General features: G+C 51.5%; 1 long non-coding RNA gene across 1 annotated transcript; it reads right to left on the minus strand.

The window, feature by feature from the left end:
• Window positions 1-48,860: 48,860 nt before the first annotated feature.
• On the minus strand, window positions 48,861-51,177 carry LOC144615795 (uncharacterized). Its single transcript, XR_013554410.2, has 2 exons — window positions 51,014-51,177; window positions 48,861-49,090 (listed from the first exon to the last, which is right to left on the minus strand). It is a non-coding gene; the product is annotated as an uncharacterized LOC144615795 (long non-coding RNA).
• Between the last annotated feature and the right edge of the window lie 20,392 nt (window positions 51,178-71,569).

The raw sequence follows: 71,569 nt of genomic DNA on the forward strand, positions 1-71,569 counted from the left end.
CATCGTGGGGAAAGCACAGGGAGGGTGTTGTAGTTTCCCACTGCCCTGCCCACGGACATGGGTTTCCACCGCTAAGCGACCTAATTTTTTTTTTTTTTTTTTAATTTTTTTTTTTTTTTCAACGTTTTTTATTTATTTTTGGGACAGAGAGAGACAGAGCATGAACGGGGGAGGGGCAGAGAGAGAGGGAGACACAGAATCGGAAACAGGCTCCAGGCTCCGAGCCATCAGCCCAGAGCCTGACGCGGGGCTCGAACTCACAGACCGCGAGATCGTGACCTGGCTGAAGTCGGACGCTTAACCGACTGCGCCACCCAGGCGCCCCAAAGCGACCTAACTTTTAAGCTACTTTGGGGGCTTTTGCTTTTTATGTTACTGCAGAATAACATCGGATATCAAAGGGAACTGAAGCCTCATCTAAATGTTTTTATGCTTTTAATAAATGGAATGTATTCGCGGATCACTTGTGTTATTAACCCTGCACTTCTTAAAGAAACCTAAGGTGCTCTAATGGCAGTAGGAATAATCCTAACTCTGCAACCCTTATAAATTAAGGCATTCTAGATATCTCTGTGTTCTCAATGGCTAATGATTAATAATTTCACCTTTATTTTTTTTTTTTTTTAATTTTTTTTTTTTCAACGTTTTTAATTTATTTTTGGGACAGAGAGAGACAGAGCATGAACGGGGGAGGGGCAGAGAGAGAGGGAGACACAGAATCGGAAACAGGCTCCAGGCTCCGAGCCATCAGCCCAGAGCCTGACGTGGGGCTCGAACTCACGGACCGCGAGATCGTGACCTGGCTGAAGTCGGACGCTTAACCGACTGCGCCACCCAGGCGCCCCTCACCTTTATTTTTTAAAGAATTCAGTGATGTGGGTGTTCATTATACCTTTAACTCTTGTATATTTTCAAGTAAGATATTCAGCTATGTTTCTTAAAGCTCAGTTTAGCTTCCCGTTCGTGTCAAAGAAAATGACTTCTCAGAAGCTTCTAGAGTAATTCTTCTGGGCCAGGCATGCTGCAAATGCCTGACAAATATTAACTCACTTAAACTTGAGACTAACCCTTTGAGTCAGGTATTATTAATTAACTCTCGCATAGATGGTGAATGAGGGAGACGGGATTTGGTGCAGGGCAGAGTGGTCCAAAGTCTTCACCGTCAATTATTAGATGGCTCCTTCTTTCCGCACCCGGGGATCTGGAGCAGGGTTAGCTCTATAACAGTCCATCAATCAAGACTTGTTGAGCGAATGAGCAAATGAATGAGTGAACCGTACTTTACAAAGTTCTTTTACTTACATTATTTCATTCAAATCTCACAGTGAGCCATTGATCAGTGAGGTATGTGTGATTAGTATCCCCAACTTACAGATGAAGAAACTGAGTCATGGCAGATTGAAAGGCAGAATTTCCCTGCCAGGAGGTGGCAGGGCCGGACCTAGCTCACTCTTTCTACTTCCAGTGAGTTCTGTAACACTGATGCCCCCAAGCTAAATCCAAACCACAAGCTATTTAAATTATTTTTAATTAGTTGGTTGATTCCAGATTCCTTCCTTCCTTCCTTCCTTCCTTCCTTCCTTCCTTCCTTCCTTCCCCTTCCTTTCTTTCCTTTCTTTTCTTTCCTTTCCTTTCTTCCCTTCCTTCCTTCCTTTCCTTCCTTTGCTTCCATCCTCCCTCCCTCCTTTCTTTCTTTCTCTCTTTCTCTCTTTCTCTCTTTCTTTCTTTCTTTCTTTCTTTCTTTCTTTCTTTCTTCTTATCCAAGTTAGTTAACATATAGTGTTATAATAATTACATGAATAGAATTTAGTGATTCATCACTTACACATAACACCCAATGCTCATCCCAAGTATCTTCCTTAATGCCTCTCACCCCATCTAGCCCTTGCCCCCACCCAACACCCCACCAGCAACCTTCAGTTTGTTCTCTGTATTTAAGAGTCTCTTATGTTTTGTTCCTCTCCCTGTTTTTATATTATTTTTGCTTCCCTTCCTTTATGTTCATCTGTTTCGTATCTTAAATTCCACATAGAAGTGAAATCATATGACATTTATCTTTCTCTGACTAATTTCACTTAGCATAATATGCACTAGTTCCATCCATATTGTTGCAAATGGCAAGATTTCATTCTTTTTCATCACCGAGTGGTATTCCATTGTACTTGTATACCACATCTGCTTTATCCATTAATCAGTCGATGGACATTTGGGCTCTTTCCATACTTTGGTTATTGTCGATAGTGCTGCCATAAACATGGGGGTGCATGTGCCCCTTCGAAACAGCACACCTGTTTCCCTTAGATAAATACCTAGTAGTGCAATTGCTGGGTCATGGGATAGTTTTATTTTTAATTTTTTGAGGAACCTCCATACTGTTTTCCAGAGCAGCTGCACCAGCTTGCATTCCCACCAACAATGCAAAAGAGATCCTCTTTCTCCGCATCCTCGCCAACATCTGTTGTTGCCTGAGTTGTTCATGTTAGCCATTCTGACAGGTGTAAGGTGGTATCTCATTGTGGTTTTGATTTGTATTTGGCTGATGATGAGTGATGTTGAGCATTTTTTCATGTGTCAGTTGGACATCTGGATGTCTTCTTTGGAGAAATGTCTATTCATGTGTTTTGCCCATTTCTTCACTGGCTTGTTTGTTTTTTGGGTGTTGAATTTGATAAGTTCTTTATAGATTTTGGATACTAACCCTTTATCTGATATGTCATTTGCAAATATCTTCTCCCCACTCCATCAGTTGCCTTTTGGTTTTGCTGATTATTTCCTTCATTATGCAGAAGGTTTTTATCTTGATGAGGTCCCAATAGTTCATTTTTGCTTTTGTTTCCCTTGCCTCCAGAGAGACATGTCAAGTAAGAAGTTTCCACGGCCGAGGTCAAAGAGGTTTTTTTGTCTGCTTTCTCCTTGAAGATTTTGATGGCTTCTTGTCTTAACATTTAGGTTTTCATCCATTTTGAGTTTATTTTTGTGTATGGTGTCAGAAAGTGGTTCAGGTCCATTTTTCTGCATGTCGCTGTCCAGTTTTCCCAGCACCACTTGCTGAAGAGACTGTCTTTATTCCCTTGGCTATTCTTTCCTGCTTTGTCAAAGATTAGTTGGCCATACGTTTGTGCGTCCATTTCTGGGTCCTCTATTCTGTTCCATTGATCTGAGGGTCTGTTTTTGTACCAGCACCAGACTGTCTTGATGATTACAGCTTTGTAATACAGCTCGAAGTCCCGGATTGTGATGCCTCCTGCTTTGGTTTTCTTTTCCAAGATTGCTTTGGCTATTCGGGGTCTTTTCTGGTTCCATACAAAGTTTAGGATTGTTTTTTCTAGCTCTGTGAAGAATGCTGGTGTTATTTTGATATGGATTGCATTGAATGTGTAGATTACTTTGGGTAGTATTGACACTTTAATAATATTTGTTCTTCCTATCCATGAGCATGGAATGTTTTCCCATTTTTTTATGTCGTCTTCAATTTCTTTCATAAGCTTTCTATAGTTTTCAGTGTATAGATTTTCCACCTCTTTTGTTAGGTTTATTTCTAGGTATTTTATTGTTTTTTGGTGCAATTGTAAATGGGATCAATTCCTTGATTTCTCTTTCTGCTTTATTATTGATGTATAGAAATGCAACCGATTTCTGTACATTGATTGTATATCCTGTGACTTTGCTGAATTCATGTATCAGTTCTAGCAGTTTTGGGGTGGAGTCTTTTGGGTTTTCCAGACAGAGTACTATGTCACCTGAGAAGAGTGAAAGTCTGACTTCCTCCTTGCCAGTTTGTTGTTGTTGTTGTTGTTTTTAATGTTTATTTATATTTGAGAGAGACAGAGCACAAGCGGGGGAGGGGCAGAGAGGGAGACACAGAATCCGAAGCAGGCTCCAGGCTCTGAGCTGTCAGCACAGAGCCCAACCCAGGGCTCGAACTCATGTCATGAGATTATGACCTGAGCTGAAGTCAGATGCTTAACCACCTGAGCCACGCAGGCACCCTGTCCTTGCTGATTTGGATGCTTTTTATTCCTTTGTGTTATCTGATTGCTGAGGCTAGGACTTCTAACACTATGTTGAAAAACAGTGATGAGAGTGGGCATCCTTGCCGTGTTCCTGACCTTAGGGGGAAAGCTCTCAGTTTTTCCCAGTTGAGGATGATGCTAGTGGTGGGTCTTTCCTATATGGCCTTTATGATCTCGAGGTATGATCTTTCTATCCCTACTTTCTTGAGTGTTTTTTTAATCAAGAAAGGATGCTGTATTTTGTCAAATGCTTTTTCAGCATCTATTGAGAGGATCATGGGGTTCTTGTCCTTTCTTTCGTTAACGTGATGTATCACATTGATTGGTTTGTGGATATTGAACCAGCCCTGGATCCCAGGAATAAATTCCACCTGATCATGGTGAATAATTCCTTTAAAAAAATTTTTTTTCAGTGTTTATTTATTTTTGAGAGAGAGAGAGAGAGACAGAGCACAACCGAGGGAGGGGCAGAGAGAGAGGTAGACACAGAATCCAAAGCAGGCTCCATGCTCTGAGCTGGCAACACAGAGCCCAACGCGGGGCTTGAACCCACTGCAAGATCATGACCGAGCCGAAGTCAGACGCTCAACCGACTGAGCCACCCAGGCGCCCCTTTGGTGAATAATTCTTTTAATGTATGGTTGGATCGGTTTGCTAGTATCTTGTTGAGGATTCTTGCCTCCATGTTCATCAGGGAAATTGGTCTGGAGTTCTTCTTTTCAGTGGGGCCTTTGGTTTTGGAATCAAAGTAATGCCAGCGGCAGACTCCAGATTTCTAAATTGTCTGTAAAGTAAGGAGGAGGAGACTTGGTTGCATGGCCTTCATTGCTGTAGGCACAGCTGTCTGTTCCCCCGGAGCTGCCCTCCCCTGCCCCCACCACTCCCACCCTGCCCTCCGTGGCTGCAACTTCCCACTGACCCTCTCAGGGAGGCGAGGAGGACTTCTCAGTGTGTCGTTACTGATGAGGAAACCAAGGCTTGGAAAGGTCCATGGTCATCTGGAGGCAGTGGTGACACTCTGGTGGGTATGGCTCTGGGGCCACTCCTTAAATGGCACCCGTGCTGAGGTTGACCCTGCCGGGGGCCTGGGGTGTGGACAGAAGGAGGTGACACGCGGGCTCAGAGTGGGGGATGTTTCCTTTTGCCTGAGGTCCCAGAGGTCCTCTCCGAAAGGAGACCCCCATCCTCGCTGATTGCCCAGCCGTCTGGGAGAGAAAACAGCTGCTGTTGAGCCTCAAAACAAAGAAAACAAAAGGTTGCCTTTTCTTTCCTTCCAAGGCACAGCTGACTCTGCCTCCTTCATCTACAGCGGCATAAATTGGGAGGTTTGCATTTGTAGCGTGCGTCCCCTCCCTCCTGTCGCCGAGTGTTCTGTGCTCTCTCTGCCATGTGATAGACCTCAGGGAGGCCTCGAACTGCCCCTTCCAGGGGCCCTGCCTGCCGCAGGAAGGGGCCGTTCCTTCCAGAAGAGCGTCCTTGTCTTCGTCTGCCCAGGTCGCCGTAACAGGCTAGCACAGACGTGGGGGCCTAAAGGAAAGATAATTATTTTCTCTCAGTTCTGCAGATTGAAGTCCAAGATCAAGGCCCAGGCAGCGTCAGGGTCTTGTGAGACCTCCCTTCCTGGCTTGTAGACGGCCACCCTCTCACGGTGTCCGCACATCACCTTTCCTCTGTGTGCACACACGGCCAATGTCTCCTCTTCTATCTGTCCCATCGGGCCTCGTTGAAGCTTGATTATCTCCTTAGAGGTCCCGTCCCCAAATAGAGTCACACTGGAGGTTAGGGCTTCCTTCCTCCCTCCCTCCTTCCTTCCTTCCTTCTCTCCTTCCTTCCTTCCTTCCTTCCCTCCTTCCCTCCCTCCTTCCCACCTTCCTTCCCTCCTTCCTTCCTTCTTCCCTTCCCTCCTTCCCTCCTTCCCTCCCTCCTTCCTTCCTTCTCTCTTTTCTTCCTTCCCTCCTTCCCTCCCTCCTTCCCCCTTCCTTCCTTCCCTCCTTCCTTCCTTCTTTCCCCCCTTCCTTCCTTCCTCTCTTCCCTCCTCCTTTCTCCCTCCCCCCTCCCTTCTTTCCTTCTCTACCTCCACCCTTCCTTTGTCCACTACAGGTAGTCACCCAGTAACTACTATGTGCCAGACACACGGGCAAAACAGAACACAGATGGAAGGTACCTAGCCCTCGTTCATGGAGCTCATACTCCGTGGGGGAGACAGAACATAAAGAAACAAAAGCACAGCGTCCTGTCAGCTCATATTAAATATTTTGAAAGAAAAGTAGTAATAGTCATGGTGGCAGGAGTAAGGAGAGTTAGTTCAGAAAGGCATTGGGAAAACTCTCTCTGTTCAGCCCCCTCAACACACACACACACACACACACACACACACACGGGTGATGAGAAAGAGAGTCGACGGGAGAACTAACGCAACCGATGGTAACACTCACTCCGGTAGGACGGCACTTCCGTCCGTCGTTTGCACCACCGTCAATGCCTGGGACGCAGCCCGGAGCTCCGTTCCTGCTTGGTACACACTTGGCCAATGAGTGGACAGGTGGTGTAGGCCTGTCGATCTATGCGTTTCATCCCAGGCCGTCGTGCCTCGTTTGGAGCGGGCATGTGATCTGCACCTGCCCTTGGATGAGGCTATGTGGACGTGATCATTGGCAGGGATGTTGGCAAAGGAGCTCTCCCTTTGGACGGTGCGCCCGATGGCTCTGAGGGTGGGACAGCGGTAGCCGGCCAGCGACCATGATAGGACCGGTGCCGATGGTGGGTACAGGGGGGAGAGGAGAGCAGGGCAGACAGAAGCACAGACAAGAGCCGAAACATCCCTGTGGTTTGAAAGCCGGTAAAAAACAAAACAAAACAAAACAAAACAACAAAAAATGAAGTCTCTGCTGATTAACTAGAAAGAAGGAAGGGCTGGGCTCAGCACCAAGTGGTATGTTGACCCTGAAAGTTGCAGCATTTGGAATCTCTGAGTTTCCCCAGCACCATCACGGACCACGAGAGGCCCTAGACATGAGTGAGCCGGTTTCCAGTCACAGCCATGCACCGGTTCCCACGCCCGCTGTGGCGGTGATGCCAACCTACCCCTGCACGGGACTCTACTGTTTGCCAAGCGTTTTAAAATACTTTAGAAGTTCATTCTTCAGGGCGACTCTTATTACTAGCACGTGCACCGGGCAGGTGGGGAAACCGAGGCTCAGGGAATTCGCTCACTAACAGGTGCGTGTGAAGCACCCCCTCCCCACGTGGGGCATGTTCCAGGTCCCAAGGGCACAGCAGGGAACAGAGCGGAAGGAGACAAGGCTGCCTGCATCACTCGGCTGGGAGCACCCAGGCTGGGATGCCCAGGGCAGCTGAAGAAGTTTGGGCTCTCTATTGGCAGCTCTGGAGTTTTTGTACAGCAGAAGGCGGTTTGGTTTGAACAGAATTTGAGAGAGGCTTTTGTTGCTCAGGAACGTTCTGTCCTCCTTCCAGAAACAGCGGCCTGACACGACACGACCCGTCCCCTTGAAGCCGGGTGGGGCTGCGGGACACCCTCTCAGCAGTTAGTGTGGCTGGAAGAGGCGCGGTGCGTCACTTTCCTGAAGCATCTCTGGCAGGTGCGGGAGGCCCGGGGCCCTCTGCGCTTCACGGCGATGGTGGCAGCCGGTGCTTCGAGGTCCAGCCCGCCCAGTGGAAGCCCCCCGAGTCCACACGAGGACGCTGCCCTTGGGGGTCGCCTGGACCGCCGGCGGACCTCACGTGAGAACAAGGCAACACACAAATAACACGTAAGTTAACACGCAAACAATTTTGGGCGTGAGACCCCCGAGACGGGGGGGCGACGGCTCTAGCATAGCCCAGCCCTCTGTGTCCAGTGAGGGGCTGTGAGGACGGGCGCAGGGCGCTTGTCTTGAAGCTGCCTGGGCAGAGCCTTCGGTTTACGTGTGGAGCGTCTCAGACAAACAACCTAAAAATGAAACCGCTTTATGATTATTTCATTCTGACTTCACATACGTAAGTTCTTGGTGGGGCACTAACGGAGTCTGCCGGGGGTGGGTCAGTCGCTCTTTCCCATTCCTTCTCGGCATTACCACTAGGAAAGAATATTAAGCCAAGAACTCAGGCATTTGGGGATTTCTCAAGGGCCTGCTCTTATTGCGACTTAATTAAGAAGCTCGGCGGAGAAGCGTCGGGCTATTTAACAGAGGTTGACGAAGCCTGGTTGACTGGGGCTGCATAGAGACGCGGCTTTATTAGTCTTCCTCGCTCCTATGAAAGCAAAGTAGCTTGTGTTCCACTTGGGGACTAATCCATTAGTCACTGCGAAATCTCTGAGGACAGGCAGGTCCATTTCAAACCTAATTTGCAGTTGGCTTTTCATTGTAGTGGTTTTGGAATGGAATTCATCTGCCTAAACCCGAGAGTGTTTGGTTACCCCATGCAAATATTTAATACCCACAGCGAAATTTCAATATAACGCTAACAATTTGTTTTCCCCGAGATCAGTCTCATTTGTCAAAGCTATTGACCCAGGCCCGTAAAGAAATGTCATTCTCGCCCCCCTTTGTAATGGCTTTATGCAAATAGCTTTCAAGACTTAATTCCGTGGAAATGTTTAGGGACAAGGAAGAGAAAAGAGAAGCTAGATCAAGGCTGGAGATAAATAGGAAGGTGGAGGAAGGAAGGGGGACGTGGAAGAGAGGTGGCGTCACAGAGAGAAGGGAGACGGAAAAGCAGGAAGAGGACAGAGTGGCGGGAGCATATTAACTACCGCTGTGACACAGACAGCGGGCGAGAGCTGGAAATCCACTCCCGTCCAGGCCCCTCACCGCACGGCCACGGGCAGATAGGTAAGACAATGCTTTTGAAAGGGCCAAATGCAGCTCACGCAATTTTGACTCTTACTGTGCGAGCAGAAAGAGAGAAGTCCGAACGATCAGGTCCACGCTGACGAAGGAAGGCGCTCCTGGGCGGCCGCCACGCTTCCCGAGGGGCGCAAGGGCACGGACACCTCAAAGCTTCCAAGTGTTCCTCTTGCCTAAACTGATCGGCCCGCGAACACGCTTGCGGTGTGGTCCACGCATCTGTTCTCTTCTCCCACCTTCCTTGCACGATTCTCCTTCTGCCGTTTTGCAAAGGAAAAGCATGGTTTCCAGCCATCCCAAGCCTTCCCATGGTGCACACACTGCCTGGGCGTCCGAGAGCCAACTCGGCCCGCGGGCATCTGGGCCCCGGCCCCTCCCCGTGAGAGTAAATGATGCTCTCTACAAATATCCTTTTAATGTTGGAAAACACCACATTTTTCTCTTTACGTTGTTTCCATCAGTTGTGCACTACCGATAATTCCAGTGACAACTCCATCCAAATACATTTTTAAACCCTTAGAGGCTTAGGTGCACAGTAAATTTTAAAATTATATTTGTAATCCATCGTATATTATATAATAAATTATATATGTTATAAATAATACATACAACATATATAATAATATGTATTATATATTTGTATTTAGCATATATATAATATGTATATATTATATATTGTATATTCGATGCATATATGTGTATTATTATATATTAACTTATTATATATGATATATAATAATACACACGTATGTATATGTATTACAACCATACATATACGTATATGTATTACAACATATACATATTGTTAAGTATGTTATATAAAACTTATTATATATAACATACAATAATACACACATATAATACGTATTATAGCATATACATATTGTTGTATATGTTATATGTAACTTATTATATATAATAAATAATAATACACACATGTAATACATGTATAATACACATATAATATGTATTACAGCATATCCATATTGTTGTGTATGTTATATATAGCTTATTATATATAACATAATACACACATATAATATGTATTACAACATATACATATTGTTAGGTATGTCATATAAAACTTATTATATATAACATACAATAATACACACATATAATATGTATTATAATATATACACATTATATATGTTGTAGGTAACTTATTATATATAATATATAATAATACACACATATAATACACATATAATATGGATTACATCATATACATATTGTTGTGTATGTTATATATAGCTTATTATATATAACATGTAATACACATATAATATGTATTACAACATATACATATTATTGTATATGTTATATATAACTTTGGAGACCACAGGAGCAGAGCACCCACCACCATGTTTCCCTTTAGCTGCCCCCAAGCACCCAGGCCACTTGATTGTACAGACTCATCTTTCAACAGGCAAGTGAATCCTGACTTCCAGGGGCCTCTGGGAGCTCCCACATTCGCAGGTCACTCGGTGACCTAGATGAGGTCCCCCATACAACACAGCTATTTCATACGCTGCCTTCCCACTGAAACCGGTCCACAAAACGTTTTTCAAGTTTTCCATTCGGCACATAATGTGGTCTCATCCTTTTCATTAATCTTGGTTGCATTTGTACTTCATGGTTTCATTTTTTCCAAAAGAGCCATTTCCTGGCTGAGACCATTAATCTTGTAGACTTCTGCACTTCTAAGACTGTGTTGAGAGTTTTGCTGCACTTCTCCGTGATGCCAAGAATCCCCAGGAAGACTGTGCTGTCATACGCAAATGTCGCAGAAGCCCCTTCCAGCCCTCGCACTCAAGATCGTGTATCTGGGGTTCTTGATGTCAGTTAGTTTCCAACTATTCTACTAATGAGGCCTTCTCATTACATACAGTATATTAGTATAGTATACTTATGTAATATAGAGAGTATATCAGTATAGTATACATATATACATATATATATGTATATATATATACAGTATATATAGTTTTTTTGCATGCGCCCCAGCACCTCTGTAAAATAGTTCATTTTTCAAATGATGTCCAGGATCCAGGTTTCATTATAGAAAAATCAAAATAAAAAGGAACCTGATAAAAGCAATCTGTGGGAACCTATCTGATGAGCCCAGTTAGAGACTGTGTAAGTGAATAAACAATAAACAATAAACTACTCCCTAAGATTGCTGCCTGGGCATCCATTTTGTGTGGCCAAGTAGCCTGCAAGGGGCTTGAACTGACAGCAACAGCCCTCAGAGTCACAAGCAGATATGACTCCCCGACCGGTCCTGTGAGAAGCACTCTGCCTCCCAGAGCCTTCCTGTTGTGCACCCCTCAAATCACAACCCCTGCCGCACCCCCAGCGGGAAGCTTACTAAAACCCCTGCTCATTTTGGTTTGAACTGACCAATCCAGCTTTAGTCCGGAAACCCCAAAGCACCTCCAGTCCTGCTTTGCTCTCCCTGCCTGCACCCTGCCTGGACCTTCCCTGCGGGCCACGAACCTCTCAATTTCACTTCTCCTTGCGATCTTTTGTTAGACAAAGCTCTACTCGACAAATGTTCACGGAACAAAGTCACAACAGCCTGGAAGTTGGATTTCTGCTCGGAGATCATTGTTCACCAAGAATCTGAATTTTAATCAACTATTATTTATTTGAGCACATGTAGTTGGGAAGACGGGTCCAGCCCTTTCTGGGTTCCAAGTGCTGAGCGGTGGGCCCGCCTTACTCACCAGCTAGGATGTCTTGGCTCACCCACCAGCTTTGCTGGAGGAGAGTCAACTTGTCCCGGCATAGCTACATATGGGCTGTGGTAGTTATCGGTGCTATTTGCTAAACACATAAGAACCTCCTCCTTCTGGATAGTACTGCACTCCCCTGCATACTTGAAGTTTGGTGCAGCCACATGACCGGCTTTGCCTGTGACACGTGAGTAGACACTGCGCGTGTCTTTTCTGAGCCAATGTCCATTAAGCTACATTATCATCTGCCTGCCACGGTGGTTTTCTAGAAACACGTGTCGGGAGGAAGCCTGAGTACCCGGATGAATACCGTGTGCAGAAAGCCCTGCTCTAACAGAGATGAAAACACGACATTTATGAGAATTAGCTGTCTCTTATTCTAAGCCACTGAGATCTGGGGATCTTTTGTTACCGCAGCATGAGCTAGGCCATCCTAACTAATACAGAGTCGTTTACCGCTGGTTAAAGCTTCATTGACAACTTGTTAAATCTGTGACTTGAAAAGTTCTAATACACACACCTCACTTTGGTGCCCATATTTTTTTTCTTTGCTTACAGAAACCCAGTCTTTTACCAAGTCTAAATTTTACAACCGCCTCTTGGAACAAATTCTGCAAACTGCCAGGTTTGCGTTCTCTGCTTGGCATGTGACTTCAGAAAGGAGCTGGGAGTTTACCACCGTGATGTGTTGTGCCCACCAAAGACCTTTGAGCATTGGGTCTGTGCTCACGGTCCTAACCCTGGCGGCCGTAACCTCTGTGACATTTCTCCTAACTCCACTTTCTGCTTGGACCCAGGGTCAGAGACACTGGTCAATAAGCAAGCCGGGTGTCCATCAAAAACTGACTTAAATATGAAAGTCCACAGGAAGGTCTTTACAAGAGAAACGCCACGTGCAGCTAACGGAAACCAGAGGAAGAGCTTCGTTAGCCCTGGAAATTCAGGAACGCTTGTCTCCCACATTTGTCTGAGGCCTTAGCAGAGCGGGGGTCCAGCATTCTCACACTCTGAGTGATACCAGAGCCCCCATTCCAGCATCAAAGTCCTAAATGAGGTCAGCTTCTCCAGGAAAATTCCTAAGAGGATGCATCATCACATTCCAGTGACTCTGGCTTTAATTTTTACTCTCCATTTCTTAACTGGAGGCCTAATTGAAACCACACAAGGCTACTTGAGTACTCTATCTTAAAGGGACAGAAGGACACCTTCTGGAGGAATGAAGGGAGACAATGGAGAACTTGATGACTCCGCTCGCAGACCCAGCTGCGTTGAGACACTGAGAGTCACCAGCTTTCCTGCATGACATCCGAGAGCCTCCACAAACCATCGTCTTCCTCCCTGGACTGCCATGTGTCGGCGGTCCTATCATCACTGCTCCTTCTAGGCTGACACACGGAGCACCCCCTTTTAAACGCAAACACCTTATAACTCAGAGATTTTATCAGTCAGGACTCTTGGTTGCATACAACAACAACAACAAACTGGGTTAATTAGCTTTAAATCAATGTATGACGTCAGATAACTACGAAGTGCGAGGAGTAGTTAGTCTCAGGCACAGCTGGATCCAGAGTTCTAGGTGAAGTCACCAGGTCCTGACCAGTGCGTGGTCTCGGGGCCCCTCCTTCCCCTCTCAGGTCCATTCTTAAAATGTCCTGTCGTTGCTACAGGACAGGCAAGAGACTGCCGCACTCGGAGAAGCCACTAAAATAGCTTTGTTGCAGCTCATTGGTCCAGGTCACGTGCCCGTCCCTGGACCAATCATAGTTGCCAGAAAACGAAAACCCTGATAACCCTGATGATTTTAATCCGTCTGACCCCGAGGGCTGGTCAAATCCTTTGGGTGATAGTGAAGAATGATTTCCCGAGAAAACTGGGGTTTGGTTACTAAAAGGTGGTACAAGGGGTTCTGGGAAGCCAAAACATAATAATAATGTACATTATAAAAATCATATTCATTAACGACATTTATAAGCTGAAGTAGGATGCATAGAAACAGGTTCGCTGTCCCCCTGTCTGAAGGTGAAGTCATGAAACTATTTGCCAGGTTGACTTCTCAGATCCGCACCTGTGACCATGGAAAGAGAAATCCCCTAGTGTTGGGACACAGGGCAGACGTTTAGGCCGTGGAAGGGAATAAAAAGTTTTCAGGTAGCATACTGACCAAGATCGAAAATGGGAGTGTGGATTTCCAAACAATAAAGTAGAGGGGTGAGGTTTCCAACACGAGGGGAAAGCAACGTGGGAGGTGGAGAGGCCAGGTGTGTGGCACCCGCCTCCCATGCCAGGAAATTTCTTTTCTCCGCCTGCCCCCTCAGTCCACCCTCCACAAGCGGCCGTGTAGTTGGGGACTTGGGGTTACAAGCAACAGCAGCCAGCTATCGCCAAACTAAAGAAAACAAAGTTATGGAAGGTTCACAGGCTGGAAGGAGGCATTTCTGAAAAGGGTAAAAACCAAGCCAGCTCTGGGTTTCTAGGCAGAAGTAACTGATGGGCGGTTTTTTTCCAGGGCGCTGCAGTGGGTTCCAGCCCCTGCGAGAATGTGTGTCACTCCTCCATGGGTCCAAAATCACATAGTGCGAGGCAGCTTGGTATTTTTAGCTAAGATGGAACGAGGGCCCTCTGGCCAGGGTGGGAGAGAGAAAGGCCATCTTGCTCCACGGACCCACCAAGGTGTGGCACCTAATTGGAGCAGAGAGTAATTCCCCAAAATAAAATCAAGGTGCTATTATCAAAAACTGGTGAAGGAGTCAGGCCGTAGATTCTGGCCTGCAAACACACACACACACACACACACACACACACACACACACACACACAAATCAATATGTAAACCATAACTGTTCCAGATCCCCACCTCTATTCTCTAACCCTTCTTGCTTTGCACAGGCATAGCTGGAAAAGTAGACCCTCTTTCCCCTCATCCGTGTATACCTTAGAGCCTGTCTTGGGCACATGCACAAGAATCCAGGCTCCAGAACATTCACTGGAACCTTGTCTGTGCTAGTGAGAGCCTGGAAGCCAGCCTGGATGTGCATCAGCTGGAGGCCGTGGCATGGCGTACACACGAGGTGAAAGCAAACTGGCCCCGTGAGACTGGGTGCAAATGCAATTGATGTGGGAAAGGTAAGCATTAGCATAGTGAAGACCAAATTCAGAGAGGGAGAGAGACAAAAAAGAAACAAAGGAAGGGAGGGGGAGGGAGGGAGGAAGGAAGGAAGGAAAGAAAAGGAGAGAGGGAGGGAGGGAGGGAAGGAGGGAAGAAAGAAAGAAAGAAAGAAAGAAGAAAGGAAGGAGGGAAGGAAGGAAGAAAAAGGAGCAAGAGAGGGATGGAGGGAAGGATGGTAGAAAGAAAGAAAAAAGAAAGAGAAAGAAAGAAAGGAAGGAAGAAAAAAGAGAGAGACAGGAAGAAAGAAAGAGAAAGAAAGAAAGAAAGAAAGAAAGAGAGAAAGGAGGAAGGAAGGAAGAAAAAGGAGAGGGAGGGAGGGAAGGAGGGAAGAAAGAAAGAAAGAAAGAAGAAAAGAAGGAGGGAAGGAAGGAAGAAAAAGGAGAAAGAGAGGGATGGAGGGAAGGAGGGAAGAAAAAGAAAAAAGAAAGAGAAAGAAAGGAAGGAAGGAAGAAAAAAGAGAGAGGCAGGAAGAAAGAAAAAGAAAAAGAAAGAAAGAAAGAAAGAAAGAAAGAAAGAAAGAAAGGAGGAAGGAAGGAAGAAAAAGGAGAGGGAGGGAGGGAAGGAGGGAAGAAAGAAAGAAAAAAGGAAGGAAGGAAGGAAGGAAGGAAGGAAGGAAGGAAGGAAGGGAGCCACAGGTGCCCAGCCATGGCCAGAGCACATCTGCTTTGCCCCGAAACGATTTCTGTCCCGAGTCTGCACGTCTTCCTTAGACAACGTCAGGCTGTGAGCTCCCTCGCTCGTTCCACCCAGGAGCCGCCTCCCCCCTGCTCCCCGCCTCTCGGGATCCCGTGGGTGTTTTTGCCGTGCTTTGGGCAGAGAAGATGCCCTCCTCCCTGCAGCCCTCCGTCCCATTGTCATGCGTCTGTTGACCATCGGTCAGGAGTCAGGAAGGGGCTGCGGGCACAGCCGTGTCCCCACGGGGACCTGGACTTCGGCCGCATCCGTGCTGGGATCTTCCAGGGGCCCCTGGGTCTGCGCAGGAGGACGCGGGGGGCTCTGACGCTCACAGAGAGAGGCGCAGCTGCATGAGTGGGGCACCTGGGTGGCTCAGTCAGTTAAGCATCCAACATCAGCTCAGTTCATGATCCTCTGGTTTGTGAGTTCAAGCCCCACTTAGAGCCCTGGGCTGACAGCTCAGAGCTTGGAGCCTACTTTGGATTCTGTGTCTCCCTGTCTCTCTGCCCTTCCTCTCTCTCTCTCTCTCTCTCTCTCTCTCTCAAAAATAAAGCATTAAAAAATTTTTAAATGATGCTGCACAAGCTTTTCATCCCCCCTGTCTTTCCTGGGGGCTTACATAAGTCTACACTGGACAGAGAGGTGTGCAGGGACAGAATTGCTCTATCTCACAGTCAATAGCTAATGTTCCCTCCTATCATTGAGTATTCTTGGAAAGGAGATGTCCAACCAGCTGACTCATGGTTCTTATGGAGGCTTTAAAGTTGACAGGAGGGTCCTCAGAGGCCATAAGGTGGGGCAGGGGTCTCAATTAGACACCCTATTCCCAGATCAGCCTGAACAGCTCTCACTTTGGTCTGTTTAACAAAGTGAATTTTTCTAGAAGACTTCATTTGAAGAGATTCTTCACACCTAAAAATGTTGAGAATGGCTGCTTCAGTCTAAGCTGGGACTCCTGAATTTCAAAACTGTCATACTGAGCAGGAAAGTTCAGTCAGATATTATTGTTCTGGTCAGGGTCACATGCCCGCTCAGTTTAGCCCTGTGTGTTAGTTGTCTATTGCTCGTAATAAGTCACCCCAAGTCTATTCTCTACAGTTTTGGGGGGCCAGGAATCTGGGTCCTCTGACTCTAGGCTCTTGCCGTGCTGTAATCAACATGTCAGCTGGAGCTGCGGTCTCATCTGAAGGCTCGCCCGGGGCTGGACAATCTGCTCCCGAGCTGACTCAAGTGGTTGTCGGCAAGATTTCTTTCCTCGCAGGCTGTTACTAATCTGAGGGCCTCAGTTCTTTTCTGGCTGCTGGCTGGAGGTCTCCCTTGGTTCCTTACCACAGGGACCTCCTGAAGGGGAGCTCACAGCTTGGTGGCTGGCTCGCTTCCTCAGAGCAAGCAGGTAACAAGAGAAAAGATTTGAGTGTGAGCAAGGTGGAAGTCACAGTCTTTTGTTCCACCCCAGTTTCAGAAGTGACATCCATCACTTTGGCTGTATTCTACTTGTTGGGAGCAAGTAATTAAGCCCAGTCCACACTCGAGGAGGAAATTACATAAGGACATAACACCAGGAGGTGGGGACCATTGGGAGCCAGTATTAGAAGCCGCCCACCACACCAATATATGACGAAGTTTGGGATAGTTAGATTAAATTGTGAATAAATGGCAGACTATTTTTGTCTATTGCCCAATTTTAGGATGCATCTCTTTCCTGGAAACAGCCCTTGTTCACACCATGGTTGTGAACAGAAATTCTTGTGCTTTGTTGGCCTCAGACTCATTTTTTAAAATGTGGTATTTCATGCAAAGTGTTTCTCACTTGTTAGCTGAATTGTGTGTGTGTTTCCCCCCCCCCCCCCAACTCATGTTTTTATGGAATGTTGAAGACGATGGGAGTTTGGATTGGGTTTTCTTTTTTATGTTTTTCCTTTCTTTAAGGAGAAAGTATTTGGCTAGGATTGAGCACCTCCTAATCCCCAGTAGAAATCTGACATTTTCATTGTGCTTCTTCACCCTCTCTAATCTTCACGTAGCCTGAGGTGGGGGTGGGGTCCGTGCAGCAGAGTGTGACAATAATCCCACCCGGTCATAACCAAGGCATGCCTGAGGGTTTCAGTGGAGATTGAGATGTCCCAAGCCCATCCCTTTTCCAAAGTGATGAAAAGCTGGTCTGGGAAGGGCACCACGTGTCACTTATCAGATTCCAAGTGGCATTGTTCCTGGCGCCTGGCCTTGCCGGTGGCATCTGTTGAAGGTCGGTTCCATCAAGAGAGCGGGAGGGGTGACCGGGCACCAGGCTTGGGGGATTCAGGGTCCCTGGCGTGGTTCCTGACTGGGACGGCTGTTTGATTCTGGCAAAGACGGGGGCACCATGGAGACAAGGAAACAGACAAAATGACTCATCTTGGCTCAGAGCCCAGAATATGTATGCTAATGCCTTCATGCAGACAAAAATAAGACTATAAGAGATTGAGTGCAAAAAAAACAGCCAACCTCAAATAAAACTTGCCTTTAATCCTTCCCCTCAGAACCCTAATAATTTTCTGAGATGCAAAGTGTCAAAGAGAAAACCATCACATTAGTGAAGTTGTTTGTAAGTCAATTTTTTTCTTTCTGCCCCAAATACTGCGCTAGGGTAGACATCACCAACACTCAGGGGTTGTTCAAGGTTTTCCTCTTCTTCTAGTCCCACAAGGGGGGTCACACTTCCCGCTCCTTAACAGTATGTGCAGACATATGATCTTGTGTGGTCAATGAAATCTGAGAGGAAGTGAGACGTGTTGTTTCCAGGTAGAATCCTTAAAGACTCGGTATAGGATTCCCTACCGTGTCTTGCCATGCCTTGGTGATCATGGGAGCATATATTCAATATGCTGGCATCCAGAAGTGGTGGAACCTCTGGCAGCCCAGATAATCCCTGGGAGATTATAATGAACATAGCCCTCTAACAGCCCTGTTGAGATGCAGAGAATGAGTTGTTATTGTGTTAAGCCAAGGAGATTTTGGTGTTATTTGTTCTGCCACATAACCTCGCCTGTCCTAACTAGTAAATCCACCATCTAGAACCCCAATATACTGTGTGTAGGTACATTAAAAGGTTTCAACTTCCCCTGAACTTACCCTCAAATTAATACTGGTCCTCCAGTTCCTCTGAACAAGAACACAGACTTGTTTTAGACAAGATGGCAGCTGACTTCAGCGAACCGAAATCGCTGCCCCCAAAGGTGCACATAATGAAAAGGAAAGGAGCATTTAAAAGCTCTGTCGTTGGGAACAGACACTTTAATGGTTCTGTCAATGGAGATCTAAAGTTGAAAAAAGCCAAGGGCTCACCTTTCAAGGTCCATATTTCAAATGGAATGACATGAGGAATAAGCCTGTAGGACTTAGGTGCTTGGTGCTATGTGGGAGTTATTTGAGCTAAATAATTGCTGTCATACACATTGTGATGTATATTTTTTTATTTTGATCTTTTAAAAAATACAAAGGAGAAGGTAAGAGAAAAAGCACCACACAAGAGACTGGACAATTGCTCATTAACCACAACCTTAAAAATCAAAGGAGCACAGCTTGCTTTTGTTTCCATAATAAGTAAGCTGTGAAAAGATGTGAGAAGGTCATACAATTGTAAGTATAAAGCATTAGAATTATGGGCATCAGCTCTGTGCAGCGGGCAAGCGTTGCTTTTGCCCGCCAGCATTCACTCACATGACTTTTAATAAGATAGTGTCTTTTTTTTCTTTTCCTGGGGATTCATTCCCAGCCCACACCAGAAAGCATGGATTCTACCCTCAGCTCCAAGAATGAGTGGTTATGGGATTAGTTTAGAAACCTATTTCATTCTGTCCAGCCTTAGTGACTGGTTCAGAGAAGGACATATAACCCAACAGAGCTGTATAACAAACCATCTTGGAATTGGCTGGGCCATAAAAGCTAATGTGTAATCTCCTCACTCATAGGTCTTCAGGTCAAAAGGTGCATCTCTGCATCAGACTTCAGGTCAGGTTCAGTCCACAAGTCACCATCCCAGGCCCATAGGATGCTTGGACCCTGCCCTTCTCGTGCCCGTACCAAAAGGGCAGCTGCCTAAGCACGCCATGGGAATGCGTTTAAAGGCTCTTCTCACGTCACACCCACTCATATCCCGTTGGCCAACCAAGTTACGTGGCCAAGAACAAAGTCTGGGGGATAAGGATATTGCTCTGCTCACTCCTAAGGAGGCCTCCAGAGGCCACATGACAGAAGAAAGTGTTTGGGATAAATTATCCAATCTATTACACCCACATGGCTCTGACCCCATCAGTGACAAAGGCGATTAACTTCCTTTTTCTGAGTTGGGTTTTTATGAAAGGGTGTTGACTGAGACTCTCTATAGGCCTTACGGCTCCTGGCCACACATTCACACACTTAATTTCTCCTTCAGAAGAACCTCAGAGACGCTAAGTGGAGCAGAAAGTTGGTGAAAGATCAATGACAGATGACAATAAAGATGAGGAAGGGGCGCCTGGGTGGCTCAGTCGGTTAAGCGTCCCGCTTTGGCTCGGGTCATGATCTCAGGGTCCGTGGGTTCGAGCCCTGTGTCGGGCTCTGTGCTGACAGCTCAGAGCCTAGAGCCTGTTTCAGATTCTCTCTCTCTCTCCCTGCCTCTCCACCACTCACACTCTGTCTCTCTCACTCAAAAATAAATATTAAAACAAATTTTTTTAATAAAATAGAACAAAAAAATACAGATGAGGATAAAATTCTAGAATGCAACCCTTTCTCATGTTTGAAGAGGTCTTTGGGCACTGCCTTCCAGCTATGAGCATGAACATCAGAAAATTCAGCCTCGAGCCGAGGCCACCCTGAATTGAAGAAGTGACTGAATCACACTTACAAAAGGAAAGGACCTTCTCTTCCGTCCAGACACCCATGGGGTCGTGAAGACACACAGTCCTCTCATTGACTGTGTATTGCCTGCATGCAAATCAGACAGCTGAGCTATGCCTACAAATAAATAGGAAGGACTTGGTAACCGCTATCGGTAGCCAGGGTCTTGGGATTGGAATTGAAGTTCCTCTACTTCCCAGCCAGGTGACCTGGGCAAGTGATGTGTCCTTTCTATGCTTCGGTTTCCTCATCTGCCCAAGGGGGATGGTAACAGCACCTACTCACAGTGTTATCATGAGGATAAAGTCAACTAATATGGAGAAGTGCCTAGAAGAGTTTCTGCCACATATGGACCACTCAATAGGTGCTATTACTATTAAAATTAGTAGCAGCAGTCATAATGGTAGTGGGCGCAGTATTTTCCTTTCTCTTAAGGAAGCTTAGGATGTCATCATAAGTATAACAGCGATTTCATATGGCTCAGACTAAGAGTAGCCTTTCTTGAACGACTTGCTGTGTGTGCCTGGCTCTCTGCTAAGCACCTGGTGTGCATTATCATATTCATTCTCACACGGTGATGATGGTGGTGGTGATGGTGACATGACAACAGCAGTGACAATGACAATGCACTTTCCGTTACACAGATGAGAATGGTGAGGCTCAGGGATGTCCAGTGACCTGAAATTAAGGTCACACAGCAACTCAGGACGAATCCAGGATTTAAGTCCAGGCCATCTGATTCAAGAGCCTGAGTCTCCTCCCTCTCACTATTCTGCTTTTATAGGATGGGAAAGACCAGAAACATTCTCCTTCATCCGTGTGTTTATTCGTTCCACAGTCGTTATTGACTCCCTTCCCCCACCACGTGCCAAACGTAGAACAAGACAGAGAAAATGCGTGCACCTGTCTCTCTGTCCATCCGTCCATCCGTCCATCCGTCCATCCATCCACTTTTCATCCACATTCCATTATCCATCCATCTGTACACAACGCCTAATAGTTCTGGGATGTAATGTCTCTATTACCTCTAGCAGAGTCTCCATCACTCATGGGATGAACCATGGGTCTTCATAAAAGGTTTTATCATATTTTTTCCACGGGAAACTACTGTGTCTAGACTATTCCATTGAATTCCATTTAGCCCATTATGCTAATCTCTGCTACCCCAGATCCTAAGATTCATGCCTCACTCTCCAAAATGCAAATGCTTCCTCTAGACTTCCACTTGCTCTACAGAGACTGATGGAGGCACAGCTGGCCCATTATCAAGTTGGCCTGGCTCAGGTCTCCAAGCTCAGACATCACAAGATGTGGCAAGTGCAGGCTGGATGGCTGGAGTGTTGTGACACTTACATCTAAGCCTCAGGCATTTCAGTCAGGCGTGGCTCTATTTTTTGAAATACCATGACTTAATAGTGGCTTAAATTTTAAGATGTGTTTGGTTTAGCTTGGGCTACCGGACTCAGAAATAAACCTGGACAAAGAGCTCTTTCAAGAATATTTGAATGAGCTTGTTTTGTTACAGTTGAATCTTTAAAGAATATATACATATATAGTTCCTTAATAAGCTGGATGCTGAGGGTTTTTTTTAAGGAAATAAAGTTTAACATTAGTTTTGATTCTGTGATTGGCATTGCAGTCAATGAGCGCAGCTCATTTGGGTGTTTGGTTCAATCCAGGTGACTAAAAACACTTATTTATATAGTTAAATATACATGTAAAGTAGTCACATTTCAAACATTGGGGGAGAGGGGAAGAAGGTATTTGATTTATAATAGAGAGTTTTCCATCCCAGAGCAAATTCTTTAGTTAAGTTCTTCCGTAGTATTTATGATTGCTTTACTGTGTCTCTTGAGGACAAGATCATGGGTCTCTGTAATCCACATCTCATTTTATACATTCCAGGAAGGGGAAAAAAAAGGTAATAAAAGTAAGACATGGCCTCATTCTGCTGCTTGTTTTCTTTTAATGGAAGATGGGAGGTTACAAAAGACAAAGGAAAAAGGGAGGGAGAGGAAAACATCAAAAGCACAGTCTAATTAAAAAAAAAAAATTGTGTGTTAAGAGGCATGATTGGTTTATGTCAGGTCTATGTGATATTCCTTCTTTCCTTCTCCTTTTTAACTGAACCCTTATTTAAAAAAAATTTTTTTTTAATGTTTATTTTTGAGAGAGAGAGAGAGACAGACAGAGCGTGAGAATGAGTGGGGGAGTGGCAGAGAGAGAGGGAGACACAGAATCCGAAGCAGGCTCTCCAAGCTCCAAGCTGTCAGCACAGAGCCTGACGAGGGGCTCGAACTCACAAACTGCAAGATCGTGACCTGAGCCCAAGTCGGACGCTCAACCGACTGAGTCACCCAGGCGCCCCTTAACTGAACCTTTATTTTTATTTCAAGAAGCTGGATTCCCAGTGAAAAACATTTACCAGTTCTCTATCTTATCCCGGGATGGTACATAGATCTAGCCAATAGTTACTAAATCTAAGCCACTGGATGGTACTATCAGGGAAAATCTTTAAAAGGAGCTGGCTCAGTAGACGAGTGCTCTTTGCTATTGTCTGTCTTCTGAAATCTGGTCGTGTGGGCTGGAGCTCTGGCAGCCATCTTGAGACCATAAGACAGGGCTCACAATAAAGGCAGAGGAGTAGAAAGCCGGAAAGAGCCTAGGGTTCTGATGTTATCATGGAGCCGTCATACCATCTATGGACTGCATACCACTAGACTTGTTTACATGAGGTAAAATAAACCCCCAAGCCGTTGTGCTTGGTGGGGAAGTGGGGGTGGTCTCTGTAATTTGTATCTAAAGCAAGCCTCAGGAACCTTCATCCCTCTTTTTCAACCACCCATAACGGACTACCTCCCACTGTGACAGTGTGCATAATCCTCCTCCTTCCAGGTGGGCTCTTTTTTGAACTGAAATGACAGATATCTCTGCTACTTTTCCATTTGTGTGGAAAATGTCAAATTATAATGTATCATTTTCATTTCCCCATGCTAACAAATCCTCTCATGAAGTCAGTAACTGGAGAGCTCGTCTAAGAAGCGACTTCCCGATCATCATGTTCTTGCATAGATATGTATTTTAATTTGCTACCCCTGCTGAGATGCCTGTTGTCATCTGTGCTAAGCCCTGGAGATTTCACTGTTATTTGTCGAAGACTGATATAAGCCAGCCCTCCGATCACCCTCAACTGTTTGCATTGGTCACGGAGTTTCATAGACTCACGAGATCCAGATCAGGAAGGAAGTTTAAGAATAATTAAATAATTAATAGTTGAGATTTGCTTATGCGATAGGGCAAAAGTTTACAGAAGTTGCCAGGTGTCGAGGCACACGGGAGCCTTGGTCCGTCTTAGAAAATTCTATGGGTATTTCAGGACATACCCTGGGGTGTGAGCTGCCTGCCCCTCTACCTAAATCTTTCTGAGCCACACATCTCTGAGACTGCATTTCTCCCAGTTATTCAGACGGGATCATCCAGGAGCAAACCCGAAGAGGATTCCATCAGCATCGATCCCAGATCTTCTGTGGAAGCTACTGGACTGCATCCCCCTCCCCCTGTGGTTGGGAATCTCGGTGGATGTGAGGATCCGGGCACCAAGGCCGCCCTGTCCCCAACGGGTCCCTGAGGCTGAACCGACACCAAGACATCCTGATGACTTTATCTGGACGCTGAGCCTAGCCATGCTTGACAGCCATGTAAGATGACAAAACAAGTTGCTGCCCAACCCCAGACACTCGCAGAACTAAATGGAGCCCTATTAATAATGGTTACAAGGGTTAATTAGCAGGCATGAATCAGGGCTGTCCCGGGCCAGCTCTTGACTGACTTCCCAGTTGTGTGAGACGACAAATCTCCTTCTTGATAGAGCCACTCCAGATCCTCGCAATAATTTCCTCTGCTTGGGTTACCCCGGGGGGGGGGGGGGGGGGGGGGGAGGGCAGTTCTGTGACTTACTGGCAGGTTGGCAAAATAAGTCGTTGCTTAAACTGGGTCACTCTGGACAGTGAAAGAGGCTACTGGGAATGGTGAAGGGGGCCGACAGACACACGCCGGATGTCCCCGAACACACCCGGACGTCTGCCCGCCCCCAGTACCCAGCGCCTGACACGTGGGGTTCCCGGAGGAGCAAGGCACTGGGACACGCCCTCCTCCGGGCGCTCACTGTCGTAGGAAGAGACACAAATACCTAAAACCACAATTGCAGCGCAAGAGTGGAGGGGTGGGGGGAGGGCTGCAGGTAAAGCCCTCCTGCTCCCCTGCCCCTTTGAAGGGTGCTCACATTTTCGGGGCTTGCCTCTGTTCAGTCACACCCAGAGATGATGAATGGCTGAGCCAGCCGACTTGACCTCTTCCCTTCCTCCGGCATTTTCCGGAAAATTCCAGCACTTCAGGTAAAAATGGCAGGCCATCTGTGGCTTCATATTTGAGCTACTTCCTGTCTGTCTACGATTAGAGTTTCAGCCCCTGAGCCTTAGAGGTGGAGACCTCCCAACTGTGGGTCAAGGAGACCATGAGGACGGAACAGGAAGTTCAGCGCCCCCCTCCACCACACCCACCCTCCATCGGACCGGAACCTGCTCCCGGTGCGGGGTGGGTCACCCGGCTGTGACCGGTGACCTCCCTTCTGTAATTGAAACACCCGCGTGATTTGCCTCCTCAGAGCCTTCAATGAAGTATAATTCCAGGGAATTATTGCCTGGACAGAGTGAAACCCAGTGCCCGTTGAGATTCATTCCCAACTGATCCCAGGGCGGGTCAGCAGTGGGCACCACTTGGAGGTTCAGGAGAGCGGGGTCATCCTTCGCTTCCTGATTTACAGACACGCAAGGGGGACCCCCTGCCCTGCTCTCTACTGACCCCTGCTACGTTTTGGGTCCGAACACTACCCTTGACTACAAAACAGCAAGGGCCTGTTCATAAACCATCTTCCTAAGTTGTTTTTAGACCGTGCCTGCGGACGACTTAAACCTCAAAACAACAAAAAGATGTGCATTTAACGGGCTCGCTTCCGTTAGGAGAACGCTGCTCCCCCCACACAAATCCACGTTCTTGATTTTCAATAGATCCTTCAGGGCTTTTTCTTGCAGACACAGAAATATGAGCACACACAACCTCACATCGGCGCCCTTCACACACAGGAGTGCCCTTCTGTTCATGCTGCCGGTCGTCCTGCTTTTTTATCACTTACGAGATGGCGCGTACATTTGGCAATAGTTACCCCATAATCCCACGCTTTTGTCTGAACCATTCCATAATATTTCAGTGTGGAGAGGTTTCACGGTCCTTGCTCGTTTATGTTTTGGGGTCTGGTGTCCCATAGAGACACGCAGAGTCGTTGCATTTTTTTGGTCCTCACAAACAGCATTGTGATGTGCACGTGTGACCTTGATCAGACGTATTTGTACACAAATTCCTGCAGCAGAGATTCCCAGGAGTGGGATTTGCTGGCTCAAAAAGTACTTGCATTTCTCAGTGTTTTTTAGGTATTGCCAGAACGTCCTCCAAGGGGGTAGCATGGTTTCACCCCCACCAGCCGTGCTGGGGATGCCTGTTTCCACACTGTTTTCCTGGCTCCATCAACATGGAAATACCGTCAGCTTTTCGCATTTTTGCCCATCGGGTACATGAGAAATGGCATTTCAACCCAATTCGTTATGACCCAAACCATCGAGATTAAAAAGACACCTAGGCGTTCACACGCCAAGCAGCCCCACCTGGTGTCACTGGTCACACTTGGGGCGGACGGAACGGTCCCGGTCCTGCTGGACCTGAGCCGCACGACGTTCCCGAGGCAGCAAGGACAGAGGGTGGCATGCGTGACCCAGTCCCCCCGCTGGGGCCACCTCGGGGTGGGGACCTGGGGGGGCCGGAGTCCCGCTTGCCTTCCTGGTCTTGTTCGTTGTAGCAGTTTTGTCTCTGTTTCTGTTTTTTATTTTTGTTTCTGTCTGGGGAAGAGACACGGAGCATCGTGCTGGGGACTGAGCGGCCACACACACCGTGGGCAGGACCCCGGTGCTGGCATCTCTTCCCAAAGTCGCCACGTGAGGGAGAACGGAGGTACGATTTCCCTCGCCTTCCCGAGTGGCACAAGCTGTGTGTCAAGTTACGAGGGGACTTGACGAAGTGTCATACGCCTTGCCATCTGACACTTAGTGGCCTTGTCTCCCTTCCCTGGGATAATATTGGATTTCATACCGAGCACGTCGACAAGAGAAAGCGCATACCTAACAGCTAATATGTGCAGAACACATGTTTCTGCTCGATTTCCGCACCTTTATCGCTCTGCCTGACACTGCAATTCTTTCTGCTGCATAACAGCCTGATGCCACTCATGTGTCTCACATCTAATTCAAGTTGAAGTCTCTTAGAAAGCCAGTTCCTGGCCTCTTTGTGTCCTTTTTCCAAGTCACTGTCGCCGATTCTCCTGTTTGTTTGCTTGTTTTTCCAAGATCCAATAGCTGAAAACATTCAGATGAGGTTAAAGGAGATCTCATATTCTTTTTCATGTTGTTTTTTTTTAATTTTTAAAAAATGTCTTATTTATGTTTGACAGACAGAGAGAGAGAGAGAGAGAGAGGAGTGCTCAGTGGGGGAGGGGCAGAGAGAGGGAGACAGAGTCCAAAGCAGGCTCCAGGCTCCGAGCCGTCAGCACAGAGCCCGACGCGGGGCTCGAACCCACGAAGCGTGGGATCATGACCTGGGTTGAAGTCAGACGCTTAACCAACTGGGCCACCCGGGCGCCCCACGTCCAGTCTATTTTATAGAAACTATTGGTTCCACCTTAAAAAAAAATATTCCCCTTCCACTGCTACCACCTTGTTTCAAGCTGCTATTAAGACGCTCTCCACACGGGTCTCTTGCGTCTGCATGTGCCCCCTGCTCCAGTCTATTCTTAACAAAATGGTCAGAATGGTCCTTTAAAGTATGAGTCAGATCACCCTTAAAATCTCCCCCACTTCATTCGGATAAAATGTGAGGATCCAAAGCCTCACATTGGCCAAGGAGGCCCAGGGTGGTCCGGTCTCCTCACCTTTCTGGCCTTTTCTGGACACCTGTCTCCCTCCTTCCCTCTGCTGCGGCCACACTGGTCACGCTCTGCTGCTCAAACTTGCCAGACATGCTCCTGCCCCAGGCCCTTTGCACTTGCTGTTCCCACTGCCTGGAATACACTCTCTCTCCAGATGTTGGCCTGTCTCTCTCTCCCTCTTGGCTTTCAGGTCTCTGTTCCATGTCAGCATCCTCTGAGGACCCCAAAGCCACCATTCCCTGCCACACTTTCCTTCCTAGCACCGGCCTGATTTGTTCCAGATAATGTCATCTTTTTATCGATTGCCCTTGACCAGAAGGTGAGCTCCCTAATGTCAAGACTTCTACCGATCTTCCGCTTTATACATCGAGCCTAGAACAGTGCCTGGAACATAACAGACACATCACCACTACATCTTGAATGAATGAATGATTCGGGGTTTAATTGGGAAACCCGGCAACACAGAGCATTCACGGGAGCCTCAAATGCCAAGTGAAATGGGCCACATGAACTTGAAATTGTCCATAGAAAGAAAAAGCCGAAACCACACAGTGGCAACCTTTTTCTCTAGTCCCTCCCAACCTTCATGTTTTTTGAAGAAACCAAATAAACACGGTTTCATCGGCCTTGGCATTTTTTGTAGAAGTGTTTCTTTACCTGCTCGGCAGCCCCCGGAGCCCCGGGGCCCCCCAGACACCCGTCTGGTCATGGAGTCGTTTGCACTTTGAAGAAAATGAGACCAACGTGACAAGTCGCCGCCTTTGTCGGTCAAGGCCAAGATACACAGCAGCAAATGTCAGCCAGAGACGGGGCCCCTGGAATAGGGGGGCCGCTGCGCCTGAACATTCTGCATAATTGGAAGGCGAGGTTAACAGCAATAAGGAAAATGAACACGGACGTCCAACGGTTTATGAAGCAGATGCTGGAAAGTAAATAGAGCGGAGGGCGTCCAACTAGCTCAGCCGGAGCCTGTTATTTATTTTTTTAGAGTGACGGAATAACACGGGGGCAGGGGAGCGGGAGGGCCGTGTGTTTGGGGAAAGTCACGGCCGTGGAGTCGGGCCCAGGACTCGGGCTGAAGTCCAGCTGCCTCCACCCCAGCTGTGTGGCCCTTGGCGGGGGCCCCAGCTGACCTCTTCCCAGGGTGAAGGAGTGGAACGTCACTGATGGGAAGCTTTTCTGCCTAGTTAAGCCGTGGGATTTGGGAGCTGTTTGTTGTTGGGGAAGCATCTTGTCTGTCTTTGATGCAGATTCTCCTGTGGTCAACTGAGTAACAGCCCCCCAAAGCCGTCCACATCCTAATCCCCAGAATCTGTGAATATGCTACCTTACATGGTAAAGGGACTTTGTACATGTGATCAACTTAAAGGTTTTGAGACCGGAGGACTAACCTGGACCACTCAGGTGGGCCCAGGGTCATCACGAAGGTCCTTAGAAGAGGGCGGGAGACTCAGAGCCAGGAGGAGGTCATGTGACCTCAGAAACGGAGAGAGATGGGAAGATGCCACGCTGCTGGGCACGAACATGGAGGAGGGGCCACAAGCTAAGGAGCCCAGGTGGCTTCTGGAAGCCAGAAAAGGGAAGGAAACGGATTCTCCCCTCCAGCAGCCCTCCCAACCCATCTTACATTCCTGACCTGCACAGAGGAGAATAACTTTATGTTTTAAGTCACCGCGTTCACAGTTAGTTGTTAGGGCAGTAATAGGAAAATGGCGTGTGTCCTGACGTTTTCCGTAAAGCAAACAGCGCCTCTATGAACATCTTCACCTCTCTCTGGTATATGTGGTGTTTCTCAAATGCAGATTTTTAAACAAAGGATGCATTCCACAAAATTGGGCTGTCACTTTTAAGAGTAAAGGTGAACTCTCTGCTACATAAAATTTCATCTAAAACACCCAAAATGCCTGCGGTTAAATACACAATACGACTTATTAAACCATCACTCCACGTTTAATACAAAGCTCCGATAATTGCCATCCACTCTCCCCGTGACACTGCTGTGGAATGAGACAGTCGCAGTGAGTGGCTGGCCTGGGGACGGGGACTTCTCAGACCCGGCCTGAAGGAACTCACAGACACCAGACGTCTCCCCGAGAAGAGAGGAACTCAGAGGGTCTTTCCTCCGTATTTGCCCCGACCACACACGTCTCTGTCGCCCTTACATCTGTGGCAGCAGGAGATGGCAGGACAGGCACCTCGCCTGTCTCCTGGTCTCTGAGCCCCAAGGCCACTTTGCAGTTTGCTCCCCTGTATTTAACCCAGGAGGGGGTTAGGGGAAGTCACAGACCACCGGTGCAATGAACAGTCCCCAACCTCGCCAACCTTTGTCCAGCCTGATTGCACGTCCCCTGCATTTACGGCTAAACCTCCTTCCCTTTCATTTTTCTCCCCAAGAACCCTGAGGAGCGGCAGGCCTGGGGACTGAGCAGGATTCTTAATGGCCGGTTTGATTGCTCAGGTCTGAGCTGTTCTCTCAATTTGGTCACAAAGGTTTCCTAGCTCCATCAGCAAATCAATTAATCACCACTAACGTATGCAGGCCCCTTTAGGGCCACAGGACATGTTGTAGACTGACTGCCAAGCCATTTTAAAGCCACGGACATTCAAATTGCTTCTGGGCTGAGTCTATGCTAGAACATAGTAATTTTGAGCCTTTGTGCAGCTCAGATTCTGCACAAGCTGGTAATGGGTACATGGGGAGAGTTAAGGCGAGCTTGACTGGCTTTCATTCAGGATGGTAGAAATGGAAATTTGAACAGAAACTTCATAAATCATCACGAACCTTTGCAATGACACCCGCACCTCCCAAAGCTAGAAAGCAAGTTTTTAAAGATATCTGTGCTGTTTACGGGGCACTCAGCTTGGCCAATACGACCTGGAGGCAAGGACTCCCTGAATTCCCACTTAAAAGATAATTAATTTCCAAGGGGGAGAGCAGTAGGGAAGATTACAGGCCTGGCTGGGGGATGGGGAGGCATGGGCAAAGAGACAAAGAGAGAAACAGCTCCTTAACAAGTCTCTTTCACCACGAGCTGCTCCAGGTTTGAGAGAATGGCAAGAAAACTCGCGTCTGTTTAGCCAGAAATTTCACCGCAAGAACAGACATTCCCACCAATAAGGATTATTACGTGTTCAGGCGGCTTCTTTAGTATAAACCTCCTGTTTTGAGTTTTCAGCACACGTTTGCCCTCCCCCACCATCTTCCGGTAACCATACCCCGATAAACAGTCACTCTCCCCCTCTCTACTTACAGGGTTCAAGATGAGCTCCCTGTCTGGGGCTACGGGTGGAGCGTGTGACCTGGCCTGGCCAATCAGCTGGCGAATCCCTCAGACCCGGAAGTGATTCATGGGACCAAAGTTGGTCCGAGCAGAGTGAAGCCCATCTCTGGAGCAGGAGTGACTGAGAGAGAGATGCCCTTGGGGGCAGGTGCCGCTGGATGTCAACCCCACTGCTCCCCCAGCCCTTAATTCCTGCCAACACAGGACAGCCGCCAGATTAGAAAGGGCCAGTAACTTGCTCTCCCATCGTCCTTTGCAGCGAATCTTGGGCACGTGACCAGCTCTAGCCAATGGAATCTGAGGAAACACCTGTTGGGGGGCGTGGGCAGGGAAGGGGTGGTCCTGGGAAAGATTTGAGGACGCGGAGAGATGTGCCAGACAAGACGCTTCCTTGCCTACTTCATTGCACGCTGTTGTTTCGGTACACAGTGCTTAGAAATATGGTAGCCATTTTTTCACGACAAAAAAAAAAAAAAGGTTACCCTGAGCCCTTACGTTTTACTGAATGTAATTCAGTTACTGAATCAATCTCAGAGCCAACTACATTCAGAAAAGAAAAAATAACTGTATTTAAGTCACTTTTAAACGTGATTGTGTTATTTACATTCATTCTTATAAATGAATTCTTATAAATCATTCTTATCTTATTCTTATAATCATTCTTATAAATGAAGCTACGATGAGCCATGTTGCTATGCTATTGAGGCCGGGAATGACACTATTATGAAAAAAAGCAAAGCTGAAACAGTATCTTCAGGCCCCTGTTTAAGCTGCCGGATCCGCCGGCACCTGAAGCCCTGTCTCTGAGTTGTTCAGTTACATGATCCAATACAGTTGATTTGCTACTTTTGTTAGGGTTGGGTTTCTCTCACAATTGAATAGATCCAAATTTATAGCTTCTGCACAACAAAGGATCGCATAAACAAGGACGAGGAGGAGATGGCTGGCTTATACATAACAAAGGATTAATTTAATATGCTCCTATAAAGCAATAGGAAAAATACAATAAGTAATTCAATAAGAAAATTGATAGCAGATATGAATGGACGGTTTACTGAAGAGAAATGCAAGTAGGCAACAAACATGAAAAGATGAGAATTTGATCTTTAATTAGGAAAATGAAAATGACAATTAAATATCCTTTTTCTCGCCGATCAGATCGGCCAGGCAACATTTGCAGGCCTGAGGATAAGCAGATACCCCTCTCAGTCTAACTGAACAGGGACAGACATTTTGCCGGGGGGGGTGGGGGGGGGGACTTGGCAATAACTAGCAAAGTAAAATATGAATGCTCATACCTTTTGTGTAAATCAGGATCCAGGCAGAAAAATGAAACCATCCTAATCTGAAAAACAAATAGAATCGGTTACTTAGGAGGGAGAAGAAATGGAGGCCGAGCAGTACAAAGTGACCCAAACCACAGTGGAAGAAAGCCACTGGCAGCCCTAAGGATAATGAGAAAATAAGGAAGTAGAATTCCTGGAACCCAGGGCCCGGGTGACCCGAAAGAAGATAGTGCCGCGCACGAATCCTTCCTGAAAAGCTGAAGCCACGAAAGACACACAATTATTGCAAACGGCGAGGCACAAGAAGGGAAAAAACCAGCGGAAACACTTTTCCCTGGTCGTCCCTCTAAGTGCAGCCAGAACCCCTGGAAATTGTGCAGAAAATAGTCTAAGACTCTGAAAGGTAGAGAGAAGAAGACAGAGCAGCTAGGAACCTCGGGCTGTGAGGAATAACGTGATGGTTTGCTCCCTCGTGGACCCCGGAGAAGGTGCTGGAGAAGCTGGTGATCCGAGATCTCAAGAAAAGCCCGCTTTCTCCAGCTAAAGAACCAGACATGGGGCAGCCTAGCAAGACAGAAAAACTTCCAGACTAGAGCCGCCCCACTCCAGGCAAACACGTGGAAAAACCTCAGCCCCACCCCCACCCATGCCCGCAAAGATCAAGCAAGGAACCTGAACTTCCACCTGCACCCAGTAATAGGAAGCCCCCAACCCCCACTGGGGTGGGGTCAGAGAAGGCAGAGTAGTGAGCCTAGACTTCCAGACTTGCTTGGGGTAACAAGCTCCCACTCCCCCCCTCCCCGCGCCCCGACACAGTGGAGGCCCCTAATGAGATATGGGTGCACCCCCAAGCCGGAGTGCTACGAGCAGAAACTTCATGAGAAGCCAAAACCCTCTCCGCCGAGCAGAAACGAGGCACCCCCTGCCCCAGGATGTCAACGGAGGCCAAGAGGGGAACCATTGTTTCCATCCCAACCTGGCAATCGTGAGTCATCGTGACCGGTGTGATATGGGGAGGCCAAGATCCAGGGTCTCCCAGCCTAACACCCAACAGTCAGGGATTCCGCTGGAAACCGCTCCTCTTGCCAAGAATCTGGAAGGTCTTAACTAGAATGGGGAAAGGCAACAGATGCTAACATCAAGACAGCACAGATGTTGGGATGATCGCGTATTATTTTAAAGCAGCCGTTGTAAGAATGCTCCAGTGAGCAATTACAAACCCACCAGAAACAAATGAAAATAAAGTCTCAGCAAAGACGCGGCAAAGCATCCACAACAATATAGAGAGGAACCAAGCGGAAAGTTGAGGACTGAAGAAAATGCAATAACCAAAACTTTGAAACGCTGAATAGCTGGGTTCAGTTGCAGAAGGCAAGGGAAGGAGGCAAGAACTGGTGAAACGGAAGATAAAACTATAGAGATTTCTTGTTCTGAACAATGGGGAGAAAACAGACTGGAGAAGAAAGAACGCGTCTCCCAGACTCATAAGGAAAAACTGCAGACTCCAGCCCTCTGTTGCCCCCATTGATGGCTGCTTTCCAGGAATCACCACTTCTACTCTTTAGCTGTTTCTCCTCCCATGTTCCTCAGTATTTCTAACTGACATGTTTATGCTGTTACTTGTTTCTCTATTTTAAACCTTGCCTGGGGGTGTCTGGGTGGCTCAGTCGGTTAAGCATCTGAGTTCCGCTCAGGTCACGATTTCACGGTCCGTGAGTTTGAGCCCCGCGTCGGGCTCTGTGCTGACAGCTCGGAGCCTGGAGCCTGCTCCGGATTCTGTGCCTCCCTCTCTCTCTGCCCCTTCCCTGCTCATGCTCCGTCTCTTTCTCTCTCTCTCTCAACAATAAACATTAAAAAAATGTTAAACATTGCCTGTTGCTCACCTACGATAAACCATGAGGATTTAGGTCACAGACTAGCCAGGCTCATACCTTCACCCTCCCCCATCACCCCGGCAGAGTCAAATCAGGACTTGATGGTGCATAAGGAACGTGTTCGTGTTCACGCTGCCATAATCAGGTAAAAAGCATTCATGGTAGAGCTGTGTAGTGTATACTTTAATGACCTGGCATGTACAACATTTTTTCCCCCCTAGAAACAATTGATCTCTCACCTCCTACGTTTTCTCCATTGCTGTCGCTAACCCATCCCTATGATCCAAGCCCTGCCTATAACCCGCCCCTCAGGAGGCTCACACCGCCAGGTGAGGAGACCGGTTGATGGTTTTCTTGGGCTGCTCTCGAGATCTGCTTCCTGCCGTTCCCCCGGTGCCCTGATTTGTCCTGGAGACTCTGCCCCTCCCCTGCCTCCCAAGGGTCTCCCACCTCCTTGTCTGGGACCCAGGGTGGCTTTCCTGACCCACCCCTTGCTGGTGCAGCATGTCCTCTGCCCGTGGCTTCCCGAGAAAGGGCACGGAGGAGATGAGTCTCTGCCATCTTGCAGGTGAACGTGCTCATTCTGACCTTGCCCTTGATCTGTGACGTGGCCGTGGTTCACGCTCTACACTCGGAGTAAATTTCCCAAGAGGTTTGAAGCCGCTGCTCTCTTCCAGCCCCAGGGTTGCTTCTTGAGTCCTGATCCTGAATTTGAGAGCAACTCCTCTCTGGAGGCTTCTAGGATTTTCTCTTCTTCCCAGATTTGTGTGAATTCATGACGATGTCTCTGAGTGCTGGGTCTTTTCAAATGAATTGTTCTGAGCGCTATGTGGGCCCAGAAAGCACATCCAGCTGCTAGTTGTATAATTAAAAATTAATTGTAGAATTCCAAAAATGACACAAGGGCAAAGTCGCCCGCATCCTAATCTTCTTCCCCCCTGGTAGAGTTGAGCAGATCAGCGTGGCCCCAGTCACCGCCACCACCACCTCCCTGGGTCCGTCCTAGGACATCGGCCGTGGTGCCAAGGACTCTGGAGCCGCCCCTCCAACCACGTCAGCTCGCCAGGAGACGCTCGCAGCCCCGGACATGTGCCCTGGGCAGCCGGAGGCAGGACAGGCCTGCGCCCCCCACCCGCATGGCCTCTGCCTCAGGGGACCCCTTTCACGTCCACCTTTGTGGATCCGGAAGCTCAGTCACAGAAAGAGCTTCCCAGCACCTCGGGGCCGGCGTGAGCCCTCCTCCTCTGGGATCAAATCCCTATTTCACCTTCACTTGCTGAGGCCTGGGACCCCTGGGGACACCAGGAGCCAGTGAACCTGCCAGCTGCTCTTGGCCTTGAAACCACAGCCCCTCCCCCTCAGTGTTCTGTCTCCAACAGGGCTTGGCGGGGGTGGGTGGGGGGGACAGGCATCCTGAACCAGATGGAGCCATGTGTCCCCACACAGCATCAGCCTCCTTCTCCAGCCCGGATTTAACTTTCTTTGCTTGAGCTGAGCTCCATCAATAAGCAGACAAGTACGTGGGGGGAATCCCTGCCCACCCGGGCTCCCACTCACAGCTGTCAAGACCCGACTGGTTGAGATGACGGGAGATCTCTGACCCTGGGTCGTTTGCATGAGGGCAGAGGACCCTCACTGAAGACACTTCTGCGATTTCCTGCATTCATTTGTGTGCCTGTATTATTCCCTCGTTGATCTCTAAGCTCCACGAAAAGTAACTGTGTGCTTTCAGTTTATCCTCATTCCTGCCCCTCTCGTTCCCTCGAAGACAGGTCTGTGCTTAGTATAAATGCAGCTTCTCAAATCCCGCCCCTGAACATTGAACTTGGGCCCGGGGAGTCCCACATTTCTGCGAGCTCCTCGAGTGAGTCACAAGCACATCTACCTTTGAAACATGTGCAGTAGGTGAGAGACAGATCTGTGTTTCTCTGTGCATGAAAAATCAGACTGGTCCTTCTCTTTTGAAATTTAATCTGTTTACCTTTAATGTGATTATTCCAGTGATTTAACCTTATCCTCCTATTATTGGTTTTCTATTTAGTTCACTTTTCCTCTCCTTTCTTGCCTATTTTGTATTAATCAAGTAGGGCTTTTTATTATCCTAAACTATAAGCTTACATTAAGTTGTCAGTCTTACTTATTCTATTATTCTTTAGTGGATATCCTACACATAACAGCATATATCCTCAACTTACTAGGGTCTACCTTTTTTTTTCAATTTTTTTAATAGTTATTTATTTTGAGAGAGAGAGGCAGAGCACAAGTGGGGGAGGGGCAGAGAGAGAGGGAGACACAGAATCTGAAGCCAAGCTCCGGGCTCTGGGTTGTGTTGAGCCCAACACAGGGCTCGAACTCACGAACTGTGAGATCATGACCTGAGCCGAAGTTGGATGCTTAACCAACTGAGCCACCCAGGCGCCCCAAGTAGGATCTACCTTAACCTACAACTTCACCAGTTGGACAATGGAAGGGCTTTCGAATTCTTTAAAACCATTTAGCCTCCTTCTGCTATTGTGACACCCTTGGCAAGTAATTTAATTCTACATATACTATGAACCTCCACACTTGATTATTATTATTATTGCTATTTTGTGCACTTGTGGTTAATTTAAATGTCCCAATGTATTTACACTTTCTATTGCTTCCCATTTTTTTTTCCCGTATTTTTCATTTAGAAAAATTTTGCCTTCTGTCTAAAGAACTCCATTTCGTATGTATTTTAATGCAGGTCTGCTGACAATGAATTACCTGCTCTTGCTCATGTGGAAACGTTTATTTAGTACTCACCTCCAAAAGATAATTTTAATGGAATGCACTTCTAGATTGACATTGTTTTCTCCTTTTTTTAATGTTTATTTATTTATTTTTGAGAGAGAGAGAGAGAGAGAGAGAGAGAGACAGAGCGGGAGTAGGAGGGGCAGAGAGAGAGGGAGGCACAGAATCCAAAACAGCTCCAGGCTCTGAGCTGTCAGCACACAGCCTGACATGGAGCTCGAACCCATGAAGTGAGATCATGACCTAGGCCGAAGTCAGACGCTCAACCAACTGAGCCACCCAGGCACCCCTGACCATTGTTTCCTTTCAGGGGTGTGTTTCTTTGTGTTTAGTGTGCTGGGGTTTCTTGCGTCTGTGACTTACCACCTCTCATCAACTTTGGGGAGCCCCCAGTTATGTATCTTCCTATAGCACTTCTGATTTTCTCTTTCCTCTCTTTAGGATTTAAGTTATACATATGTTAGACCTCTTTGCCACTCTCCGAGTGGTTTAATCCTCTTCTGTGTAATTGCAATCCTTTTTTGGTGTCCATGCTTCAATATGGATATTTTCAACAAATCCTATCATCTGCTTTGTCCAATATACTCTCACATCAATCCATTATATTTTTCATTTCAGTAACGGTAGCTTCCACTTGGCAACTGTACATGTGATTTTTTTAAAGATTCTATTTCTCTAATAAAATTCTTGATCTGTTCATCACCTTATTAAATATGTTAATAGACATTTAAGTTTATCTCTGATAGTCTCATTAACCAATCATCTATGAAGTTTTTTCCTTTTTTTTTTTTTTTGTTTTGTTTTTTCATTTTTCCCCCTTGATTTTGGTTATTTGGACCTCTTTCTAATATATCTAGTAATATTTTTATGAATACTGGCTAGGCATTTTGTGCGAGATATTGTAGTGTTTAGAGATAATGTTATATTTCCTGAGAGAATTCTGATTTACCTTTTTTGTGTGTGAGTGAATACCGTGATTCAAGATTCATTTTCTGTTTGTGGCTGTTGTTGTCATTGTGGGTGTTGCTGTTTAAGTAAGTTCCACACCCAGCATGGAGCCCAACCTCGGCGTAAACTTATGACCCTGAGATCAAGACCTGAGCTGAGATCAAGAGTTGGACACACAACCGACTGAGTCACCTACACACCCAAGACCGCTTCTCATTTTTATGAGATCTGGTTTATTTGGGTTTATCCTTACTTCCTAAAATAACACCTTCAACGAACTCAGTAGAAACCATAGTTTATTGGCCATGGCTTCACCTGTTTGGTGATCACTGAACTCCAAGTTCTATGATTACAGCATTGTGATGTTGGTGAAAATTTCGCATAGATTCTTAGACTCTCAGCTGCTCACTTTCTGCTTGTCTTCTGAGTCTCTTGTCTGTCCTTCTTAGGAACCAGCAAACTTGGGGCGCCTGGGTGGCTCAGTCAGTTAAGCGTCCGACTTCCCTCGGGCCATGATCTTGTGGTTCACAAGTTTGAGCCCCACGTCAGGCTCTGTGCTGACAGCTCAGAAGCTAGAGCCTGCTTCAGATTCTGTGTGTGTCTCTCTCTGCCTGTCTCTCTCTCTCTCTCTGCCCCTCCCCTGCTTGAACTCTATGTCTTTCCCTCTCTCAAAAGTAAATAAAACATTAAAAAAAAAATTTTTAATAAGGAATCAGCTTATGCTCCAAGAGGGAAAATTCTGCAGAAAATCAGACCCACTTTCATTTTTCTCTGTGATCTTGGGCCTTAAGCCCTGGGTCCCTTGGTAGCCCCCCACTTCTACTTCTTTAATGTCCTCGGATCAACATCCTTGCTGAAAAGCCCTCAGTTTCTGTGACCCTGGGCCCCTCTCCAAACTCCTCAAAGGGAAAGAGGTGGAGACATTGGACAGGTCTCAGTGCACCTCCCTTCTGTCCGAGCTGTTGGCCCCACAAGCGCTGGCAGCCTCAGGTGCTCTCTGAGCTTTCAAACGGGTCCCCTGGCCACCCGGCAGATTCCTAGTTTTTCTCTTGGGCTTTCTGAAAGATGGAGTTCTCTTTATGAAAGCTGCCCTCTCCCCTGACAGACAAAGGGTAAACGGTGGTAGTAATGAGGGCCCCGTGGAAGCACAAAATAGTGATATTCCAGAGAGGGGCACCCTTCAGGGACACCGATACACAGCTTCCAAGTTTGTAACATGTAAGTTCTATTTTTATAGAAAATTAACAAATGTTTTAAATTTGGTGACTAATTAATTCGAAACACCGTGGAATTCTAGCACAGATATTAGAGCATTGGCTCTGGAAGTCAGACCACCTGGGTTCCAATCTTGCCTGTCCTCCTGCCAAGCAGGCGACCCAGGGAAAGTCGCCTAGCCCATCTTGGCCCGCGTTTCCCCGTCAGTGAAGTGGGAAGAGGTGTATCTAGGTCACGGGTGGGAAAGTGAGACGAGGGAACAGACGCGAAACGCGCAGCAGCGGAGATCTCAAGTCTGGGAAAACGCTCGTCAAACGTACACGACTGTGCACAGGACGGACTCCCTCCGGAAGCTGATTTCAGCCCACAGGCCACCGTGTCTCAGCATCTGCCCCGGTCCAGCCTCCTCTCTCTCCACGCGGGGCACGTGTGAGTCACAGAAAGGGGAAGGGAGCTGCCCGGGCAAACGGACAGCCCCTCAGTCCTAAACCTGGGTCCAGGACTGGAGTTTCCTTTTGATGCATTTCATCAATTAAATCCGCGTGCCCTGCAAGGCGAGCAGCTAATTCCCGCGGGAGGCGGAGCGGTCGAAGCTCCCCTCCAACTACAGATGACTCCCTAATTGCCACGACTGCCCCAGTTCGCCGCAGTCATTAGCAGAGGCCCTTGTGCTCCGGCTGAGAGAGGAGAGGGAGGTCCAGACATATCATTGCTCATCTAAATTTTTAATAATGCTCCAATCTTCGGATCACCGGGGTAATCAAACCCAAATTAGCCTGACACTCAGAGCCACGGAATAACAAGGAGAGTGAAAGCGATAATGTTTCTTTAATGAAAATTTCATCAATGCGGAGTTCTCATGGAATATTAAGGGTCTTGGCCCAGAGCCAGCATCAGAGCTGACTGCTGTGACACTGACCTTTGTCCCTCAGAGGGAGACACAAGTGCAGGGTCTGGCTGGCCTCACCTGCTCCGTGACGACGCAGGTGGTCTTCCTCCAGCTCCCACGAAGGAAGCTCTTGAGCCCGGGGCGAGGGGGCTCAGGCCCCGTCCTCTCCGGAAGGTTCCGCCGGGCGGCTCAGCACCAGCCTGGTCTCCCTGCATCTCGGCCCCTCCCTGCCCTGCCGGCTCCTCCCGAGACGCCCCTCCCCCGACTCACCAGGTGCCCGTTTCTCCAGCTGCTCAGACCAAGTCCTTGGGGTCGTCTTGGCTGGTTTCGTTCGCTCTGTCTCACTGCCTCTGTCCACCCGTCAGCAGAAGCCCAATGTGACCTTCAGATGTGAGGCGGGAGCCGGGCCCTGGGGACCCTGCCCCGAACCTGCCCGCCCCTCCTCCTCGTGCTCCTCAGGGGCCCCGCAGGCCGTCCGAGGGTCCGGGGGACACACGCTTGGGCTCAGATCCGCCCTCGCTGGGCCAGGCCAGCTCTAGGTCCCGAGATGCACAGAGGACGAGAGTCTGAGTCCTCGTCCTCGTGGCCGAGCTGGAGGCAAGGGGCAGGGGCCGCCTCGGAGCCGCCAGAGGCACCAGCCCCGCCAACCCCGTGGTTCTGGACTTCTGTCCCCCCAAACTGTGAGAGGACCGTTCTCTGTGGTTTGGAGCCCCCGGTTTGTGGCGACTTGTCAAGGCAGCCCTAGGAAACGGATACAGAAGCCAGTAGAAGCTTCTAGGAGGGAGCACATGGTCTGACGTGCATTCTGGACGAGCCGGGCAGTCCTGAGGGACTGGAGGGACGGGCCTCACGGCGTTCTTGCCGAAGAGCCTCACATGTGGGGTTCACCTGCCCCTCAGGCCATTCGACCTGCTCGCGCTCGGGGAGCCTTTCTGGGCCCCCATCCCCCCCCACCCCCAGCTCTGTCCCCTCAGAACCCACTGCTTCTCGTCATGTGTCCTCTGGCTTATTTGTGCCACCTGTCCCTACTGTCCTCGGCCGTGTGTCAGGGGAGGAGAAGTCCCGAGAGCCTCCCCTCAGCCGGTGCACACAGCACAGCGGGCTACGCGGGTCCCTCTAACCGAGCAGCAGCCCCGGGGCCTCAGATGTGAAGCAAATCACTTGTCCTCCTGAGACTCGGTTCACGAAATTGCAAAGGGAATGGGTTTGACTAAGCGATTTCCAAGGGCTCCTTCTGACTCCAATGTTCCAGGATTCCAATTTCAGAATTCTTAAGATTCCATTCTATTGTTCTTCCCAGTCCTTCAGTGACTCAACGAATGCAGATCAAGAACCGACTCTGTCCTCAGAGCAGGAATCCAACAGCAGACAGACAGACAGACAGAGGGGGTTCCGGCTCTCACGTGGTTGCCATTCCTGTGGGTGCAAAAGGCGATGAATAATCAATCTCAGATGGAGACAGCTGTGCAGGAAATAGGGACAGGATGTAGGGTGCAGACAGCTTCCGTGGGCAGGTGGTCACAGCTACTATCTGAGGAGGTGACACTTGAGCAGAGACTGGAAGGGCATGAAGCAGCAGGTCTGGGGGAAGCAGGGGCGGCACGTGCAAAGGCCCTGAGGCAGGGAGACTTGGGGTTTGCAGGGGGAGCCAGGAGGCCGGTTCCCTGAGAGGGAGGGAGGGGAGGCAATCGGAGATGATTCCGCGGAACCCACAGGAGTCGTGCTGGGCTCTGCAGGTGCAACAGGAAGTGGGGTCCCCTTCCTCCACCGACACATCTACTCAGGGGGACGTGTCTCGTGTGGATCTCACGGGGCTCACTCTCACTCTGGGAGCGTGTGGAGCGTGGATCTGGGCGTGGGGCCAGGAGGCCAGCAGGAGGAGCCGTCCGGCTGCGGTGGTGACCCAAGCGAGGACGCGGGTGACGGCAGGGGACAGAGGGGCAGACAGACTGGAGACTAGTTTGAGTTTTGTGGACTGGACGCGGGCCGGAAGAAGAGGGAGGCCCACAGGATGACACGTGGGCAGGTCCCTGGCCTGAGTGACAGGCGTTTGGCGGCCCCACCGACCGAGGAAGGGAACCCGGGTCTCGTGCAGCGCTGTCGAAAACTCCCGGATCTGGAAGCCAGAGTGGCTCTTCCTCCGGAGCAGCTGGGGCGCCTCCCTCAGGCCCGAGGGGGCCGGGAGGCTGTGGGCACCTCGCCAGCCCGATCTGGACGTGGGGCAGCATGGAGCCCGGTGCCGGGAGGGGGCTGCTGCCCGGGGCAGAGCCAGGCCCCAGACTCACGGAGGAAACTGAGGGGCCGGCGATCACCTGCCACGATCCTCCCGGACCCCCCACCACGGGCAGGGGAGGGGCGTCCTTAGGCGGCGGGTGTGCCCAGAACACCCCACGCCGGCCCTGTGGACGCACCACCCCTGGAAACGGGGAGACGACTCGACCGCAGGAAAACGTCAAGGTTTCAGCCTCTCGGCATCATCGAGGACACGCTCTGCCTTCGTCCGGCTGCTCTGCTTCTCAGAGGACTCGTGCCTTCGCGGCGCTTCTGGGCTGCAGTTTGAGCAAAGGCAGAAAGAGGAACGAAGAGGGGGTGAGAAGGAGGGACGGAGAGAACGGGGACAAAGGAGACAGAGGCCTCTCGGCTCCCAGATGAGGAACGAGAGTCCAGGTGTGTTCAGAGGGGCTGGTGGACAGGCCACCAGACGGTCCCCGGCTTCGCTTGTTTACGGTTTTGAGACGTTGGTGCCGCTTGATGGTGGATGCTGGGCCCACATCCCCCTAAGGACCCAGCTCTCGTCCATGTTTCGTCCTTGGGGACGCGAGTAACTTCCTCAAGTCGGCACCCGAAACCCCCTCTCGCGTTAAGAACTCCCCGCATGGTAACAGCCCAGACCCGGGGCCCCACTGTGTCCAATCCTCTGCGCGTCAGCCCAGCAGGCCCTCCCAGAGCTCGGGGAAGGAAGGCCAGCTCTCGGCCCCTCTCCCAGCGGGGAAGGAGTGTGCAGGGACGGGACGACTTCCCGGGGACTGTGGCCTGGGGAGCAGGGGTGGGGGCCCGGCCCCTGCCCGTCCACCAGCCCCTCTTCCTTCCGGGAGGCCCCCCTGAGGAGCCGGTGTCCCACATTCTGGGCGAACGGACCTTCGCTCCTGGTTGACCTTGGCCTTAGGGGACCTACCTGGATGTGGACAGAGGGTTCCCGGGAGGCAGGGGCCGCCTTTCCTTCATGAGTCCAACTTCTGGGCGGAGCCAGAGCCGGGACCTGGCCCGGCGGAGCTCCGCCTTGGCCCGCAGCTGAGCCCCGGGGCGCCGACCCTGCAGGTGCCGCGGCCACCGGCCCCCCGCCCCCCGCCAGCCGCCCACCTGCAGCCTCACAGCCAGAGGGAAGCAGAGGACGGGCGCTGCCCGCGGCGGGGCCTCCCGTGTCGCAGCCACGAGGCCTCCTCAGGAAGCCTCCCGACGGCATCCGGGAGCCCGTGTGTCACAATCGCGGGCCTCCCTGCTGTGGGGAAATCGTACATTTCCCCTGGCGGAAAATAATGAAAACCAAGCAGGTGCATGTGGACCCGTGCCGGGCGGCTTCTTCCCTGTCACGCGTATTCAGTCGCACAAAGGAGGAGTGTTCGTTATTCACATAAGCGAAGTTCCAGGTTCAGCGGAGAGATCATCCTCCACCGTTTTCTAAGGCCTGGCTTTTTGATACTTTCTCTCCTGGGAAGGTTACAATCTTGTGCTCACAACCGTGCCTCCTAACGACCCTGGAGGGAATCATACGAATGTTTGAAGGCCTTTCCTCTCTTCATGTACACATAACAATATGTATTTTCAAGGCCCTTTGTATTCCTTCGAGAAAAAAAAAGAGTTCATAATAGCAGATTTCCCAGATGTTATTGAGGAAGGAGATAGGACTTACTCTTTTTTAAAACAGAATTTGTTTCACAGCAGCAAGAGACAAATAACATAGAGCATGAACAGAAGTGTAAAACAGAAGGAAAATCGCTTTTTTTATATATATAAACAGTAAGAGAACGCATAACAGAACGTGTTCATGGATTCCGAGTCTCGCCAAAATGAAAATCGTTTTTAAGAAAATATTTGAAATATCTCTGGAAACCTGGAGTGTGTCACATTCCAATGTCTTTAGTGGACATGCGGCCATCAGGGAATTAAAGGCAATTTTTAGGAAGGAATGAAAGCTAAAGTAGAGTCGATTTTTGATTCCTTAATGGATGAGAAGAAAACCTTTGGACCGTAAAAAGGAAGTCCAAATAAAATAGTACTCATTTTGAAGTTTCAAAAAAATTAAGATATGATTTTTATTTTTATTTTGTGTCTCTTTTTCTGCCAGGCATTACTAATTATGCATGTTGTATTTATAGAGGCAGGAAGCGGGGGGGGGGGGGGGGGGGGGGGGGGGGGAGGGCGCCTGGGTGGCTCCGTTGTTTAAGCGTCCGACTTGAGTGAGCTCAGGTCATGATCTCACAGTCCATGGGTTCGAGCCCTGGGTCGGGCTCTGTGCTGACAGTCAGCTCGAAGCCTGGAGCCTGCTTCAGATTCTGTGTCTCCTTCTCTCTCTGCCCCTTCCCTGCTCGCTTTCTGTCTGTCTGTCTGTCTCTCTCTCTCAAAAATAAATAAACATTAAAAAACATTTTAAAAAAATATGCTAAAGGTAGGAAGGTGCAGAGAGAACTCACCAGTCTTTGTGTGGCCCTTTGTGGCCTGGCCTTGAAGGTAACACATCAAAACAAGACCGCTCAGACTCACAGAGAAGGGGCACAGACCCACCTCTCATAGGAGTATCCAAAACCGTGCAGCCACGTTTTAAAACTACCGTGCACGATATCAGCATTGCACCCTAAGATTGGCTTTTTCTGTCTTCCCGTTTCGCTCTGTGCAGTCCCCAGACCGCCTCCCTAAACCACCTACCTGCCTACAGGTCCTGGCCTCCAGCTCAGCTTGTGGGGAAACCCCAGCGACGACACTGTCCAGAAAAGCTAAACAGAGTCAATTTTTGATTCTGCTGTTGGACATCATGTTGACCCCAGACGACTTGGGACCTCGGGCTTTTTGGATGAGGCTGAGTTTAGGTAGAAAGTGGTTCCACCTTGAACCTGCTTCAGCTGGAATGTGGGTTTTTGTTTGTTTTTCTTTTTGTCTTTGGGAGAAAAGCAAATTCACCCAGGAGTAAATGTGCACATGAACACATGCGCCACTTTCTTTCACAAGATGCTTTATCTTCCACTTTTTAAATCTCTCCTGTGAGTGGCTTCCCGCGTTCCCCGAACGTTGCGTTATTTGGAAGAACTTTTTAATTATGCGGTCATTCTTCCTCAATTTTTTGATGCCTCAGCATGAATCAAAGGGAGGTGATTTGGCTTCATAAGCCCTTCGTCACATGTGGCAGGGTCCGGTCTGGCGCAAGCGACACCTTGTGCGAGCAGTCCCCCTTACAGGCAAATCCCGTGAGAGGCGGAGCTGGCTTTCCCTGCCCTTGTTTCCCTGTGCCCCCATCCACCTTGAGCACGGAAATCTCAGAGCAGGTCAGACGCAGAGCTGGTGGAGTTCAAAGTACTCACCATTTACTCAGAACTACGCGCAGGCTCTGATTTTTTTTTTTTTTCTCCTTCAGGCTGACTTATTTTATCTTACTCATGAAAGTGATTTTAAAAATTGGTTTGTCGTTGGGGCACCTGGGTGGCTCAGTCGGTTAAGCGTCTCTTGATTTCGGCTCGGGTCCTGATCTCCTGGTTCGCGGGATTGACTCCGCGTGGGGCTCTGCACTGACAGCATGGAGCTTGCTTGGGATTCTCTCTCTCTTTCTCTCTCTCTCTCTCTGCCCCTCCTCCGGCTCATGCACGTGCATGCTCTCTCTCTCTCTCTCTCAAAAACAAATAAATGAACGTTTTTAAAAACTTGGTTTGTTGTAAGTTAGCAATAGTACCAAAGTACCCAGGACACAAAGACCCCAAACGCTCACCAGGTGGACAGAAGAGGCACAAGACAGGGCATCCCCATGCTGGTTGGGTTTCCACACAACTACCAACGGCCCTGTGGGATGAGAGGACACTACCTGGTCTACACGTCAGGAAACCTGAAGTTTATAAAACCACATCATGTTGAGTGTTTACTCTGTGTCCAGAAACCCTTCCAGGTGTGTATCAGGTATTAACCCATTCGATCCTTTCAATACTCTCTGAGGAAGACACGATTACCTTCCCCTCGGGGCACAAACAGGAGAAAACCGAGAGCCAGGGCGCCCATGTAACCAGCTGTGGGTGGTGCCAGCTCGCCTTGAACCCAGAACAAGCCATGCCCTGCGGGGCTCGTACGGTCGCCACGGAGCCCTGTCAAGAGGATGACGGAACAAGACCAAAAAGACAGAAGGAACCGCTTGAATTGTGGGGCTGCTTCTGCAAAGAAAACAGCAACCAGGCTCCTGCTGAGGGGACCCTGGTCATCGAAACCCGTGCTGCGTTTGTATGGTTACAGAGGTGTTTCCAAAGTCTCCTCAAAATGGTCGCCTTATCTAGATCACACTTGTACTACAATTTGCTCAACTGTTTCTTTAGTTTTGCTCCCTTTTTTACACAAATAATTGTGTCTGAACAGAAAACGATACCACAATTCTAAAAGTAAAACCACTAGCCTTTGCCGTTATAAACTGAAGGTAACTATAAGGAGAACACACGGTTTAAAAAAAAAAAAAACAAAACTATCCAAATAACTGAAGCTGTACTTCCTATCACAGTGGATATGTAACACCCTTTTGGAAATACTGATTGAGATAAAGGATATTAGGTGTACACATTCTTACTATAGGATACAAAATACGAGTTTCACATTTAAAAAAATTTTTTTAACGTTTATTTATTTTTGAGACAGAGAGAGACAGAGCATGAACAGGGGAGGGTCAGAGAGAGAGGGAGACACAGAATCGGAAGCAGGCTCCAGGCTCTGAGCAGTCAGCACAGAGCCCGACGCGGGGCTCGAACTCACGGACCGCGAGATCGTGACCTGAGCCGGAGTCGGACGCTTAACCGACTGAGCCACCCAGGCGCCCCGAGTTTCACATTTTAATTCAACTCCTTAGGAAATTCGATTACAGTTTTAACTCTGTTCAGAGTTATCCTCGAGTAATCACTTCAAATCTTAATTTCAGAAACTTAACCAGCCAGTAAGGCCAGAATCCAGCAGAGCCCTAAAAAAACAACATGATGCACGAGGCGGAACTGAAAAACCCCCACAGCCTGTTCCCAAGCCCCAGCTGGTCTGCAGCCTGAACCACAAATGACACGACAAGGCCAGCCAAGATCAGCCAAACCACAGTCAATAGCACGGACGCTTGAGGGTGAACATAAACATGGCCGCTCTAAGTCACTGAATTTTTTTTAAACTTATTTATTTTGAGAGACAGAGAGAGAGAGAGAGAGCAGTGGAGGGGCAGAGAGAGGAGAGAGAGAATTCTAAGCAGGCACCGCGTTGTCAGTAGAGAGCCCGTTGTGGGGCTCAAACTCACAAACCATGAGATGATGACCTGAGCCGAAATCAAGAGTTGGACGCTCAACTGACTGAGCCTCCCAGGCGCCCCTAAGTCACTGAATTTGGAGGTGGTCCACATCACTATTGTGGTAAGAACTCATATACCTTCCGACTTAGAAAATGGGCCTTTCCTTGTCTGCCCTTCCTGGAGACCAGCTCCAAAGAGATACTTTGCACCACAGAGAGACAGAAGAGCCAGGTGGTGGACACAGGATGAGGAGGGATTTCTCTGGCCACCAATAGGAGGAAACCAAGGTTTTCTCAAGCTTTATGCCAAGTTCACAAACCACTGCCCTTGAGCCACACAGCGTCCAGTGACCCGCCCTTACCGTGGATGACCGAAGGAGAAGACGACGAGAAAGAAAGAGAATGTTCTCTGGCTCATGCCACCCCCACCTTCCTGCTCTTTGCTCCTTAAAATAAATAACTCATGAACACGTTCACCCTGATCATCTGAGACAAGACAGAAATGGGGAGAGAAATGAATGTATCAATTAGGTACCGCTCACAGACCTGCTTCCTTTTTAGTTAGAGACTGTAATTAGAGTTCTGCGGTTTTCAAGTCAGTGAAATGCTAAGGGGAAGCGTGTCAGCTGGTTATAAAGAGATACCCAAAATAACATCACAGGGAATGGATCTTTTGATAAAATATTCCTAAAGGGTTTTAAGCTACATAACATTTTCTACCCCCAAACTGGCAGCTTCAGACCCCAGTTTGCAGACTTCCAGATCTCCGTGCCAGGATGGTTTTTTGATGTCGCAAAATGTGCCTACTGCTTACCTTCTCCCTCCGATGAATTATCTCTTTTGCATTTTACAGTTAATTTTAAACCTGAGACTGAGAACTTTGTTTAGTGCTGAGTCACTGATCCAGGAACGGCCCAATTTCCAGCTCTCTGGAGGCAAAGATATGGGGCCCGGGACCACAGAAAAGCCACAGTCAGCATATTCTTTACGAGACTAACACCAACGAAGCCTGCTGGCCAGACGAATCTCCAGCACGCCCTGAGAACGATTCCCCTTTACAGCTTTTCCTGGTAACAGAGAAAGGGCGGCTTCCTGACCACCTGTCAGAATCTTGACACGTCAAGAAATATTTAGCAAGCGTCCTGGGAACGGTTTAGGGGCCAATGAAAGAAGCACAAGGAGAAATCGCTCCCTTCGGGGAACCTACAGGATTTAGACAAAGACGAGACTTTCAAACCTACAGGAAGGACGTGTGTGTTGTCACTGTGTCAGAGGAACACCTTAAAAATTCAGAAGCCCTGAGCTCTCGCTCCGGAAAAGTGCTTCCATTATACACTGTGTACTTTACTCAAGTATTCCTGCTTCCCAGCTAGAGCAAAGATGTTGTGAATTCGGAGTCTCATTTTTGGTAGTTTTCACAGCATCTACTGCCTTTTGAACCCGAGATTAAGAAGTCCTCAGAGGCACCTGGTGGCCCGGTCGGTTGAGTATCCTACTTCGGCTCAGGGCGTGATCTCCAGGCTCCTGAGTCCAAGCCCGGCATCGGGGTTGTTGCTGTTGGCATGGACCCTGCCTCGGATCTTCTGTCCCTCTCTCTCGGCCCCTCCCCGCTCATGCCTTCTCTCTCTCTCTCTCTCAAAAATCAATAAACCTTAAAAACAACAACAGCAGCAAAGAAGTCCTCAGCCAGTTCTGGCCCACAACCTGATGGATGATTCTAGAAAGCCCGACAAGAGAGAGCTCCATGCGGGCTGGGAGAGTTCAACAGAAGGAAAAGGCTTTATTTCGCGAGGGATCGTAACGTTCCCTTGCACAGGGGCTGTATTTTCTCAGAAGCTGACATCGCTTTCAGGCGTGAGGCCATGAGTGAAATATGACACGCGTTTTCTGTCAAAGCCAAGGGTGACCCCGAACGCAGACCTGGGCTTGGCTTTCAGTTTGTGCCTGGCCAGACGCAGCTGCTGGAAGAGGCCCCGTCTCTGGACGTGATCTGTAATCTCGAAGAGAAGAGAAAGGAGCGTAATCTTTCCTTATTAGTATTTGGAGGCCCCACACATACACACACAGGCTCTTAGACACGTCTCTGCCCTGAATTGATCTGAGCAGAAATCCCAGGGCCGGAGTCTCTGAGGCCACGATAGCTACGGGCGGTGGGCACAGATACACCAGCCAGGGGCCAGCCCCTTCATTTACTTTGTCCAGGCCTGGCGACGGGAGGTATAAGCTGACCGCAAACATTAACGCGTGACAAGTAGGCGATGGGACAGCCCACGGCGAGCGCCTGCTGAGCGAGGCGCCGCCTCTACACCCCTGCAGCACTGCTTTCCCCTCCCCACCTCCCTGCCCACCACCCCCAGAGCACCTCCAGGCTCCCCCTCAGATCCCCACCTCCCTCCCCAGCTCCCTGCAGTGCTCTGCAGAGCAGGGGGGAGGGCTGCGGGCTCCGCCTCCCACTCGGTGACCGTGGGGACCTCACCGCCCTCTGTGGTCTCAGTCCCCTCCTCTGTAAAATGGGTGTCCTGCTGGGCACTGGGGGCTTAACTGGGGTGCTCGGTGCTCTGTCCTGGGACCGCACCAGGATCAGCTCAGCCGACCCGAGCTCCGGTCACTTCCTCCAGGGCAGGCTCCCCAGCCCGGCTTTGCTCCCACAGCTCAGGCCTCCTTTCCTGCCCCCACGACACACGTGCTACAGGTTCCTTCCCGTCAGCGGACGTGCACATGCACCTAGACGCACACACGTAGACACACACGCCCCTAGACACACACACCCTTAGACACACACATCTAGACACACACGCATCCGTGGAGCTTGTAGCCGCCACCATGGACACCGCGGGTCCGGCCGCCTCCCTCCCCCATTGTCACACTGTGCTCTCCCTCTGGGGGTCTCAGCCTCCCCATGACTTCAGGGGCCACGTACAGGCAGGTGACCCCTTCACCACACGCAGCCCAGACTCTCCTCCGGCTTTAGACCTGTGTGTCCACGTGAACGTCCCACGGTCACCCCCAGACGTGGCCCCTCTGGATGTCCCCCCTCACCGGCCGGTGACGCCATCCACCGGGTCCTTGCCGGGTCCTGGGCATCTCTCCTGTCCCCTCCCCTCCCTCGCATCCCAAACCTAATTCCCGCTGCGTCGGCTCCTGGGTATCTCTGGACCCTGCCCCGCCCCCTCCCCCCCCCCCCCGCTGCCATCACCCTCCCAGCTCGGGGGACCGCCTCTCTCACCGCGTGACCGCCTCGCCCCTCTCACGGATCCCCCTGGGCACACGCTCCGCCCACTCCACACCCCGACGCGGCGACCACGTCCCGCCCCTGCTGAGCATCACGAGGCCTCCAGGCTGCTCCTAAGGACCCTGGGTGCTCCCGGCGTGGCCCCGGGCCCTGCGCCGCCCGCCCCAGCGCCCTCCCCTCCACCGCCTGCCCTCTGCCCTCAGCGTCCTCGGACGTCGCTTCGCCGCCACGCGCCGCTCTCCTTCCCGAGCTGGCTGCACCCTGGTGCCTGCGGGCCTTTGCGCGCCGCACCCCTGCTGGAACCGCCTTCCCTCGCTCTGTTCGGCAGGCAGGGTCCTCGCTGTCCCACCGGCCCCGGCGCAGCGGTCCCGCTCCCCGGAAGCCTCTCTGGGTGGGGGTCTCCTCCTTCCTGCCGTCCAGACTCACAGACCTCCCCCGAGGCGGCACTGCTGCCCCCTGTCGTCGTTCCCGCGAGCAGAGGACGGTGGCCGCCTGGCCCACTGCCCAGGGCAGCGCCCAGCACGTGCTGGGGGTGGGGGTGGGGCTCAGCACGTGTCCGCTGAACGAGCTAAGGTGTTGTTTCCCACATCTTAGCTCCCCAGCTCGATCGTGAGCCTCCGAGAGGAGAGCTGGGACGCCCACTCTCTGGGTCCCCACGTCCCCCGCTCGCGGGTCACGCACGTTTGGCGGGCGATCGGCCAGCTCGGGCCCGCGGTCTCCGCGTTGACTGTTACCTGCTGCTTGTGCGCGAGGGAAACACCAAGGGCAGCGTCGGACACCGGACAGAAGAGCGACGCACGCGGGGCACCGGGGCGGCCGGCTGAGCGGACGCGAGCGCAGCCCGGTGTCCTGTCCACGTCAGAAGTGATTTAACGAGTGGGGGGCGTCTGGGCAGATGTCACAACCTGTGCGATTCTTTTTCACGTCAACGCTCCAGACGGGGGGAGGGGCTGTCCTTCTGCAGCGGGCCCTGCCAGGGAACAGCGATCAGAGAGAAAAATGCTCGCTGCCTCTCTCCAGCTTCTCGAGTCTCGACCGGATCGTTCGGAGATAATTGTCTGTGCGGCGGGGAGGCGCAGGAGAGGCCCCGACGTCAGCCGAGCCCTAGGCCTGCTCGAAAAATATGGGCGCTTGGGTCTCGAGGCGACGGTATTGATTTGTCCTCTGGCTGACGTGCGGGATGTGGAGACATGACTCCCTGGGGATTAACACGAGGCGCCCCGAGTGCCTGGCGGGGCTCTGACTGCTCCACAGACCTGCTGAATCTGGGTCCGGGGTCTTCCTCCTCCCGCCAGGGGTCTTCCCCGCAGATGGGGCAAGGATTAGGCCAGTGGCCAACCAGGCACGGGGGCAGGCAGTGATCGCAGACGTCCTGGTGGCCGATACGTCCCCGTGGCTGACCGTCTGTCTGGCCTGGAGGAAAGGGTCAGCCTTCCTGGGTCAGTACCTGCCGCTCGGCCCCCACTCACCCCCACTCCTGTGCTGCTTGGGGTCGGCTCAAGGCCAGTCCTTTCTCTGTGGCTCAGTCTTCCCACCGGCCAGATGGGAAGATTAACATCACCCCCTGCATTATCTCAGAGCGTATGAAAATGTGAGATCCCAGCAGGGGGATCCATGGGGGAGAGTCATGGGGAAGGTGCAAAGGGCCAGCGCCCAGGGCCCAGGCTGCATATTGGATTCAGAACCACATGGCGATGTTACTTCTATTCATTCTTAAACACAGACAGCCTCTGGGCACCTGGGTAGCTCAGTTTTTTAAGTGTCAGACTCTTAATCATCTCCTGGTTGAGCCCCAGGTCAGGCTTGGTGCTGAGAGCAAGGAGCCTGCTTGGGATTCTCTCTCTCCCTCTCTCTCAAAATAAATTAACATTAAAAAAAAAACAAAAACAAAAACAGGCAGCCTCTAAGTGGAGAAACTAAGTCCCTTTTTCAGTGCTGTTTCCAAGAAGCCACAGCTCATGAAACTCTGGGCTAGGATTCTTTTGATCATCCCAGTTCGGTGTGGAGAGAGCGTCCTGATGAATAACAATCGCGATAACAGACGTCTTAGCTGGAGTTCTCCAGAAGACAGAGAAGAAGAAAATGTTTGTGTGCTAGTCCGCAGAGGAGATCAACCCCAGGATGCAGGGGGGAGGGGAAAGGAGAATGAGCGAGAGATTGAGCGAGGGGACGAAGAAAGGATAGCATGCCCCAGCCCCACCCAGCTGGACACAGATTCGGGCTGGCCTCCCTGCGAGTCTCACTGCCGTCCCTGGAGACCCTGCCTGCGAGATTCTGGGGGAGGCCCAAGTGGGGGTAACTTAGCCAGCTCCTCTGGTGCACGGCTTCCATGGAACACAGTCAGTGCTGTCCCATGTGAAACTCAGTGCCCTCAGGGACCAGCGGTGACATAAACAAACGAGTACAGGGACGGACGGGCATGGGGGCCACCTGGAACACCTGTCACTCTGGTTCCGCCACTGTCGTCTGTAAGAGCCCGGGCCCACGTTCCGAAAGTCATCATGTTTCAATGAGCGCCTGAAATTGAGACTTTTCCCTTCTGTTTTAACTCAGGTTACTTAATATATCTGCCTTGACCGTGCACCATTCACTTTTTCTTTTCAAGTATTTTTTTATAGAGATAGCATTCATATGCCATAAAATTTATCATTCTAAAGGATGCTGTTCACTGGCTTTTAGTATATTCACGACGTTGTACAACCATGACACTACCTGATTCCAGAATATTTGAGTCACCCCAAAAAAAGAACCCCCAGACCTGTTGGTTGTTATGTCCACTCTTCCCTGCCCCCAGCCCCTGGTAACCGCTAATAGGCCGTCTGTCTGTGAATGTGCCTACTCTGGATACATCACACGAGGGGAATCCTTCAATATGTGGCCTTTGGGAACGCCTTTCTTTTAGTGTTTTTAGGGCTCATCCGGGTGGTGGTACTTTGTTCCTTTTCCTGGAGGAATGTTCATTGAATGGACATCTGCTTCTGCGTTTATCAGTAGATGGGCAGTACTCAGCCCCTTCGTTAGCGTTTTCGAAACTCACACTCAGCTGCCACTCCCATGTGAACGTGGGGATGGCTTTGGGGTGCGGCCGTCACCCGGCTCAGCATGAGATGGGGGCAAAGGCAGCCCTTTAGGAGGATGCGGTCAGGGGCAGGTCATGTCCCGTCTTCTCCCAGTTCCCCGCTGTACTTCCCATAGAACCTCGCTTAAGCTCACACAAGCGTGGCATCGGACAGCGAGAGACCCCCCCGCAGATAAACCCCAGGAGGTCATGTAGCAACAGGAGTGCAGGGAAGCCAGGAGGACTCTCGTCCCACTCTCTGAGGGCTGAAGACAGTTTTCCTCCTTGTCGCACAACACGTTTGCAGCTAACAGAGTTGCCAGATGTCAGCAAATAAGCGGCCCCCTTGGGACGGGCACTCAGCCCTTGCCCAGCTCAGCACCATTGGCCACAGCGCATTTTGTCTCGCGGGGACGTCACATCCATGCGGGCTCCTCGGCTATCTCCCAGAAACAAATTCCCTACCACTGCCTCTGCTGGGTCCCGTTCCAGAACGTGCCATCATTGCAGAATCAGACCAATCTCCCGAAAAAATTTTTAAATGGGCTGCCAGCATCACGGATTCACGGCGGTCGCCTTATAAATTTCCAAACCCGTATTTATCAAAACCGAAAAGATATGAGCTTCATATCAAAAGAACCCAGTCATCATGCTCTCCGCAGCCTAGAAAAGCATTTAATGAGGGTAACGGACATACAGAAACAAAGGTGTCTTTGCAGTCCTTCCCTTGTATTCATTTGTAAAGGCAAGCGTAGCGGCTCAATTGAGAAAGAACTAATTGATCGGTCATAGAGTCATTCAGCAAGCATGTTTTGAACAACTACTCTGTGCAAAACACGGTTAGGTGTGACGAGGTGTACAAAGCAAAGTGATACAATTCCATCAAACTCGGCAAACGAGGACAAGTCCCGGCCACGCACCAAGGATTCTGCTAGACTCTGAGACCCGGTGGTGAACAACACACAGATCTGGTCACGGCCGGGATGAGGGGCCAGAGTAGGGCATCCATCAGGCGGCTCTAACTGAGTAGAGGCTTCGTGCTAAATAGGACCCGAGACAGCCTAGGACACAGGCCGAGGTGGGCAACGCCTCCGCTTCCCGCAAGTTCTGCGCTGCATGGAGCCCCGGCCCCCGGATCCGGGCCCCTCAGGACAGAGCGGGCTGTGCCCCGACTCGCTCTGAATGCGCGCAGGACATCGAAACGTCCCGCGCCTCAGTTTCCCAATCTCTGAGAACGGGCACTACTCGTACCCATTGATTGCAAATGAGACAGCCGTGGAAGGAGCTGCCGTGGGCTGTGCCCGGGCCACCGTGGCTGTCCCCACCGCAGGGTGGCGGGAGGGTGGGGTTTCGGCCGCGCTGATAACTCTGTCGTACTCGCAGCCGGCAAGGGCGTCCTGGGTGCAAAAGGGCCACCCCGGGAGGGGACCTGCGGGCGTGGTGCCAGGCTGGGAGCCTCCCAGGCCGGCAGTAGTCCCAAAGCCAACAACCCGCAACGCGTGGCTGCAGTGTCCTCTCTTCCCTGAGCCTCGGCCACGCGGAGTGGGGGCGGCTCGAAGGGCGGAGTCGGGGTCAGAGCGGTGGCCCCCCTGGCCGGACCCAGTCTGCTCGGGAAGGCACTAAGCAGATACGAAAGTTGAATACAGGTTAACGGGGAACTGACAGCCGCAGACGGAAATCGTAAAGACTCGGGCTCAGACAACGCAGGGGCTCAACCCGGGACGGTTTTGCACACGCACCCCAGACAGGTGTGTCTGGAGACATTTGTGGTTGTGACAGGCGGGGCGGGTGCTCCTGGGATCTGCTGGGTACAGACCCGGGATGCCGCTCAACGCCAATTAGTTAATATCTGGGTCTCCTGCCCAGGGGTTCGATTTGCTGAGTCTGCCATCCAACGTGGGCGGCAGGAACGTTCAGAGCTTCCGGGGGGTTACAAAGTGCAGCCCAGGAGGAGAGCCAGGGCCAGACCCAGGCCTAGAAGAAACGCAACTCACACCGTCGCGGCAAGCCAGCCCCCTGCGGGCTCCAGCGCCTCCCCACTGCAGACGCGGGGACCTCGCGGCCACGCTCTGCCCCCAGCACCTCCCCTCGGAATCGGGAACGTGACCTCTCTCTGATCTTCAGGAATCTTCTCCCGCCTTGCCCGCTCTCCGCCCTCCCCGTCCCCTCTAAACTCTCCAGGGGGCTGAGTCCTTCCCAGACGGGAAGGGCAGCTGCCTGTGCCCTGGGACGGTGCCTGTGACAAGGTAGCCACACCTGGTGACCTCCTGGGGACAGGTAGACAGGACCATGGGCAGAGAGACACATGCACCTGAGGCCCCCGGTGTGACCCTGCCTCCGGGAAGCAAGTGACACCAGGCCAGCACACAGCAAATGGGACCTTCCGTGACAAGTCTGGGGGTGCTGAGGAAGTCGGACAAGAGGAGGCGGGAGGACAGTGCCACCCAGCCCAGACAGTCACCTCCCGTCCTAAAGGCCCTGAAGGAGATTCCCAGAACAAGCACATGCCCGGGCCCCCACGTGGCCATTTTCCTGGAAAGCTCCTCCTGACGGTGACCCTCAGCCCTCTGGCATTTCAAGATGGTGACCATCGGGTCATGGCCACCTCTCTTGTGCTCCACTCGGCGCCCTGCCCTGGCCTGCGGGGCCCTGCAGTATGTGGCAGACGGGTCGCCCGGCTCCTCCAACCTCCTCCTCTCCTTCACACGGCTCCAGCTGCCCCGGCCTCCTGGCTGCTCCTCACCAAGGACCACCAAGGGCTCTCCTGCCTCAGGGCCTTTGCACCTGCTCCTCCCTCTGCTTGGTGTGCTCTTCCCAGGACTGGCTCACCTCTCACGCATAGGACCCTCCCCGCCCTCATAGGGGACCTCCTCCATCAGCTCTGCTGTCCCTTCTAGCAATGATCACCGCCCTACACATCATACAATGATTGGTTCGATGACCGCTGCTTGTCCTGAGACGGGAAGGTAGCCTCTGTGAGAGCGGGGACGTTGTTTTGTTCCCCGCCCTGTCCCGGCATTCGGAGCAGTGCCCGCAGGCGATGCCCAGGAACACCCGTCAGTGAATGACTCAGAAGCGGGGCCGTCTCCCTCTCACCTCATGGGTCTGTCTCTCTTATGCCGATTTTGAGCGGTTTTCAGACACCATGCCCTTTCTTTATTGATTCCTAGATCATAGAGCCTCAGAGCACGTTGCACAACGAACACCCCTTTGCAAACAGGGAAACTGGAAGGTGGCTTCACCTTGTGTCCAGACGGGCAGGAAGGCTCTCCAACCCCTGAGAAGGGCCCCCCGTCCTGGTGATGCCTGGGCTCCGGCTCCAGGCGGGGGCCCCGCAGTGCCTGTCATTCGTGGATTCTGCCCCTTCCCGGCTCTCAGCAAGCCAACAGCTCCCTCCCGGCTTCCGTGTCCATCCGTCTAAGCAGCGGAAAAATTAAAAACAAGTGAAACGCACTTAAGAGAATGCCTCCAGGAGTTAGCGGGCGCCCTGCTGAAGAGAATGGGTTCCTTTCGGGGTCTCTGTGATGATCAATTATTTACTGAGCCCTGATTATATTCCTGGCGCCACGAAGACAGAAAGGAGACAGGGTCCCTGCCCTGGGGGCTCCCAGGGAAGAAGGGAGAGTTTGTGGAGCTAAAAAAATGTTGCAGCTGAAAAGACAGCGACGCGTCATGGCTAGAGGCTGCTCTGTGCCTTTATTAGATCTTTACTTTTAATGACGTTCATTTATTTTTCTGATCTGAGAGGGAAAGGAGAGTTTATTGGAATATAATATATTCCTACAAAAGAGAGAAAAAGTAAAGTCCAACTCTGGTATTTTACCGCACATATAAAAAGTCTCCTTAGTGTGTAAACTAAGGATTTAATCTGAATATATGCTCTTCAGATTCTGCCTGGATTTGTCCCTCACGTTCTATCACACGCAACTCTCTGTACCGTGACATCAGAGGCATAAATGTTAACAGCTAGAAACATTCCATCACGCAGACGTGCAATGATTCCCCTCCTGCACGACCGTAAGGTTGTTTTCTCTATTTTGTGCTAGTTTCTTGGAATAATATAAAAAAACCTCGCCATAAACATCCTTACTCGGGAGTCTTGGATAACTTTTGTGATCATTTAAGTGCCTAATGGAGAAGCGGAACTTCTTTGTTCCTAAGCCCAAGTTGCAAGTAAATCCCAAGGTTTCCCAGAGTTCTGTGTGCAGGGGCGAGGGTGAGTGTGAAGCGTGTGTAAGCCCCCCGGGGCCACACGTGGGCACCGAGAGCCATCACCTCCGGAGGGCTCTCCCCCCGGTACCTCCCTCCCAGCTGGTGGGTGGGGGCACCTGCGGGATCCCACCTTCCAGCCTGAGGAAGCAGAAATAAAGGGCATGACTGCGGGAAATGTAAACGATCCAGTGCAAATTAGCTTTTTAAAATATAGCAGCTCATATGTTCTTTTCTTGTTTTTAAAAAATGTTTATTTACGTTGAGAGAGAGAGAACATGGGAGAAGCAAGGTGGGGGTGGAGACAGAGAAAGAGAGAGAGAATCCCAAGCAGGTTCCATGCTGTCAGCTCAGACCCCACTCGGGGCTTGATCCCATGAACCGTGAGATCCTGACCTGAGCCAAAATCGAGAGTTGGACGCTTAACCGATTGAGACACCCGGGTGCCCCACTTTTCTTACTTTTTAGCTCAATATAACAAAGTGTGCCTTCTCCGTGGAGGTCCAGGAGGCTCTGAGCTCTTTCCAAGAACAGACACTCCACGGAGGGAGACACCAGCCTCTGGTGCTTCCGTCTCCTCCCGAGTGACGAGACACAGGGCCTCCTTGGGGTTGCCTGGGAGGGAGCCACGTCACCAGGGATGTTTCTCTCTCTGGCTCTCCTGTAGCAGACAGAAGAATGGTGGAAAATTGGACACCTCCAGCTTAAAACTCGCATCTCACTAGAGCTGACTGTTCTAAGAGACCAGCTCCTACAATCCTAAGTTCATCTGATTTTAATATAAAAGCTCAAACGTTCAGCCTGAAAGCTTAATACGGAACTGTCCTTCTGCAGAGTTATCCTTGAACGATGGTTCGCAGGTGTCTTTTCCTATCAGAACGAGCCACTCTGGCCCCGGGTCTGCATCGAAGGGGGCAAATGCACTGTCACAGCCACATCTTCTTCCAGAAGACAAGACTCCATGTGGCTTCACAGTCTTTAGGCCCCTCGTGACAGATCCTGAAGAGGTGACACATCTTGATCGCATGTCATAGAAAGACAACTCAACCTAGATTTAAGAAAAACATTTTCAAATAAACGCATTGGTTCATTAGCAGAGAACTCCGGGGGGTAGTGTGGGGTTCAGGCACGGGTGCCTCCAGGACCCCACTCTCTCCATTATTGGCTCTGACTTCAGGGGTCTGGGCTCCTTTCTTGAAAATCTCCCACTGCGGCAAGAAGCTGCTGGCGGGTCCGGGGTGGCACCTTCACACCTCCAAATCCACAACAAAGAGCGTTTCACCCCTGCTGCAGAGCTGAGAGAGGAGCTCCTACCTTTCCTGTGAGTCTTTATCCCCCCACAGCCTGTACTTATATTTAAAACGAGGCGCTGCTACGATGGCTGCATAATTGCCCAGGACCTCGGGGTGCAGACTAGTGTTTTTAGATATAGATGATTCTAGTAGCTCTGTGAACCGTCACTTCATTTGACTGAGCGTCCGCGGAGCTATAAAGCCGCGGATTTTCCCAGCCGTTTTTCCAACAACTGTCAACGACTCTTACGACAACTGCCTTCAGCGCCTCACGCATTCACCTGCTTCCCTGCTCCCGCTCAGATCAGCTGGTCCTGTTTCCTCTCTCTCCCGCTCAGTCCGGTTCCCTCCCCGAGGCATCTGTCGTTGAACAAACGTGCAGAACGAGGTGCCGGGGCGTTTAGGATGCTTTCAAGATACACGTGAAGAGACTCCTGCAGGGCCACCTTCCCGTGTGACGGGCACTGTCCTCGCGGCTCAGATGGCTGCCCTCGCTCCCCAGACGCTCGCAGGGGACCTGAAGCCCAATGGGCGGCCTCGGGCCACAGGGGAGCCCGGTGGTTTCCCCGCTCCCTCCCTGCCAGCCCCTCACACAAGGTTCACACAGAGGTGCTGCTTTGGTCAAGAAAGGTCAGAGCCCAAGGTCACTCGAAACAACAGGAAGTTTGGCGCCCCTGTGGAATCCCAGGGGGGACAATGAGAAAGGAAGGTAGGAGGCGCCCTCCTGACAGCACAGAGGCCGCAGGTGTGCAGTGAGTGAACCATACGGCACCTGCTGGGTGAGCCAGAGCCGCCAGGACTCAGGAGGACGAGGGACAGCCACCCAGGCTCTCGCCCCCGGACTCGGACTTCATGGTGACAACCGTTTGTTATCAGGGTGACGCCAAGGTGAGACCCGGGGGGATTTTAGCCCCAGTCCACTCCCATCACACCCCCAAATTCACCCCCCAATAAGCAGGGAGAACCTCTGGGAAAGAGCAACAGAGAAGCCCCCTGAAGCCCCTTCTGGTCCAACTTCCTGAAGCTTCTTCTTCCGTACGGACAGTCTGCAGCTGTGTGCCTTCAGGCTACCTGCAGAACCTCTCTGAGCTCCATCTCCTCTGTCCAGGGAGGACAACGGTGGTGATGCTCTCCAGAGCTGGCAGCGTAAACCGTGAGATGGTGTGACAGAGCAGCCCAGCCCGACAGCACCTCTGGGGAAGCGCTTGGGGGGGAGACATTCTTGTCAATTCTCTCTCGACTCCTAACGTGGAAAAACAGAGCTGTGCCCCCCCCCCTTCCTGCTTCCAAGAGGAGCAGCGATCGTGATGTTGACGGTCATCCAGTCATAAACTCCACGCGAGGACAGTCATCAGGAGGGGACACGGGTGGATCCTCTCCAGCGAAGGTGTCAGGATGAACAAGGAAACGGAGTGATGTATAATCCGAATTGGAGACTGACCTCCTCTGCTAGTTTCCTGTCACCGGGAAGAGGCCACCTCCAACCTGCCGTGTGCTTAGTGAAGCAGCTCGGAAAAGTAGAAAGTGAGCTGACATCATGTGGTCCAAGCAGATGTTCTCGGCATCAGTGGGACTTGATGAGCCCTTGAATGTCTGATTAAAGAAAAGAAAGAACGCTAACAAAGCCTGGGCACAACGGCACCGCCCCCACTAGACGCAGACAACACAACCCTGGCGCCCGCCCCTTGGGAACATTGGCGACATGACACGGTGGACGGGGACATGGTGTCGGACATGAAGAAGCCCCGAGGGGTAGCGGGAACTGTGGTGTGTCGGCGGAAGACGGGCTGTTCCCACCTGTGCTGAGAGCAACGACACCCAGACCCTACCGAGCACTGCACTGCATCCGCTGAACCTCGTAGCAGTCAGCGGCTATCACCACTAAGCTGCGTAACAACTGCCCAAACTCAGCTGCAAAGAATAGCAAGCATCTGTTTCTCATTCTCAAGTCTACAGGGCTGTTGGGGTCCATCACATCTAGGCTGAGCCTGGCTTCTTTTCTGGGCTTCACGCTGAGGGGTGAGCCCGGGGCTGCCGCACCGCGTGTCTCCCATCTTCCCGGGACCATTGAAGACCAGAGCACGTTCCTAACCCTAACCCTAGGCGAGAGCACAAGAGGGCAAGACCAGCTGTGCAAGCACATTTCAACCCTCTGCCCACATCGCATCAGCCGAAGCAAATCACATGACCGAATTCCGTGTCGATGACACAGGAGACTTCCCACCTAGAGGGACAGCCCCCAAAGTCATGTGACAAGGGGCATGAATTAAGGAAGGAAGATGGGAGGATAAAGAGCAGTGATGTGCAACAATATAGGCTCCCAGGGGCGCCTGGGTGGCTCGGTCGGTTAAGCGTCTGACTTCAGCTCAGGTCACGAACGTGTGGTTTGTGAGTTCGAGTCCCATGTCGCCCTCTTTGCTGACAGCTCGGAGCCCGGAGCCTGCTTTGAATTCTCCGTCTCCCTCTCTCTCTGTTCCTCCCTGGCTCGCACTACGTCTCTCTCTAAAATAAATAATGGTTAAAAAAAAATTAAAAAGTATCATCAACAACAACAACATAGGCTCCCAAGGGCGTCAAGCCCCATCCTGGGCATGTTTCCAAAGACACAGAATCCTGCACCGTGGGTTTTGGAGCAGCATTTCTTTTCTCCCTGCACAGATCTCCACATCTGTAACACAGGGGTAAAGATGTCACATCAAATCGTCTCACATTCGTTTGTTTCAAGTTGAAACAAGCAAATGCCGGAGAAGCGTTGAGTAGGGCCGGGCACAGTGTGGACAGAAGCTACCCTGAGCTCTTAGCAGTCCTGTCAACGCTCAGGTGGTACAAACCCCCTTGAATGTCTCATTGGAGTGTCATCCCCCGGCAACTTACATGTGCTTGTCTTTGACAGTCAGGAAAACTGTCATGGGGTAGAATATCCTGTCTGAGGAGCACAGAGAACAGGTTAGGGCACTGGAGTCCCAGCCCTGCTCCCCCTCACCCCCACCCCATGGCTGTGTGATCTCCAGCATCGCCAGCCTCCCTTCCCCATCTGCAGAATGGGTATCCTCAGCCTCGTGTCGGGGATGGTCAGGAATAAATGGGCTGATGTCTCAAAGCGCTCAGCACAGCCTGGCCTGGGGGGGGGGGGGGGGAGCCAGGAGGGGCCGGTAGAGAGAGCACTGAGGCAGGAGTCAGGAGCTTGGCCTCGGCTCTGCCACCCGCTACCTGGGGGTCCTGGAAAGTCCCTGTGCGTCCTGAGCCTCGCCAGTCCCGTAGGCCCAGGAGGTGACTGCACCAGTCAGGCCGCGGATGCCCTTGCAGCTCTCTGGCGTCCTTGACCCACGGTCTGCACACACGTCACCAGACCCCGGGCCTGGCAGGCTCCCACAGAGCCCAGGGGCGCCCTGTTAGCTCGGGGCGGCGATGCATTTCTGCTACAAAGACTGCGTTTCACAGACAAGATTTCCAAGGGTTTTCTTTTCGCAGAGAGCTTCTCTCGGAGCCTGCGGGCGATTATTTACACGTGTCCGCCTGCGGGGGCCTCGCAGAGAACAAACAGGGGATCATCCTCTGCAGGCAAAGCCTTGTTCCTCGGTGCTCCCGCCTGGCCTGGGGCAGGCCTCCCCTGAGCGATGTCCCCCGACAGACCCCACACCCTGGAGGGAGACAGGAGCCAGCCAGGAGCTGGGCCAGCTCTTCCCGGGCCCCCGATGGGCTCCTGGCCACCCCAGCTTCCCGTCCCCCCAGCAAAGCCGGTTTCCATAAAGCAGATCCCACCAGCCCACAGTGTAAAAACCACAAATGATAAACACCACTTAACTGATCACACAAATAAGAGTGAAGTGTGTCACCACATCTAACTTGAACAAATCTTTGCTGGGACGTGTGAATGGTGGCGAATCTCACGCCTCCCCTGCTCCGGGTTCAGAACCCTGAGGACAGGTTTGGGGACCGCAGGGGCAGTCCATGAACCTCACCGTTACTCCTGGAGGCTGCAGGGAGCAACTCGACCTTGGGACGCAAACCCAGCTCCTAATGCCACCTCCAGGAAGCAGTCTGTCTGCAAAACCAGACGGACAGGACCGGAAAACTCCCCGCCAAGTCGCCAACTCCGTGGGCCTGGCTTGGAGCTCTGATCCACGACTACAGAGGAGGACACTTGTCTCCCAACCCCAAACCCCGGAGCTGAGACGGAAGGGAGGTCAGGCCTCCGCGGTCCCCCAGCCCGCTCGCCACGCACCCGCCGGCCAGCCCGGTCCTGCCCATCGTCACCCGCACACCACGCGCCCAGCGGTCAGCGCGGACGTGGTGGCCGGAAGCCACGAGCGTCTGGGCGAGTGAGGGCCCAGCTGTGACGCGGCTCCTGACGAGGTCCCAGCGAACCCAGACCCTGTAACTCGCTCGTCCCCCCGGCTCGGGCGGCCCAGAGTCGTTGCAGGGACAACGGCATTCAAGTACGCGAAGCTCACGCCCCGCCTCGCCCCTCGATGCCTCCCTCCAGGACACATGACACTGGGGTGACCCAAATTCTAAAAGGGCCATGGAACTCCACTCTGAGAGAGAGTGACAAAGCAATGACAACGACTCAGATGACCCCCGGAACCCGTCTTGGCTCAGAGCGGCCCCTGCCCACCCTGTTTCCGGTTCCGGTTCCGGTTCTCTCCGGCCGCGGGGAGGAGTCAGGGTTCATCCTCCCCACCCCCGCCCAGGGTGAGCGGAAAGGGTCCCGAAGGCGGATTCCCACCCAGCTCGGTGGCCCCAGGGGAGCCGTTTCCAGGGCTGAGCAGCGAGGCGGGGTTGAGTGGGATGACGGGCGGTTCTTGGGAGGGAAACTCGAACAGACATCGTGGGTCCTCGGTAACCGTCCCCGGGACGTACTCGTGTCACGTCTGCTCCTCTCGCCCAGACGGACCCGCTGCTCCAGCCGTGAGACGGAGGGAACCGGCCTCGGGCTGGCGTCACGGGCGCAGACTCGGCGACCCTGACCCGGGGAGCGCCGGCTGCAGGGCTGCTGGCTGTTCCATCAGGTCAGAAACCACGTGACGGGCACGACGTGCTGGGGAATCGCTCCTGCCTCCTCCGGAAGGAATTCCTGGGAAATTTGAGATCCACGGTGTGACCTTATTTCGTCTTGGTGAGCGACAGACACACCCTGGCCACTTGATTGTCTGTGGTCCCCACATCCGTTGCAGCTTCGACCCCTGTGTCCCGCAGACGTCATCACAGACATCGATGCTGACACAGAACTGGGGACATGCGCCAAGTGCCAGCAAATGCCCCACTGTGATCACAGCTTCGTAAGCCCCAGGTCATTTTTGCTGCGATTTGCTCCATCACATCACGGGCCCATCAGGAAGAGGCAGAGTCAGTTCTGGGACATCGATGATGGTCGTTCTTAGTAAGTCGGACGAGGTGAAGATCCCCCCAGCAGGAGTACGGCCGGTGCAGACGTGACCTGGGACACACCCTGAGACCACGTTCTGTCTCCACTCACCCGAGACGGGAAATGACAAACGTCGGCTGATTACACCCAGCGGGGCCGATTGACGATGCCATCGGCCAGTTCAAGCTCAACTTGATGTCTCATCATCAACCGTCCGGAAGCCTGCACAGAACCGCAGGTGCGGGCTCGGTCCAAACCTGGGAGCAGCGGTTCCAGCCAGGGGCGGTCTGCACCTGGGGCACACGGGGCAATGTCTGGGGACAGTTTTGGTTGTCACCACGTGGAGGGATACAACTGCATCTAGAGGGTGGAGGCCGGGGATGCTGCTAAACACCCCACGATGCACAGGAAGCCCCACGACGAACCAAGGCGGGTCCTGCCCGGAATGTCAACAGAGGCACGAGTGAAAAGCCCTGATTCACAGCCACGGTCGACATTTCATTCCCTCGACGGATATTGCCAGGAATGACACAGAGCTGGTGGTCCGGCTTTTCATCGGGCATCACTGGCATGAATTCATGCGCAACGAAAACCATGCGTAAATCAATTGTTTGCTCTCCGGCTTCGTCCTACTGTAATCTTCTCCTTCCCACTTTTATTTTTTGTCACTGGAGAAATAGTGAAAAAATAAAATACGCTGGAGAGCCGATAACAATTTTGTTTTCTTCAATGAAAAAGAAGTAATTTGGAAATGACGCACGGGAAGCTGAAAATCAGTGAAGGAAGAAGACGTGGGCTCATCAAACGGGCATCATCCCAGAGAGGGGCAAAGAAAAGTCTCCGTGAGCCCTGGACAGTCGCATGAGTCAGCACGCCCGAGTGAGGCAGGGGCAGAGGCCGCGGGAGGACCCAGGGAAAGCAGGGCTGTGTGAGGCGAGTCAGAGCTTCCCAAAGTGCAGGCCATGCCTCCTTAGTGGAGCCTGAGATCAGTTTCATGATGCGACGCTGACCAAACCAGCATTTTAAGATGTGAAATAACAAAACCGAGTAGAAAATATCAAAGGGTATAGCTAAGGTAAATATTGTTTTGTGAAATGTTAGTTTCATAGCTTATGTGTGCATGTGCATGCCAGGTCTTGTAAAATATATTTCTTACCATGGGTTGTGGGGGAAATGGCTTGAAAAACATTGGACTGAGGGGCACCTGGGTGGCTAAGTCAGTTAAGTGTCCAACTTTGGCTCAGGTCATGATCTGGAGGTTCATGGGTTCGAGCCCTGCGTCGGACTCCGTGCTGACAGCTCGGAGCCTGGAGCCTGCTTCGGATTCTGTGTCTCCCTGTCTCTCTGCCCCTCCCCTGCTCACGCTCTGTCTCTCTGTCTCTCAAAGATAATAAATAAACATTTTTAAAAACGTAAAAAATAAAATAAAAAAGAAATCCCGGTTTTCAGCCGAGCACGTGGCATTCCAGACCAAACCCGAACTTCCCACCCGATCAGGTGCAGCTCGAGAGCTCCTCCCCCACCCCACTTCTCCTCCCTCCTGCCTAACATGACCTGCACCCCTTCATCAGGTGAATGAGAACAGTGACCTAAAGTGGCAGAGCAGCGAGGAAGAAGGTCCAGACACCCCCGTGGCACCGCCCCCCCCCCCCCCCAGCTCCGGGCCTCCCACCGAGGCTGCTGCCCAGAGGGAGACTAACTTCTGCCTCGTTCAGCCACTGGCACTGGGGTCCCTGCACCAGCCGGTGGACCAAACACCCAGAAGTCAGGGGGTGCATTTTGTGTTTTGACCGTTACCTTTTCATGTCAAGGTGAGCTAGGGGGAGAATCCCAGCTTGTCATCCGGCCTGTGATGCCATGAGGACGGGGGAGGGGGTGGAGGCAGGGGGTACCGTAACGCGGGAATTTATTTAAGAAAACCGGGAGCTGCTTCGGCGTAAAGGAGATCTTAGGTAAGATAATGACACGGCGTTACACGGTCCGGCAACGATTCTGAAGGGGACCCCGAGGGACCAGAGCTTGGGAAACTCTGTGCCTGACAGAGTCCGTCTCCTTGTGGCTCCGTGGACAGCCGGTCCCTTGCAACCACGTCCACTCGGAAAGGCGACCGGAGGGAGCAGCAAAGCAACCAGGGTCAGGGTCAGAGGCACAGACGTCCCCTCGGGAAAGTGGGAGCAAAGCACACGAGGATCGAGAAGCACTGAGGCCTCGGCACCTCTGGTGACCATTCCTGCCTGTCGTGGGGCCTCAGCACAAAGCCCCCCGGGTGCCTGACGGGCCCCAAGGTCCCCGACCTGCAGCTCCGATTTTTTTGCCACATCACGTCCCTGCAAATTCTAGCTCCGACTTTGCCGTGCGTGGCCTGACCTCCGAGGGTCGCTTTCTGAATTTCTCGCTAAGGCCTCTGCTGCTGACCCTGCATTAAGCCCCTGGTCTCCCTGCCTGCCCGGTCCCCCTCCAGGAGCATTCACACAAAAGGTCTCATTGTCCCCTAGCCTCAGACTCAGACGTGCCCGGGCCTTGACTTTCCGCAAACGCCCACCGCCTGCCTCGGGTCAGAGGTCACCCCCAGCACCCTCTGTGCCCGGAGTGGCTGGCGTGCGGCGAGCAATCCCAACTTCCTGTGTAATCCCAGCTTGCCCACAGGAAGTCCGGGCTTCGCAGAAGCAGAGAGTCCACAGTGAACTGGATACAACATAGATCAGGACGAGACAACCCATGGGCTCCTCCAACGAGCGGGAAGGTGAGCTTGTCCCTTTGTACTGAACAGCGCTCTTTCCCCAAGCTAAGGGGACACGCGTGTCTTTATTGACTGCGTCCAACGCCTTCTGGGGAGCAAAGGGGAACCCCCAAGGGGAAGCGGTGTCACCCTTCGCTTCGGCTCGAGACTTAAGATGCCCTCAATACGTATCTTCAAATCTGTGTGTGCCCGAGCGTGTTAGAGCCAGCCATCCCCGTGACCTCGGCAAGTTCCTTAACTTGTGGAGACAGTGATCCTACCACCCTGAGTGCTTGTCACAACCACGGGAGACACGGCACGAAAACCCCCGGGCACAGGAGGGCACCAAGCGTGGAGCCGGGTCCACGCTGACTTAGGTATTCGGGGAGACGTGGCCTCCGGCTTCTAGTCGGGGGAGGAAGGACAAGCCCGTCTGAGCTTAAAGAAGGACACACACCGGATACCCCCGTCCAGCCGGGGCTCCGTCGTCTGCAAAGACGGGCGTGAGGGCAAAACGGAAGTACCACGGACACCGCGCAGAGCAGGTCCCTCTGCTGCCCAGACCTGCACCCGCCTGCCCTCGGCCACCCCGGGTCACCAGCCAAAGCCAGTCTGCTGAGTGACCAGTCCGCCCACCGAGGAAGCCGCTCACTGGCATGAACCTGCTGACGGGCCGGTTTGCTCCAAGCAGTGACACGAATGCCTGCAGCAGAGCCTGGAAGGGCCCAGGGGGTGTGACCGCTGTCAGAGCAAGGCCCGGGACAGGGACAGAGGCCGGCCTGACCCCGCCGTGGGGAATGCAGAAAGCTGCCTGACCTGGGCATTCTTACATTAGTTTTGAAGGCGTCGGCGTTTTCCCAGTACCTCCTGTCTCCGCCGGCCGCCCGCTAGGAACGTTCTCCGAGGCAGCCGCCCCTCGCCCGGCCCGCGCCCTGAGCAGGACCTGAGTGAGGCCGCGAAGCCAGGAGCCCCACTGTGGCTGGGGTGGCCCCGCCTGTGGTTTGTGCAAATTGACACGTCTCAGCTGCACTCGGTGGAGAGAAAACTCCAGGCTCCTCTGTGGACAGACCTGGATTCGACCGTGGAAGTAAGGCCCCTCCACCCCCTGGCGTCGTGGGGACTCCCAGCCCGGAGATGTTTTCAATGTCTCTCAAAGGGCCGGGACTCAGGGGTAGCTAACAACTTACAGAACACTGTTCTCCGTTCTCCGAGACTCGGTCTGTGAAGCCGAGCACCGATCAGCATGCTGCTGGCACCGAAGCTGACTGGTGAGGAAGGATCCAGAAGGTGCTTTGCTGTCCCCTGCCCTCGGTCACAAGAGCCCTGGGACTCAGCAGGACCTGAATGCTCCCTGAAGGGTCAGCTGGAACCGGGCAGCTCTGTGCTGGGGGCAGAACTGAATTGATGTAAAGAGCCTGGTGTTGGTCAGCAGCGTGGGCGGGGCTGATGCAGGGAGGGAGGAAAACGGTTGGGGGGGGGGGGTGCAGTTGTGGGGGGCCCTCCCTGGCGCCCCAGGGCTCTCCCAGGGGCAGAGGCACCAGCCTGCTCTGCCTTCCCTGGGGCTGGTTCAAGGCCCTCCCCAAGCTTCCCACTGGGTGAGTCCAGGGAGGGAGGGGGGCGGGCCCCTGCCCTGGGCGTGGGCGGAGTTCTAGAAACCAGGCCTCAGTCCCCAGCCCAGGTCCCCATTCACCCCAGCTCAGCCACTGGAAGGGGCGTCCAACGTGCTCTGCTCATCTCAGAGGCCCTGCTGGGCGGTTTCCATGGTTCCCAGTCTGAGAAGAGCTCCCAGGAGCCCCGGGGCACAGGGTGACAGGCGCTGCCCCAGATCCCGCGAGCGAGCGGCGCACAGTGTGACATTAATGGATGGAATTAGCAGCCTCGGCAGCGTTAACGAATCTCCTCGTGGAGACTGTGACGTCTGTTTGGCAAAAGGGATCATTAGATGTGTGCAAACATCCCACGTGCCGTGGAAGGGCCTCGGGCGCTGACAAATGATAAATGAGGAAATTAGAGGCTTGGGGAAAATGTAAATATCGCCCTCTGTAAGTCCGTCCGGTCCCTCGGCAGGGAAAAGACGTGTCCCCAGAGCTGGGAGCCACCCCTTCCGTCACTTCCCCACCTGGAAAGTGCCTGGGATTACTGCCCACGGCGGGCGCTGCACGGCCTGGCCGCCCGCTGCCTCCTGCCCGCGTCCGGGCCTCGCGGGGGAGGACGAGGCCGCGCTTTCGTCCGGGTTTCCTCTAAGGCTGTTCTCAGCCTTCATTTCCTGATCGTCCCCTATGGAGCCATTTTAGACATTCGTTTCTGGGTCCCTCGTGAAACGTTAACGCCACAGAAGCGCCACGCGGTGGTTTGTGTGCCGCCGCCTGTGCCCCTTTGCTCCTCCATGATGACAGTGACATCTTTTCGCCCAGAAACCACGCTCTGCCCCCCTGGGAGCGGCATCGCCCGGCGGAGAAGGCGTATTCTCAGTCGTGCGTGCGCGCGTTGCGTCAAACGCGCAAGTGCGCACCGGGTGCCCCCTCTGGGCCTCGGGGACGCAGCGGCGAGCACGGCAAGTGGCCCTCGTGCGGGGACACCGCGCGGGGACGGCAGACAGCGACGGAGCAAAGTGTGACTATGCCCCACAGCCAAGAATATCGGGAGGGGAGCCGGGAATGGGTCCCAGGTTGACCAGGGGGCCCGCCCGGGCAGGCTTGGCGCGTGGGGTGCCGCTGGAAGCGGGGCCGGTTGGGGCGCGGGGCGCAGCGAGAGGGAGCGGCAAGGGTGAAGCCCCGAGACGGGACAGTAGCCTGAGTCTGCAGAGCAGCGAGGAGGCCGGTGTGGCCGGAGCCAAGTGGGCGAAGGGGCGCGAGGGGGACATGAGGCCAGGGGGGTGACAGGTGATGGCAGGGAGGAGGCGACAGCTCTCAGGACCCTGGATCCCTCTGAAGACTAAGGCTTCGACTCTGAGGGAAGCGAGAGTCACCGGGACCAGACCTGGTTCACACTTGAACGGGATCATCGGGCCGGTGCAGGGTGGGTGCGGGGCAAGGCCCGGGGCAGGGAGACCGGGAGGCGGGACGAGGTGAAGGCGGCCCGAGCCAGGCGGTCTTGGTGGAGGAGGTGAGAGGGGTCGGGTGGAGCCGGAAGGACACGCTGCCTGGGGAGGAGCGGAGTGTGGAAGGAAGGAGGGAGGACGGTGGCCAGGTGCTGGCCGGAGGGCTTCCAGGGCTGCCCCAAATGGCGACGGGAGAGGCCGTGGGGCATCCGGAGCATTTGGACTTCCTGAGCCCCCGAGCAACAAGGTGCGGAGGGTCAGAGGGAGCGAGTCAGACCACTTAGGAGATTTGTCACAGTCCTGCCTGAAAGAACAAATCTCTTTGGAATTTGGTTGGTCCGATGATCTGCTTCCAGCAAGAAAGACCAGGCTGGGTCTCTGGGGAGCCTGTTGTTAAGAGTGGGGGTGGGGCATGAGCTGTATATAATCCAGGTTATGGAAAGGATTCAGGCTTCCTGTATCCTGTGACCCATTTGCATCAGTGAATCACGGAAAATCCCTTTGCTTGTCACTTAGGCAAGTCACTTAACTCCTCCCGAGATTCGTATCTTTATAAAAAGAGATTTGTTTTGACTACAATGGCAATGATGACATCGTACCTGCAGCAATAGTGTAATTTCAGGGCTTTCGAGAATAACAAGGAGGGAAACAGAGAAGCCACAGATGTCCTGCAAATTTCACAAAGGCGCGTAGACGGTGATACATGGACTAGGAATCCAGCTTAGAGCTTACTTGCTCTCTGTGACCTAGGAGTGGCTCATAGAAGAGACTTGATGAGGGGCGCCTGGGTGGCTCAGTGGCTTAAGTGTGTGACTTCAGCTCAGGTCATGATCTCGTGGTTCATGAGTTCAAGCCCTGTGACGAGCTCTGTGCTGACAGCTCGGAGCCTGGAGCCTGCTTCTGATTCTGCGTCTCCCTGTCTCCCTCTCAAAAATAAATAAAAGTTAAAAAAAAAAAAGAAGAAGAACAGATCTGATGAGCTGTTGGAACCACCACTTAAATAAAGATTTAAGTCTGCATAAACTAGATTGGAAAAAATGTCAGAGTGCATCACCTGGAATAAGGATACTTATGATGTGCAAATTTTATTTCAGTTTGCAAAGTGTAACCTCCGTGTGTGCATGTGTGCATGCTGGGATCCACTGTAAAATGCACTTCTTGATTTGTGTCCTCTTCCAAATGTTTTCCGGGTGCTGGACTGAAAGACCTCAGTCTCTCCACCACAGATTTTGCTGTCATGGGCTGTACCCTATTCTGTTTGAGACGGAGATGAACTTCAGCTTTATCAGAGCCCTGCCTCTTTTCTATGCTAAAGGAACACTGAGCTGAATTATTCCAGGAATTTCCCACAGTCAAATTGCAAGCAGACAAGGCTGGCGCAAATTCCTCCAGAGCAGTGCCTTTTTCCATAGCGTTTTTTAAAGAAACATGTTGGCACAACAGTCCTTAGGACTAATGGAAACCATTAGCAGAGGCCGTGGGAACTGTCGACTGAAATATCACTGGTGGGAAGGTCGGACACCTGGAGAAGGCCCTGGTCCAGCAGAGGCT

This window comes from Panthera onca, chromosome A3 (assembly GCF_046562875.1).
Source record: "Panthera onca isolate mPanOnc1 chromosome A3, mPanOnc1 haplotype 2, whole genome shotgun sequence".
Lineage (NCBI taxonomy): Eukaryota > Metazoa > Chordata > Mammalia > Carnivora > Felidae > Panthera > Panthera onca.